This window comes from Miscanthus floridulus, chromosome 12 (genome assembly GCF_019320115.1).
Source record: "Miscanthus floridulus cultivar M001 chromosome 12, ASM1932011v1, whole genome shotgun sequence".
NCBI lineage: Eukaryota > Viridiplantae > Streptophyta > Magnoliopsida > Poales > Poaceae > Miscanthus > Miscanthus floridulus.
The window spans coordinates 55,607,228-55,679,316 of record NC_089591.1 but is presented as its reverse complement, the minus strand read 5'-3'; the positions used below and the strand labels follow the sequence as shown (position 1 = coordinate 55,679,316).

Below are 72,089 nucleotides of genomic sequence, written 5' to 3'. Positions count from 1 at the left end.
CATAAGGACTTGAGTAATATTTTGTAAAATACTGGGAGACTTAGAATGCTCTGGGCTTACCTTTTAGAAAGGAAGTGGGGCGGTGGTCAGGGCACTCTAGAAGCTCTTCTGGGCTCTGCTCCTCACCTTTGGGAGCTGCGGCTTGAGGAATCTCCTGCTGGTCCCCTTCATCTCCTTTGTTGAACTTTAGCAACGTTATCTCCTCCGTCGATCCTAGATGTATGAGTATGGTATAAGATATTGCGAATGCATACATGTTGACAAGTATAGTATGGTGATACATGATGAATGGATTCTTGTAAGCATTCTTAACAACATGGTGTTAAAGTAATAATAAGTGCATCACATTTTACTGAGTATGTGCATATCTCTTCTTGATTATTTAATCAACTACTTCAACAATGCATTTACTATACCACAAAACAACAGCTACTTGTTTTACTCATAACTGAAGTTTTACTTATCCAAATGTGGTGATCTTGGATTTTCTGGAAAGCCTATAAAATTATCTACAACTTTCCTTTAATACTCATTGTGATTCAAGAGTTATGTAGGGCAAACAAATCATTCAATCAAATCTGTCCAGAAAGTAAACCCTTCGGACAACAAACTTGTAACAGCTAGAACTCAAAAACCCTAAGTCCTATGACTGTGAAAATTTAACACAAGGTAGATTAGTAAGTTATCTATAACTTTATTATTAACAAGTTTTACAGCAGAGACCATTATCCATACAAAACCATCCACACAATCAAAACTATACATGCAGTCTTGTATTTGAATGATAAAGCGATAATTAGTTATTTGTACACCATCAATGGCTTCTAAGCCTTACCATTGACATCAACAGTTACTATGCATCGTAAGAACAATAGAAAACATTATGCTTAATCACAATCTAATTATTTAAATGCCTTTATTAATGTAATTAAATAATTAGGGTAAATAATAAACATATACTAAAGGTGCATCATAAATTCTCAAACATTTACAGTGGCTTACTAGTGCTACCAATAGACTACTGTAAAAGTTTCATGCCATTTTACGAAGTAAAACATCCTATGCAAAAATGACAAGGCATAAAGGCTTAAAATAGCATAAATAGGAAACCCTAGTGAAAAGTGTCAAGCAATAAATTTTATATTTTTCTTAGCATCCATATGGTACTAGGACAACCTCCAATAAATTTCATGAGGATTGGATTCATAAATAATTTATAAAAATTCACACAAGGACCACCTAATTATAAAAGGAAAATCTATAACTAAAAATCTATTCATACACTGACCCTCAAATTTTTACCAGAGCTTATACTTGTCAAGAACAGCTCGCCACATAAATTTCATAATTTTTGGAGCATAGGAACTCTAGATATAAATTAAACAAGTTTACATACATTTAAAAACACATTTCAAGTTTCATTTTAAATCTTCTACAAAATCTACTACAAATGCTAATATAATATTTTTCATAAATACTACACTTCCTAAGAAACACTACAAAATTTGGTTCACAAATTTTGGATCTCTATAGCTCAACTTATAAATTTTCAAAGTTGCACACAAAAACAGAAACAAATGAACTAGCCTACTGCACTACAGTCGCTGACAGGCGGGACCCGCTGTTAGTTGACCCCACACGTCAGTGAAACAAAAACAGGGCACGGCGCTGCATCGATGTGGTTCGGCCACAACTCATCACCGGTGAGTCCTCCGGTGGAGGCAAGTGGACCTACATGATCTACAGAGCAAACCATGCCGGGTAACCTAGGTGGTGGCAGTGTAGGTGTGGCAGAGCATGCTCGTCGCCGGTTATGGTGGCACAACGATGCTGCTCTGCGGTGCGCCGGCCATCACCGGCCATGGCGAAGCCAGGCGAGGTGCACAACAGCCTCATGGTGACCTAGTGACGCTATTTCAACTACATAAGCCTGGTGAAAAGCTCCGACGAGGTCCGGCCACGGCGTGGTGGCACGGAGGTGAGAACGCGGCGGCGCGGGTCGCCGTGTTCCGCGCCGACGAGACCACTATCGGTGGTAACACCATAACATGAGCTAACATCCATCCTAACCAAGCCCTAATGCCAATAACCAGAAGAAAAGCGCGTGCGAGCCGAGCGGTGGCGAGTTCACCGTGGAGGCGGCCATGGCGGTCGAGAGTTCTAGCGAGGGGGGAAAAGGCGAATATGTCCTCACCGAAGCTCTATTGACGCAGCCAATACGTCAAGGCGGTGGAGGTGGACGTGGCGCAGCTATGGGCGAGATGGAGACGGTGATGGTGCGGTGGAGCGCACGTGAGGCGACGGTGGAGGCGAGGCTGCGCTGCTGCAAATGGCAAAGGAGGAGGCAGAGAATTGAAAATGTGAGCGTGAGGATGGAGCAGTGAGTGCGGGGCGCGATATAGTGCGCTCTGCCTTGACATGGCTGCGCTGGGCAGGACGCCGATGACGCGCAACCTCCACCAGCTCCATGCGGCATTCATGCGCTGGCGACGGTCAGCCACTATTGGTCATCATCAGAGGTGAGTGATCTGGTCTGATAGCGTGAATTGATAGAGCTCGATCTCCTAAACCGTGAGGAATTAGCGCCAACGATCTAAACCAAACTTATAGCCCTATGTACCAGCTTGAATTCTTATTTAAGGATCAAGGCCTAATTCTAAATGGTTAGTGAGTAAATTCATCTCAAAGTGGAGCCTGTCAGACTGTCAGTGCAAGAAGACTTAGAAAAATTTGCTAAGTGTTTAAAACAGTGGAAAACTGATTTTTGTGAGCCAATTTCAAGCATGTTAGGAGCTAAACTAATCTATGACCAAAAAATAAAAGTTGTTTCTCTTTCAAATACTACAACTTTGCTTTAGTGACCACCTCCATGCAAGGTCTCTATCATATGGTTCAAACTTGGTCAAACACATTACATTCATAAGATGACTTATACATTAACTCTGATTTAGTGACCACTTTAGCCCTAACCATGAATACCAAAGTTGTTCATAATGATCTTCTAAACATGTTTAAGCTATTTGTAAGGTCACACACTCATTTCATGCATTGGTTACACATAGAGATGTCCAGGTTCACATGCATAACATCATTTAAGTATTTGATTAGACAAAATGATCTTCATGAACATTGTTCCACTAGTTATCATAAGTGTAGCTAATATATTTTAGTGTCTCACATCCATCATTTACATGTATTCCCTCATGATCACATGCATAATTACAAAGAAACATAAAATAACAAGCAATATTGCATGTTTCAATCACATGTTTCAATTGTAAAAGCTCAAATATGAATGCTTAATGCTCATGCTCATGCAATGCAAGTCAATTTATGCAAGGCTAACACCTAGGGTGTTACATGGTTGGTGCACGGGCTCTCTAAGAGCTCATTGAAGTGGTCCAGAAGGCCCTGCTAGGGCTGCTTGCCCGTGTGATCAGCCGTGGTGACCAACGCGGAGTTGGCTAGTCGGCGATGATCTTTTTTGTTCTTTTTGCCCCTCTACGTGGAGGGACCCTCATCCTATCCTTGTGCTTGGCCTTGCCTTTGTTCCAGCCTCCATTGAAGCACTGCGAGAATGGTGCTTTCTGGATGCGTCGGCCAAAGGCCTGTGGTCCTGGGCCATCTAGCCTGGGACTCCGGTCGTCCGGTTAGCGACCACGCCTAGGGTGTGTTTCACCACTCCTCATGATGGTCTAGCCAGGGTCTATGTCACCTATCATCACTACTGCTCGATGGACGCCATCATCTTACTAGGACCGACGCCGGTTGCCGATGACGATGCGAGCGTCTTGGTTCGGCTCGAGCCTCTCACGTGCAGGCGATCGGTCTAGAGCGGGTGCAAGGTCGGGCCGGCCCATGAGTTGGTGTCATGATGCAAAGCTCTCTGCATATTGAATGGCAGCGGTTTCAACTAGTGCCTAGAGGTTCTGGTGGATCGCCTATTCCTAGGGGTCATTCGGCTTGGGAAGGCCATGTAGAAGCATTGCTGCTGCGGCGATGTTCTGGCTAGCCCAAGCAAACTGCGGGGGATCATTCCCCCCATCCATGATGTTGTGCTAGACCTAGCGAGCGCCGCTCATCGGGTTATGTGCACGGGGCGTAGTGTGGTGCGCCAAGCGTGCCGGTGCAGGTGGCGGCTGGTTCTGTCGCCGTTGTCGTAGCTCCTCGCCATGCTCTCGTGTGAGCACGAGGGTCCCCGCATGAGGATCTAGAGGGGTGTGAGTCTGTAAGGACTCCACTACCACCGGTGGCTATCCTAGAGCATCCGCCATAGCGCACTCCTAGGACAGATGGTGACTAGGTGCCACGTCGCCGATATTGGAGCCATCACTCTCAACATCATCATCCATGAGGTCAAGGAAACAGGTGGGAGCATAGCTCACCATCCCCATGAATTCGGACGTGAGAGGGGGTGGCGCTAGCATCCTTCGGAGCCTCTGGGCGTATGCATCCATGGGGAATGCGAGGCCATATGGGAACCGGTCGCATGGTGGTCGTGGTAGGTACAGCGGGGTCCCTCTAGATAATCAGCGAAAGAGAGTAAATAGCGAGTAAATAATAGTATGTATATTACTCATAGTGGGGTTTGAGTAGGGCGTTTGCTCAGAATGAAGTGTGGGTGCCTCGTCGTTGAAGTCGTTGGGTGTCCCAGAGCTGATGGAGGGTGCCCCTCCAATGGGCACCGGGATGGTTGCCTCCTCACGGAGGTGTAGTATGCCGAGCCAGTCGGTGATGAAGTCTAGGCTTCTGTAGAGGAAGGCCTAGGATGGCTTGAAGATGGGTGGAATCCACATCCCAACAAGTGGGAGTGCACGAAGCTCCAGCGAGCCAAAGCGAGTCATATCGCTTGAGCCCGCCATGGAGAAGGTGGTGGAAAATTGGGCCATCCGATGACCAAAAAGTGTGAATGTATAGCGTCTTCCCCATGGACGGCGCCAACTATCGGTGCAGAAAGTGACCAACACATAAATATTTATAGTTTTGTTGTACGTTGTGATCGAAGGTGGCCTAGCACTCAATGACACAGGGTTTATACTGGTTTAGGCAACTTGCCCTACATCTAGTTTGAGTCGGTCGATGACTTTATTCCTGATCCTAGGTGCTCGAAGTTTGCTGTGGGGTTACAAACGAAAGGGAGAAAGATAGGGGGTACAAGAGGTCCGGTCAGACTCTAGTCTGAAGGGCTGAGAGTGACGGGAGCTCCATTACGTGCTAAGTTTTTTAGCCGTTGCTCAAGGTTTGAACCTAGTGGTTCTGCTATTGCGTGTTAGTGAACTGATTGATCTCTTTTTGGGAGAAAGTGCATCCCCTTTTATAGATGAAGGGGATGGTCTTACAAGAGAGAGAGAGTATGTATGCTAAGTCATGTTGCTACGCCGTCTGGTACAAGATGATTGTAGGCGCCCATAATACTGTTTATGTCAGATGCATGAGGGAGGTTGCATCGTCTTCTTCTGGTATGGTAGACATCGGTGCCTGTCATACTATTGATGCCGAGAGTCACGTAGGGGGTTTTACCATGTTTGCCTGGTACGGTAAATGCCAGCGCCCACAACACTATTGATGCCTAGAGGCATGTGTAGGGAGCCTTATCGTGTTTGTCTGGTATGGGAGTTGATGGTGCCCACAACACTATAGGGAAAATATCGGCACCAACAACACTATTTGGGAAGGTCATAGGGTACTATCCTACAGGTGTACAGGGTATGGTCCTTGGTATTGTGGTTGACTTGAGTGCCCTACCTTACTTTCTCTGTCTGTTTTCTAGCCCTTACCGAGCGGGTGTCCTCGGTCGGTTGGTCCTAGTCAGCTTTGATTGCAGCAGTTGGAGAAGAGCTATGAGCAGAGATTTGGTGCATCCCTGGTTGAGGACGTGGGTTGGAGTTAGAAGTGGTGTTTGGCCAGGCCTTCTGGTCGGAGAGGCAGGCCAGAGTCGGAAGCGGGGGTTGTTCCTCCTTTGTGAGGCCTTCTGGTCAGAGAGGCGGGCCAAAGTCAGAAGCAAGCGCCATTCCTCCTTGGTCAGGCCTTTCGGTCAGAGATGAGATTGTCCTTCTGGCCTATCGTTTAGGTGTTTGGGCCGGCCCATGAGTTGTGTGTTGTTCGTAACGTTATCTGCTGGGCCGAGCCTTTGTTAGGAAGCTAGTTCATGACGGACCTTGGGTTTATGAACCTGATAGTACGTACTGAAGTGAGCATTCTCAAGGATGGAGAGTCCCTCCTTCTGCCAAGTCACCTGCTCGCACAGCCAGGCGTTCACCTCCTCCGTTCCCATCACCCGGCCCTAAAGCGCGAGCACTTCCTGGTCTGCCTCTGACTTGGCCTTTCGCTCCTACTCCAAGGCATTCCGCTCTGTCTCTAGGGTCTCTAGGGATCTCTAGAGCACCACCTCGGTGTCTGCCAGGGACTTCTACAGCGCTGCCTCAGTCTCCGCCTAGCGAGCCTTCGCCACCTTAAGCCCCCGCTCAGCGGCCGTCGCTCGCTCCGCCACAAGTAGCTCCACCGCCCATGCCTCGTTCATCTCTACCGCCCGGTCTTGGGACTCACGGCAGGCGAACTCCAGCTCATGATTGAGCTCGGCCATCTGGGCGTGCTCCTCCCGGAGAAAAAGGGACTTGCGACACGACATCCCCTCCAAGCCCTATAAAGCAAGGAGCTAACACACTGAAGCAACCAGTAAGGAACCAAGGAATCAAGGACAAATCACAAAGGACTTAGCTCTACGACATGGGGCAGGTCAACCGTAACCGTCCGATGGAATGACTTGACCCGCTCCAAGACCTCCTCAAGCCTTGCCCTAGTTTGGCCAAGATCGGACTCCATCGACACTCCGCTCTCCATTAGGAAGTGCTAGAGTGCCACCTCCTTGTCATTGCGGAGGACGAACCGAGCCTTCCTTAGGTCATCGGGGTAGGGCCACACTAGATTATGGGTCACCCTGAATCCGCTGGAAGGCCTAGCTGATGATTCGACCACTGCCAGCTCCCGCAACAGCACCGATGGCTCCACCTCATCACCTGCTTCACCGTCAGATGGGATCTCCACCACCTCAACTTCATGGACCCCCGGTAGATATTCCAGTTCCATCCTGGCCGCATTTCCCGACGCCTTTGGCTCCGACCAGGAGGGTGAGCCATATAGCCCTTTGCCCAGTGAGGTAGGGAGCCCAGTCTCCTTCTCCTCTTCTGCCACAGCCGGTGGAGGAGGGGCCACAAGGGTTACCTCCAACATGGCCTCCGCCATCACCACCAGGATCTCCATCAATGCCGACACCACCGTTGCCTCCGTACTACCAAACGACCCAAGGGGCACCGCCCCTAGAAGGGAAGGACCCACCGCCGCCACCCTGCTCTCCCCATCGCTCACCATGGCGCACTGCAAAGTGGGCCTCCAATCCTCCCGCACGGGAGTTGGGGCGATGCTCAGCCCTGTCAACATCCAGCCACTATCAAAAAAGTACAAGTCAGTCACACTCTAGAAAACTCAACAACAAGATCGAAAAGAAACAAAGAAATACATACCGGGATGTAAGCGGTACGACGCTGAAGCCCTGACCCGATGTTAATGGACCCACCGGACAAAGACCGCTCCTGGGTCTTGACCCACGCCCCCTCACTTCAACCGGGGGGAGTCGACCCAACTGGCTCCTGCTCAGCCCGTGAGTCACCATGACCTTTGGCTTGGGGCACACCGACAGGGGCAGCTGGTGGGACATCCTCCCATCATGGGTCATGCGTTGGCGCTAGCCCTGATGATGCGCGGGTGCGAGCCCACTCCTCTAACTGCCTAGCTTGCTCCGTCGTGCCTGGAGCAGGTGGGGACAAGGCCGGTGACGCCTTAGAAGGGCATGGTGACTGCATCCGCTTTGCCTCCCATTCACCGATGGCGTCCACGGTCACAGCACGCTTCCTCGGCACAGAAACATCACCACGCCTCTCTGCCTCCTGCTCGCCGCCAGCATGTGTGGCCGTAGGATCGCAATGCTCCGCCAAGGTCGCAATGACCTCCTAGCTTTCCTCCTCCTCGGAGAAGATCATGTCATCTCCCACCTCTGTGGGGTCCTCCGACTCGAGCTCTGACTCAATGTCGCTCCTATTTTCCCTAGGCTGCACATGTCGGGCTATCTCCTTCTCCTTCACATGCTTCCGCCAAGCCTCCTTGGCTTTCTTCTTCTTCCACTCAACCGTCGCCTCTTTCTAGGCTGCCTACCGGGTCGCGCCCTCCAGCCCCTTCGGAAGGTGCGGTCGGAACTTGTAAACTCCAAGTCCCTACGGAATAGGTGACTCAAACTCAAAAAATAGGAGAGCAAAGGGGAAAAGAACATGGAGTAAAGAGAGGGGAGCATACCAGTTTAGACACCGTCGTGGCATTGAGAGGTCTAGGCTTTCCATCGAGGGTCTCTTTGGGCTTCAGCTGCAGCACCCGGTCAACATGACTCTAGACCTTGTCATTCGGCAGCTCCTCTGGCGATGTGTGGTCGGGGTCCGTCGGGCCACCGTACTTCCACATTGCCCGTGTCCTCTCCACTGGCGGAGCAACCCAACAGTGGAAGAGGGTGTGGAACACCCGCACCCCCATCAAGGCCGCGCCGCACGAGCTTCTAGAGCTCCACCTCAATAATCTCCACCTTCTTCTTCTGTCGGCTGGTGAGGCCCCACGACCAGCTTTCTTGCCTCTCCGGCCTCCCAATGGTGAAAGGTGGGAACGATGCCTCCGCCAGGTTCCTCGTGCCACCCCGATTAGAATCGCAGGGGGTGTACATGGGGTACAAGCCCAACACGCTCGGTTTCTTCTGTAGCATGAATCCCCCACCAATGAAATCATGAGCATCTTCCCCTCTGACAAAGCTCGCCCAGAAAACATCCACCGAAAGAAGTCCACATGCGGCTCCATCCCAAGGAAGGCCTCACACACGGTAACGAAGCCGGCGATATGCAGCACCCCAGTCGGATTGAGGTGCTACAGCTTCAGGCCCCACTCATTGAGTAGCTCGCACAGGAACCAATGCACGGGGTATCCTAACCTAGGCTCATGGAAGGCGAGGAAGGAAACAACCTTGCCGGCCCAAGGTTGCGGGAAATCCTCCCTTCCAGGAGCCCTCCAGTGCACCACCTCCTTCGGCGGCAGAAACCCCTTCTTGGCGAAGGCAACCAACACCAACTCCCTCATGACAAATGACCTTCAGCTCGACATTTCGCTCTAGGTTCGTGAATGGATCTGTGTGTTTTCTCCTCTTCCTCGCTCTCCCCTTTTCTCTCCTAGGAACCGCCGCAGTACTCAGATGCTCTTGGCAAGAAGGAAGAAAGAGAAGAGATGGCAGATGAGGAATGGGTGAAGGAACACGACGAAAGCCCTCTCCCTTACCTTACTTAAAGAAAGAGGCACACCAGTTAGGAAAGGTGCGGCGATCGGAGAAAGGCAAAATGACGAGGGTGAAAAATCCTCTCTCTTCCCCCATTCAATGCAGATGGGATACGATGGGATGTACCCTGACCGATGGGACACACCCTGCCCAATGAAATGATGCCTGGTCAGATAGGACGTGGCCTAGGTATGGCCCATCACTACCGCAGGACTGGGCACAAGAAACAAAGCACCACCACCCACAGGCGGCCCTCCGCCTTCCCAGGCAGGACATGGAAAGGCCCAACTATGGGATCTCCGCCCAGGAGAGACCATCAGGCTTCCTGAGTCAATTGGATGGCTCAGGAAAATGCCAAGGGACAGGTAAGGAGCAAAGGGACGCCCCATGTGGGCCATGTCGACTCCATCATAAACGACGAGCGTGGATCCTGGTCGGACATTTTCGATTAGAGCTCTTCAAACCCCATCACTCGAGTCATCAAGGTAACGTTACCAACCCCACAATTTCTTTATATAAACATTCATTCATCCATGTACGCATTCATTTATTCCATACATCCAAAGCATTGCATATGCAGTCAAATGCTTCACAACGCTCCATGTTGCGTCATGAAGCGGCAGTTGCCTCATTCAACATGAGCAACGACCGACCGGGGTTTGAAGGCTGGCCCACGAAGGGCTTGAGGCCGCCTTGCATCAAATAGAGTCAGGGGAGAAAACACAGATGAGCCCCAAGCAGCCCTCACCCAGTCTGCCCCAAAGCAGACAGGGTCATCTCAACCTTCTCGTTAGATCCTAACCTCGCTAAACCCATAGAATCTCCATCGAGGGGAGGCCAGCGGGCCACCCAGGTCGGTCTTCGGAATGATCCAGGCATCTGCAGGGTTGCAGATTAAGGAGCAGTGGAGTACCACATAAGGGCTATGCTGACCTCATCATGAACGATGGACCCGGACTTCACTCGAACGTACCCGTTAGCGAGCTCACTGAGCGCATCACTCGAACCATCAAGGCAAGTGATGTTAGCTCAGCCCCTCTGATTGTGAGAAACTGCAGACTGGGTAACGCACAGAACTCAACTGACCCCTACCAAGCCCAACGGGGCTCAGGGGCCCAAGACACCCAAAACGCCTCGGCTGCGCTTAGGTCTACGACTCCGACTCACCCGATCCCCCGGCGTGCCCAAACGCCTGGATCCGTGACTCCGACTCGCTCGATCCCTCGGTGCGCCCGACGTCTGGATCCACGAGTCTGTCTCGTCTGATCCCACGGCGCACCCGATGCCTAGATCCACGACTCCGACTCGCCTGTTTCCTCGACGTGCCCAACACCTGGATCCATGACTTTGACTCATCTAACCCCCCGGCACGCCCGACGCCCTGATCTGTGAGTCTGTCTCATCCGATCCCTCGGCGCACCCGACATCTGTATTCGTGACTCCAATGTCTCGCTCGATCCCTCGACCGCGACCAAACACCTAGGACCATGCTCCCAGAAACGACAGGTCAAAAACCAAAAAAAGAAAAACTACGTCCACTAACCAAAACCCCCAAGCGATTCTGCCTGAATCACCCGGGGGCTTGGGGGCTACACCCGCGGGTGCGCTCGCGCGCACCCGCTGACGAAACAAAAACTTCCCCCACCGGCAAACTTGAAAAAAACCCAGATGATTCTACCTGAACCGCCCGGAGGCTCGGGGGCTACACCCGCAGGTGCGCTCGCGTGCACCCGCCGTCAAGACAAAAATCTCCCAGACGACTCTACCGAATCGTCCAGGGGCTCAGGGGCTCCTATCGGGTTCATAAACCCGGGGTCCCTCATGAACCAGGTTACCAACAAAAGCCCAGCCCAGCAGAAAACGTTGCAAACGACGCGCAACTCCTGGGCTGGCCCAAAAACCTAAACGACTAGCCGAAAGGGCGATCCAAATCTCCAACCGGAAGGCCTGGTCGACGAGGAACGACGCCCGCTTCCAACTCCGCCCCGTCTCTCCGACTAGAAGAAGAACAATGCTCGCTTCCGACTCTAGCCTGTCTCTGGACGCCCTCTTCGACCGACAGACCAGGCCAAACACCACTTTCGACTCTAACCCGCGTCTCCGACCGAAGATACGTCGAACCCCCTGCTCACAGCTCTTCTCCAACTGGCGCAATCAGAGCCGACTGGGACCAACCGACCGGGGACGCCCGCTCGGTAAGGACCAGGAAGCGAACAGAGAAAGTAAGGCTGGGCACTCAAGTTAAACCGTAATACCATGGACCGTACCCTATACACCTACAGGACAGTACCCTACGACTTTCCCAAACAGTGTTGTAGGCGTCAAAAATTTTCCTACAGTATTATGGCGCGCCATGAACTCCCATACCAGACAAACACGGTAAATGCTCCCCCTACATGCCTCTGGACATCAGCAGTGTTGTGGGCGCAGACATTTACCATACCAGGCAAGCACATTAAAACTCCTTGCATGCCTTTGAGCATCAATAGTATAGCAGGCACTGACATCTGCCATACCAGAAGAAGACGACGCAACCTTCCACCTACATCTGACATTAACAGTGTTATGGGCGCCTACAATCATCTTGTACCCGACGGCGTGGGTAACAAGACTTAGCATACGTACACTCTCTCTCTTGTAAGGTCGTCCTCTTCATCTATAAAAGGGGATACGCTCTCTCCCAATAGATAGATCGATCAGGACACAACAACTTGAACAACAAACACAACAGAGAACCACTAGGTTCAAACTTCGAGCACACGCTCAAACACTTAGCACATAGCGGAGCTCCCGTCACTCTCGGTCCTTCAGACCAGAGTTCGATCGGACCTCTTGTACCCTACATCTTTCTCTTTTCCGTTTGTAACCTCACAGCAAACTTCGAGCACCTGGACTCAGGAATAAAGTCACCGACTGACTCCAACTGGACATAAGGCACGTTGCCTGAACCAGTATAAATCAGATATCATTGAATGCTAAGTCACCTTAGATCACAACGTAATTATAAATATATACGTGTTGATTGCGGGTGATGTTGCATGAAGTCGTGTAGTTTATATGCGGCGTGGAGCTCCGAGCTCGTGCAGCTGACACGGCCAGGAGACTGCATCGGATATAACATCTTGGGAGTTGAGAGCGTGGCGTTAAATTCAGCATCCTTTGATTTGCGACACTGAGATGTGTGTCTCTGCTGCCATTCAATTGTTTTTTCTCGTCTGATTTAATTTCTTGCTGCTCCAATTGATCTTTAACATAAATAAGTTTGGTTTTGTGCTCCAATCTGATGTTTGATGTATCTAGTATGATGCTATGAGCACCGATTTGGCGATTTCAGGTTCAATTCGAAAATAGAGGCCAACGCAGCGCTAATTTTGTCTACCCAAGCTCATGAAAAATGATACAGTCTCCAAACAACAGTTTTTTTTTTTTTCCCAATGAGAAGCATCCTCCTATATTCTAAGGTTTTCTTTTGTGTACAACAAAATACATGTGCAATTACATTTACAAGGGAAAAATGATACAGAGCGTCCCTTAGTATCGATCGACTCCGATTTACAATCTTTTTTTTGAATCCTCCGATTTACAAATTAAAACCGCCACACATGCATCAAATCAATGGCACGGAGTCGACGTGCCGGGCATCGCCTTATCTTGGGTAATTAATTACACAGATATATACCGGCGGTGGGTCGGGCACGCCGCACGCAGCCGCCAGCAGGCCGCACGCACTTGATCAGCACTGGAGGCCCAGCGGGCCTTCGACGCACAGCTGCGAGAAGAGGCCGGCCGCAGCCTGCCGCGGACGATGATCTGGTAGAACATGTCGCTGGCGCTACCCGTTGTGGTCGTTGTCGTTGATAGCTCGCTGTAGGGCACGCGAAGGTCTTCAACGCCCCGCAGCACCGCTCCGCCGACGGCACCGGCCGGTCCCTGCAGCTGCCGGCCCACCGCGGCTGATCCCGCGCGCGTGGTCGAACCGCACGGGACACACCCCTGCCACCATCGCAATCCGCACGCGCCGACCATCGTCGACGCGCGTGGCTCAGATCAATTTGGCTCCATTGGCACACGTGGACGCGGAAGAATCAAGCTGCGTTTGGTTTAGAGACACGTACCGTTGCCTTCAACAGCGCCCAGCTTGCGCGATGGGCGTTGTCTTCGCTATGTTATCGGATCACTCAAGAGCGCCCACTGAAGGCGAGAATCAGAGAAAAAAAAAAGGGAGCGACAAGTCAGCTCACGCACTAGGCTCAAAATGGGTTAATTTCCACGGTGAGCAACAGTACTTGAGATAAACTTGGGGGTTGGTTTCCTCCGGGGCGGCGGACCCGACGACGAACCATGGACGACAACAATGCGACGACGACGCCGATGCAGCAGAAGAGGATGGCGGCAGAGCCGGTGGGACGACCCATCTCGCTCGGATCTCCTGGATCTTCCGCCACGAGCCGCAGAAATGGGTTAGATTTCTCTGCTCCTTTTGCGGGGGGAGCAGAAGATGATCGAGGAGAAATTGGAGCGGCGGTGGATAGCGAGACGCCGACCACCACCCGCCTGCAAATTGGCGAAGAGATGGTACTTGTTGAGGACCCTGCCTTTTATAGCAGGTTCACGACGATATGCATGGCGAGCTGACCATACGCGCGTGTGGTTTGAGCCTGTGTGGACCTCCTTATTTCGAGAGAGCATGGGCCGGGATAGCGTTGAGCAAATTATTGGAAGGCTTGTCTTGCAGCAAGACCGGGTCAAACTGGTTGTTCTCAAGGGTTCTAATGTAGGAAATGGCTCAACTTAGCAGTTGCGTTCTTCGATTAGAAGAAGAAGAAGAAAGCACACGAACGGCAAAGAAGAACTACTAGAGCAGCTAGCTCCTTCATGTTTTAGCTGAGTTATAAAAAGGATACTAACTAGATGATACATCCTGACCAATGTGGAGAATGTGGAGAATCCACAAAGATTAAAGCACTTAAGCCTACCACGTCACGTGAGATACTCCGTGACAATCAAATTCATTTGAGGCATAGTGTACGTTTTTGTTTTTTTTAACAAGCTTCTGTTCAAAAATTTCGTAAGTATTCTATACAAATCTGTCGTATACTATACATTATATTCTGATCCTACAAATCTTGTCATCAGTCCGGTTTTTCAAACTGTCCACAAGAAAGTAAACCTGGTGAACAAATTATTTTGTCGCCTACAATGCAAAATGACTCCGTCCATAGGAGCACCGGGTGCATAAAGAGGAAAAATTGATGCATACATGCACAAGCTCGACACTTGGGGTCCAATTTGAGTTGCACAAGCTCGACTCTTGTCCCTCTTGAGCTCACTTAGGCCCAGTTAGATTCTGTCCAATTAAAAAGGTGAACTGTTGTAACATATATATGAAAATATATGCAACGTATGTGTGAAAACGATTGCAACATACGTCTGGAAACAGATGAAACATTTTAAACAAATGCTTGCAATATGCCTCTAAAACACTTGCAACATATACAACATCCCCCGATCTACTTTTGCAACATCCATATGAAACAATTGCAACATATATTTGAAATGCCTGAAACACTTAAAACATACATATGCAACATAGAGGAGGAGAAGGCTGGACCGGTAGATCCTGGTCGTCGGGGTCAGAGACGGTGGCGAGAGGCTGCGCGCGAGGACCAGCGCCACCAGTACCGGGCTTGGCTCGGTAGTGACGATGGGGGATGGGAGGCGAGGAGCACCATGGCCGCCAGGGAGGGGGAGCTCGGTCGCCGGGGTGAGAGAGGGCACCGCCGAGGGTGGGGAGGGCACTGCGCGTGGGTTGGGGGAGAGCCGTCCACTCCTTGCAACACCACCCACGCCATCTCCATGGATCTAGATCATTCTCCATGGATCTCGCCAGGGTGGGGGAGATGGCCACCGGATCTGTGGGCGTTAGGGCGCTCCCGGTGGGTGAGGATGCCAGGGTTGGGGGAGGGGCGCCACCGGGGTAGGGGAGGAGGACGCCGGGTGGGTTGGGGCGCCGCTGCCGACCAGGGAGGCAGCCATGGCCGCACGTCGAGGTGTGGCAGGGTGCAAGCGCGGAAGGGATAAGGATGGGGAAAGAGGAAGCGAGGGAAGCGAGAGTTAGCAGAGATGCGAGCGAGCGGTGCCTCACGATGTAGGCGTCTGGGTGCGGGTCACGGGATGGACGCCTATGCCGTAGCATTACCAAAGATTAAAGCACTTAAGCCTACCACGTCACGTGAGATACTCCGTGACAATCAAATTAATTTGAGGCATAGCGTACGCTTTTGTTTTTTTAACAAGCTTCTGTTCAAATTTTGTAAGGATTCAATACAAATCTGTCATATACTATACGGAGTGCATTATATTGTGATCCTATAAATCGCTTATTGACCAGTCCGATTTTCAAACTGTCCACAAGGAAGTAAACCTGGTGAACTAATTATTTTGTCGCGTACAATGCAATGACTCCGTCCATAGGAGCACCAGGTCATAGAGAGATTTTTTTTTTTGATGATACATGCACATGCTCGTCACTTGGGGTCCAATTTGAGTAGCACTAGCTCGACTCTTGTCCAACCTGGTGAACTACAGTAATGGATCGGATAGCACATAGCACGAATCAGCTCTGGCTTGTGCATGATGTCTGTAAATCTGAACTGTTAATCCAGCATTGGTGACACCAGGCAGGCAATTCTTTGCGAGAATCCTACCGTGCATACGAAACCGTAGGACGAATAAAGCCACTACGCTAATCTGCAAGAAGGGTGAGAAATCAGAACAAAAGATTTCGCGTGCTAATCAACCTGATTCCAATTACTAACCATCAGCCCTGCGTGGTATAGACAATCAAACAGATCACTCTGAAGATGCAGAAAAGCGAGAAGATACTAACCATCAGCACTTGCATCGACGTTTGCCGAAGCCAGAATGTGTGCAGACTTCCCTCCCCGTCGGTCATTCTGGTCACTGTAATAACGCAGTGTATTTTCCTTCTCTCGTGCAGTGTTAACTGTGTCAAGAACTCAGGATCAGGGAGTCACAACTCACAAGCTAATTTTGCACTTCCATGTCCGGCCACCCTAGAAACTACTCCCTGCGGCCTGCTTATCCCTCAAAACTTCACGGTGTTTTCCTGAAGACATTAGGCTCACAGCCACTGGCACAAAGAAGCATTATAAACCACAAATATGAAATGACCAAACATACCCTTATTAAATAGTACTATCATGTCATTAGTAGAGCGTCTTTCATTTCAAAATTTGCAACATAGACCAATGTTTTAATACAGTACAGTACGTACTAAGAAATGACAAATATCCCAAAAAATTAATGCTTCTACTTTATGTCTAATTTGCTTTTTTCCCGCTTGGACAAACTTTCTAAAAAAATGATATATACTCCCTCTGTTCAAAATTATAAGTCATTTCAAGAATCTTGGAGAGTCAAAACACCTTAAATTTGACCAAATTATAGAGAAAATTACAAAAATTTATAACATCAAATAGGTTTACTATGAAAATATAATTAATGAAGAATCTAATAATACTTAGTTGGTATCAAAAATATTATTATCTTATCATATAAATTTGTTCAAACTTGAGATCCTTTGACTCTTCAAAATTCTTAAAATGACTTATAATTTAGGATGTAATGTGTCAGAGATATGGGTCAGGGGTACCTGCACCGCCCATATATCTGATTACCACCAAGCTATCGGCCCGGTAACCATCAAGGAGAAGGCCCGCAAGGGCTGATGTTGTCGACCAACGTGGAGATCAAGGCAAACCAAGACAGACGTATCTAGACGATAGCTAGGATCAATCTGTTATAACAAACTAGGAACACAATCTGCTAGCCCGATCGCCCTTTTTGTAACCCTACCTCTCCTGCCTATATAAATAAGGGTAGGGACCTCGGGCACGGGTTCCAACCTTCATCATTCCAATCTTCTCGTAACTAGGAGTAACAACCCCTGTAATTGAGCATACGAATAAAGAGCAGCCGCACCACTGGAGTAGGGATTAGCGTGTACCACGTCCCGAACCAATCTAAATCTCTGTGTCTCGTGTGCTGCTACCATCTGATTCTGTCTATGTGATCACGTTGCTGGATATTACCGAAGCAAAACAATCCGACAGTTGGCGCGTCAGGTAGGGGCCTTTCGCGTTCAAATTTGTTTTTGTGTTTCGAATGGCTATTCTCTGCAGGTCGAGCTAGGACGTGGTCAAGAGGCGATCGAAGAAGGACGACCACGGCGCCGCCACGCCCGTGCGATCGAGAGTTCCACAGCGTGGCAACCTCAAGGCTCGCGCGCCTGCCTTGACGTCATTATCGCCCAATCAGCTCTACCTCGACGGGCTTAGGGACGCGATCACCGCAGGACCGCTCTAGTTAGCACGTCACGTAAGTCGCTACGCAAGTCTACCTTTTCTCAATTCTATCAGAATACCTCCTCAACATCACACGCACGATCTAGTGGTAATCACACCTCCCAGATGATGCACTACTATCCCCATCGTTGGATGCTGCCTTGCCTAGATTCTTTGATAGGCTCAAGAGCACCGCGATGGCACACCCCTGAGAACTCTTCCCGGCACCCGCGACAACCCTAACAGGGCCAGGACACCCTGGATAGAGAAGAGAATTGTGGAACTAACTGGCGAGCATCAAGCGAAGCCAAAAGCTGAGTTATCTGGTAAATCTTGGCTAACGCCATGAACCTTCCATGTCTAGAACCATGGATACCGAGTAGCTCACCTCGCCAAAGATTGTAAGATGCACCGTGCGACGCCGCTATGGTGACTCTCTCATAGAGCACCCCTCGAGGGGACAATCGGCGCATAAGGGACACTCGAAACAAACCCTCAAATCGAGTGATGACCATCCATGCCCATAATGGGACCCAGTTAGATTCGGGACACATGCCTATTGTTCAAGAGGCTGGTGTCGCGAGGTCCCTACGATTAGCGACCTAGCTACCTATGGTTAGAGCACCCGATCACTTTCGATGACAGTGACCAACCCGAACGCTCGCGTCAACATCGGTCGGTTCCCCCTAGTCGTTTTTAGCGCAGTGCTCCAAAACTGTCTGTGCCAACTAAGGTCTTCATGGATGGAGGAAGTGATTTGATTCCAACCTAATATATTAGGACACTTTCAAAAAAACTAAAGATCAGCATAGATAAACTACGCCCACCGAGGGGCCCGATCAACAGGATAGTACCAGGGAGAACAGGTATGTCTCTTGGCATGCATAGATCTACGGGTTATGTTTGGTGAGGCCAGCAAACTTTTGCCAGGAGATACTCTCCTATTGAGGTTGGGATTTTTAGACACATATCACGCCTCCTCAGCATTATCGTGAGTTTGTTAAATTCATGGCTGTGCCTCACTATGCGTACCTAAAGATGAAGATGCCAAGACTAACAGGTATCATCACAATCTCTAAAGATCTTTAAAACGCCTATCAGTGCGATATGCTGGCTATCAAGAATGCGGTCCAAAACTTGGATCCAGCGCAGCGTGAGCTGGACTATGTCCTCATGCAAAGACGGGACTCGGGGGCTCCGACGCCAGCGCCGCCGCATCTCGATGTCCAATCTTTACCTCCCGAAGAAAAGAGGCTGTCACCAGCCTAGTTCACGGCCTCAGAGCCAACCATGGCCCCATCATTCACGCCCGAGGAAGATTCAAGGAAGGTCCGCTTGGAGAAAACTGACCTGAGCAAGACCATGAACATCGGGAGGAGCCTGAACCAGGCACAATAGGACGAACTCATCAAATTCTTGATTGATAGTCAGGACATATTCGCCTAGAAACCCTCAGACATGCCGAGAATCCCAAGGGAAATCACCGAGCATTCCCTGAGAATCCAGGCCGACGCCAAGCCGGTTAAGCAGCACTTAAGAAAGTTTGACGATGAAAGACGTAGGGCTATAGAGGAAGAAATAGCCAAGCTCCTTGATGTGGGCTTCATCAGGGAGGTTCTACATCCAGACTAGCTCGTAAACCCTATCCTGGTGCCCAAGAAAAACAACAAGTGAGGAATGTGTGTTGACTATACTAGCCTTAACAAGGCATGCTCGAAGGATCCTTACCCCTTACCCCATATAGATCAGATCATTGACTCCACATCAGGATCAGAACTACTCTATTTCCTCAACGCTTACTCTAGTTATCATTAGATCCGGATGAAAGAGTCCAACCAACTAGCTACTTCGTTCATCACCCTGATTGGGGTATAATGCTATGTCACCATGCCATTCGGGTTGAAGAACGCAGGGGCTACCTACCAGCGCTGCATGAAGCACTGCCTCCATGAGCAAATCGGCAGAACCACTGAAGCTTACGTCGATGACATCGTTGTGAAATCATCAAGAGCTAGAAACCTTATTCAAGATCTCTTGGAAACCTTTGATAACCTCTGAAAGTTCAAGATCAAGCTCAACTTAGAAAAGTGTACCTTTGGTGTACCATCCGGTAAACTGCTCGGTTACATCATATCGGCTCGCGGGATTGAGACCAATCCCATGAAGGTCAAAGCCATCCTAGATATGGGACCTCCTTGAGCATTAAGAGACGCCTAGAAGTGCACGGGATGTCTGGCTTCCCTAAGCTGGATTATCTCTAAACTAGGCAAGAAGGGACTCCCTCTCTACAAACTCTTACGCAAAAATGTCAAACTGGCGATGGACCTAGAGGCTCAAAAAACTTTCGACGATATCAAGGACTTCCTCACCAAACCCCTGTTCTGGTGGCTCCTCACGAAGAGGAGCCTCTACTCCTGTACGTCGCAGCTACCACCCAGGTGGTCAGCGTGGCTATAGTTGTAGAGAGAAAGAAAGAGGGCCACATTTAGACCATCCAGCGATCGGTATACTTCCTCAGTCAAATACTAGCCAAGAACAAAACTCGCTACCCGCACATCCAAAAGATACACTATGGGGTGTAGTTGATAAAGAAGAAGCTGGTTCACTACTTTGATGTGCACCCGATTACCGTGGTCACCTCCTTTCCGCTAGGGGAGATCATCAACAATCGGGATGTGACTAGACGAATAGCCAAATGGGCCCTAGAACTTAAGGCGTATGACATCACATATGTGCCACGCACGTCCATAAAATCCTAGGCTCTGGTGGACATTGTTGTCAAATGGACAGAAGCACTTGTTGAACTGGCTATAGCCGAACTAGAGTACTGGAGCATGTACTTCGATAGCTCTTTGATGTTACATGGAGTGGGAGTGGGAGTTATCTTGGTCTCCCCTAGCAGGAACCGAATGAGGTACATATTCTGTTTAAATTTCGAGGGTGCTACCAATAACATAGCAGAGTGTGAGGCTATGCTCCATGGGCTGCAAACCGCAGTCACCCTTGGAGTCAGAAGACTTGTTGCCTTAGGAGACTCTGAACTTTGTCATCGGGCAAGTAATGAAAGCCTCAGTGTGCTGCGACCACAAGATGGAAGCCTATTGCGCTGAGGTGAGAAAACTTGAGGCAAAGTTTGACAGACTCGAGCTACGCCACATCCATCAAAAGGACAACGAAGAGGCTAACAGCCTCACCAAAATCAGCTTGACCCGAGACATGCCCCCAGGTGGCGTGTTCCTCGATGAGCTCACAAAACCCTTGGCACGCTTGGAAATTGAAACTCAACCTCTCCCTGAGCTGAGCGTACTCACCATCGCCAAGGCCATAGGCTCCAACCTAGACTGGGCACAGGAACTCATTGACTATATGTGACACGGCATCCTCCCTATCAATAGGGACGAAGCCGATCGAGTATGTAGAGGAGCTAAGTCCTATGTTATGAGGGATGACGAAATCCATCATAAAAGCATGAGCGGAATCTTGCAATGGTGCATACCCACAGAGGACAAGAAAAAACTCTTGCAAGATATACACTTGGGGGCTTGTGGCCACCATGCAACTCCGAACACCTTGGTGGGTAAGAACTTTTCGACAAGGGTTTTATTGGCCTACCATGGTTAAGGACGCGCAACACATCATGAGGACTTGTGAGGGATGCCAGTACTTTGCCAAGCATAAAACACGTCACCTCTCAAGAACTCCAAACGATCCGAATCACATGGCCCTTCGCCGTCTAGGGGACACAACCTTGTCGGGAAACTCCCGCCTACCCCGAGGGGCTTTGACCACTTGTTTGTCATGATCAACAAGTCTCACCAAGTGGATCATGGCCAAGCCCATAGCTATCAGCTAGCTCGAAGGCGACAGTCAAGTTCATCAAGGAAGTCATAAACTAGTATGGGGTCATGAACACGATCATTACTGACAACGGCACCCAATTCACAGGAGCGCATTTGTCAACTTCTATGAAAACAACAGATCAATGTAAGATGGGCCTGCAGTGGCCCACCCCCTAGACTAATTGTCAGGTAGAAAGGGCGAATGGTTGCATCCTCTAAGGTCCTTAAACCCCAAATCTTTAGGAAACTAAAAAAGTTCGAGGGTAGATGGGTCATGGAGCTTCATCCAGTCCTATGGGGGCCTATAAACCACTCCTACTAGGCCGACAGGGTTCACTCTATTCTATCTTATCTATGGCACGGATGTGGTACTACCCGAGGAGATCGGCTATGCCACTCCTCACATCCACGCCTATGATGAGGAAACAGCAGAGGAAGCCATACAGGATTCCCTTAATAGACTCGATGAGCACTACGGAACGACACTCGTCCACTCCACAAGATATCAACAACAACTACGCAAGTACCACAGCAAGCACGTTCGACCACTAAACTTCATGAAAGGTGATCTGGTTCTACATCGAGTGTAGATAACCAAGGGGAAAAACAAGTTCACACCTCCTTAGGAAGGACTGTTTATTGTGGCCGAAGTGCTAAAGTTGGGAACGTACAAGCTGGCAAACATGAATGGTCAAGTCTACACAAATGCTTGGAACGTCGACTTGTTGCGACGGTTCTACACGTAAAAAGCAGCCCTATGCTAGGGCCCAATTAATAAGCGGTGTGACCACCAACCCATAATAAAGATAGTAGGCTCTAGTAAAAAAGATAATCAGTATGTCCCTGGGCTTAAACTAAGCACCCTAACAGATCAAACTGATCTACCAAGGCACTCGGACGCTACCCGATCAAAAAATTTCCAAGAGTATACGACATTCGGGTGAGTCATGTTGGGGTCTCCAGTTAATCACCATGATACGTTATGCTAACCTATTACGGTGATCTGGGGGCTAAAACTAACATTACATGAGTCACCAAGCCATTACTCAAGAGAACACAAACTATAAAGTGCAAAAGTCTTTATTCCAAGGCCAATGCAGTTTACACATCATGGGGAGCAGACTGGATTGCATCCTCTCCTCTCTCATATTCGGCAATGGCGCTACCACGCCCCTAGACTCCATGGTTAGTGCACCAACATCGTCGGGCCTTTCCATCGGCGAAAACCTAGTTGCCATGTCGTGAAGGTCCTCGCCGCTCTAGAGTATAGCGGCCGCCAATGCCAACGTGGCTCCACGACAAACCATGTGACGAACCACTTCTCTGAACCGCCTTAGGATGTTGTCGAGGCGCTCCTCTACGCTCACCCCCACTAGCAAGAGCATGTCAATAACACCGCCACACGCCTCCAGCAAGGCAGCATGATGGTCCCGAAATTGACCTGCTCTAACCGCCACGGCGAAAGAATCAGCCACATCAGTGTCACTGTCGCGCTCTGCCTCCGTCACTTGCTTGGCCACAACAACATTGGCATCATGAAGCCTCGCCACCTTTCTTTGGGCAGAGGCTAGTTGTTCTTGGATGACTAGGAAGCATAATCAAAGCAATCGCTCATCAAAGCAAGACATCTTCATAAGGATGGATAGGGAAATCTCACCTGGAACTCACCAAGAACAAGCACCTATGACTCGACGCGAGACACTGCGACATAGGCCACCTCCCACTCTGACCCAGCCGTCGCTTCTTGTATGGCCTCCAACTGCGCTCGAACATGGCTCACTTCATCCTCGGCCATCGCGACCGCTGGTGGGGCTATGGCTTCTACCACCATAGCGCTGCTCGATGAATCAGGAGGACTCATGTCATTAAGCCCAGGAAGCCTGGAGGGGCACCCAGTGAGAAGAAGCACAAAGCCCCAAGTTTGCCTAATTTGGGTCGGTCCAAAGACTTACCCAACGAAAGCAAGATGGATGGGTGGATAGCGCTCGCATGCCACCCGTCTAGAAACCTCCATTCTCGAGCTCTCTACGCTCTCCATCAGATTGGATCTAAAGGGATAGAGGTAGAGGAAGACCAAGAATTAAAAGAAAGGGAGGTAAGCTCAACAATGTGTAGATAAAATTATGCCCATTTATGCCTCCCCCTTCTTTATATAAGTAGGAACCGGCGCACGGATGGCATACCGACCGCACACGCTCGTGCATGGGAAAATGAGCTACAAACACCAACGCCTTGGCTTTCTGGTAAGCAAACTCATCCACGGATCCCAGTAGTCCGCTTTTAATACACTCACCCAAGCCAGCGCAGGCGAGTGGTCTAACACTCAGATCGAGTACTCGACCTGGCTCACCCCTCAGTTGGTGTAAGCGGTAGCGATGCATTCGCTATCGACCCTACCCCTCTAGAGTTAGGGGGTATTCATGAGGGTCACCAGTCTGACTCTAAAACCTTTGACACTCAATGTCATGTAAATCTCTCAATACCCGAACGAGCTCAAAGTATCTTATTTTAGCGGATGTGCGCCTCTTTGGGGGAAACTAGAAAACTGGTTGACCCATGGCTGTAACCAAAGTATGAGCTCCTAGAATTTGGAAAAAGAGTTTTATGACATGCCCCCGCTGGTCTGGCTTTGTCCTGCCTTTTCCTTTTAGTGAAGTGGATGTTCACTTGTTCTACCCGTTATCAGCTCGAAGAGTAACACACGCAACTACCGATAGCTGCCCACGCGGTTTTTACTCACCATCAGTAGCTCCCACACAAAGACAATGTCACATTGGCCTTAGGGCTCCAGGACAACGTCCTCCTCATTCACTGATGCAGCTCATGACAATTTGTTCCGCATCGCTTAACGGGCCTCGAAGGAAAACGTGACTTCCTTAGTGCTCGAGATACCAAGCGACCTGCAACAGGTCACCCTAAAAATCAACTGGCTTAGTGACGCGTGGACGATGGAGGTGCACCTACCCCATCCTCATTATTGTTTTACAGCTAGGACTTAATGATGCGCAACCACTATCTATACGCCAAAATACGTTAGGAACCAACTTCTCGAGTACAACGGTATTTCTACCCTAACTTGGCATCTACGATGATCTAGAAGCTACGCTTCCGGTTATCGGGTACACCACCCGAACGAGACGTTAACAACGTCCTAAGGGCTACACCCAGGAAACTACGTTTCCTGATATGGTGTGAACCATCCGAGCCAGGCACTTACAGCTACTAGGGCACAATGTCCCTTGATGTACGGTGTACCACCGCCGCACTCGATGCTTGAAGAAGGTTCTCGCTATCCGAGAAATGCTCTTGGTACTCGAACGGCAACATATTGGCTCCCCAATACTTGGGAATATCCAATTTTGCTGTTCAAATACTTTGGCACCCGAAGATGCTCACTATGTGCTCACAGTACGCAGAACTTACAGGGGAGACTGTGACGTCCCAAGGGCTTTAACCTACATGCTAGCTTATCATTAAGTCCTACGGGGAATACTGTTAGAGATATGGGCTAGGTGTACCTACACCGCCCATATATCTAATTACAACAAAGCTATTGGCTCGGTAACCGTCAAGGAGAAGGCCCACAAGGGCTGACGCTATCGACCAACATGGAGATCAAGGCAAATCGAGACGGACGTATCTGGACGATAGCTAGGATCAATCTGTTGTAACAAACTAGGAACACAATCTGTTAGTCGGACCGCCCTCTCTGTATCCCTACCTCTCCTGCCTATATAAAGGAGGGTCAGGACCTTAGGCACGGGATCCAACCTTCATCATTCCAATCTACTCGTAGTTAGGAGCAACAACCCCTGTAATTGAGCATACGAATACAAGAGCAGCCGCACCACTGGACCAAGGATTAGCGTGTACCACGCCCCGAACCAGTATAAATCTCTGTGTCTTGTGTGCTACCATCCGATTCCGTCTACGTGATCATGTTGCTAGATATTGCTAGAGCAAAACAATCCAATAGAATGAGTACCTCGTATGTGCAATTTAACTTTTTTGTACAGACATTTGAAGAAGTTTATACACTATGGGACGATCGTGGACATATATTTTTTGGTCCGGTCCAAAAAAGAGGCTTGGGCTATGAAAGGGATCGTGACGCCTAAGAGGGGGGTGAATTAGGCAACTTAAAACTCTAACTCTAAACTATGGTCTCTTTTTCCTTCGCAAAACCTATGCAAAAGATAAACTATCTAAATATGCAACTATGATTTTGCTAGGTGTGTTGCTATCTCTACCGCAAAATAAGTTATGCAACCTAGGTTCCAATCCTATCAACTAGCCTATCACTAAGCTAGGAAAATAAAGCACACACCAAGATTGCAATGTAAATGTGAAAGCTAAAGAGTAAGGTAGAGATATGCAAACTTCTGTCAACGACTCCAGTATTTTTACCAAGGTATCGAGAAGCACGTAAGCTTCCTCCTAGTCCTCGTTGCAGCCCCTCACAAGAAATCCCTCGCAAGGGCCAAGCCCCTGGTCAGGTAACTCTGTGGATAGCCTCGGGCCTTTCCCACACGCAAGTGGGTCTCCGACGTGCCTTCCGTCAAGCCTCTCCCGGATGCTCCCTGCCGTCTTTACTATCAAGCTTCCAGCCAAAATGCCACAAGCCTTGTTCCCTTCGGTACACGGTGGCGGCCATACCACAAACGTGGTTGGTGTGATCTCGCAAGACTATAAGCCCCTCTGATGTACAACAATGGTGCGCGCAAGCACCGAGTGGTAAGAGGTGTGCAAACCTCACTAAACACTAGGCCTAAACCTAGAGCAAGCGCATAAGCGGAGGTCTAATCAACCTAAGCACTTTGTAAAGCACCTTCGCTAATCACCTAATGAATCACTAAGCACTATGTAAGTGGAGATCACTAAAATGGTGTATCAACACCCTTGGTATGTTTCCTCAACTCTCCACAACTCAAATGGCCGGTTAGAGGGTCCAGACCGTTAGAGCGCGTGCGTTGATCAGACTCTAGGCTGAGTCCGGTCTCACTCGATCGGACGCGTCCGGTCGCGCTGGCACCGCTCTGGAACCTCTCTAGACTCAATCGGACGTTGTACTTTGTGCGTCCGGTCGTCCAGTGCCGCTGTGTCCGGTCACGCTGAAAACATTGCTGTGACAAAGAACAGTGTCATCGGTGCATCCGGTCACTGCTTCGCTCAGCGTCCGGTCACAGCTGCTGACGCCTGCTGTTGCCGGGCAACTGATCGGACGCGTTCGGTCCCTATAAGGACCGCGTCCGATCACCTCTACCGAGCTCGTTTCTTTGAATCTTGCGTCCAGTTAAGTTCCCATCTTCGTGCTTGGACTATGCTTGATATCTTGGGTTTTCTCTTGTGCTTTTAGGGTCTTGTTTATGGTGTTGATCGTGGAATCATCATGTCGCCTTCGTCCAAGTCACGTCTTGCACCCTATTGAACTACAAAACAATTACTTGCAAATTCATTAGTCCAATTTGGTTGTGTTGGTCATCAAACACCAAAATCCAAAGTAAATGGGCCTAGGATCTATTTTCCTTACACGCTGAGTGGATAGGTGTGAACCAAATGGTAGAGAACAGATAACTGAATATGAGAGGATATGTTGGTTTTGTACATGTGGATGTGGTTGAGCAAGGTTCAATTTAATTTAGGGGTTGTTTGGATCTTTGATTTTGGAGGAATGGGAATCTACTTAATATATTAGGCTATTTGATTTAGAATTTGATATTCCACAACTTTCATAAGTTCAGATATAAGTCTATCTCAAATTTATAGTGTGGGAGATAAAAATTGATTCTATAGATCACTACGCTATATTTCTACTCTCTAACTTATAGCACGCTCATCAACCGGCTTCCCTGTAGTAAAAATGAAAATATAAATATCTCCATTATATGGGTAACAATAATTATATAAATATATTCCATAAACAACAATACTAGCTAAATTACTCTATGCCTAATTATTAGTTCCAAACGAAGAATAGAAGTTTGTCATTGACATTGGTTCATGCGATCGTGTCCTTTCGGTACAAAGCCAGCCTGCACGTGTGTGGAAACTACAAAAGTCAAAGGCTACCAGTAACCATTAAAGTGCCGAACTTTATCATTCGGTCTCTAATCCACCGAACTCCACAAACTGAGAGTACGTATCATCCCATTGCCATGGCAAACCTACTGCATCAGTTCATGCGCGAGCTGATGGCTCCACGAGCATGGTTCCTGCTGCTCCTCCCTCTCTTGCTCTTGCTCGTACGCTACTCGGTGACTACCAAGAGAGCGAGGAAGAGGCAGCAGCTAGACGAAGACGTCGACGACCATCTACCTCTGCCGCCTTCGCCTCCGGCGCTGCCCGTCTTCGGGCACCTGCACCTCATCGGCTCGCTGCCTCACGTCTCCCGCCGGAACCTCGCCACGAAGCACGGCTCCGACCTCATGCTGCTCCGCCTCGGCGCCATGCCGGTGGTCGTCGTGTCGTCGCCCCGCGCCGCCGAGGCGGGGTGCTGCGCACGCACGACCACGTGTTCGCGTCCCGGCCGCACTCTGTGGTCGCTGAGGTCGTCCTGTACGGCTCGTCCGACATCAGCTTCGCGCCGTACGGGGACCACTGGCGGAAGGCCAGGAAGCTCGTCACCACCCACCTGCTCACCGTCAGAGGGGTGCAGTCGTTCCGCCACGCCCGCGAGGAAGAGGTAGGCTGTGCCCTGGTGTGTGTGTGTGTGCAAGCGACAATACCTGTGTGTGTGCAAACGACAATAACTCTGTGACGTGTGCTTGGGTAGGTGAGCATGGTGATGGCTCGGATCGCCGAGGCGGCCGCTGCTGGCGCGGCGGTGGACGTGGGCGAGCTAGCTGCTGGGCTCGTTCACGAATGATCTGGCGTGCCGCGCCGTCATGGGCAAGTCATCCGGCCGGATCCGGAGCAAGCTGTTGCGGGAGCTCATCGCCGACACGTCGCCCCTCTTGGGAGACTTCAACGTCGAGGAGTTCTTCCCGTTCCTGGCTCGCTTCGGCGTTCTCAGCAAGGTGGTCCGCGCCAAGTCCGAGAGACTGAGGAAGAGGTGGGACGAGCTCCAGGACGGGCTCATCGACGACCGTGAGAGCATGTACGAGCCGATGGCAGCGGCGTCGGCGAGTGATCTGAAGGACGAGGACCAGGACTTCATACATATCTTGCTCTCTGTTCGACACGAGTACGGCCTCACCAGAGAGTCGATGAAAGCTATCCTACTTATAAGTTCATCTGATCTGATCCTGATGTTTCGCACAAGAAGTTGTTGATACTTTTAAGAATCTACAATTTTAATTAGTAGATACACATCATCACGAATTCGCGATGAACATGCAGGACGTCTTTTTCGGCGGCGTAGACACAGCAGCTTCGCTACTCGAATACACCATCATTGAGCTCATTCAGAGGCCACACGTGATGAAGAAACTACAGGCCGAGGTGAGGAGCAGCCTGCCCCAGCACCAGCAGGAACGACAAGAAATCGTCAGAGAGACCGACCTGCACAACATGGCCTACCTGAGAGCTGTCATAAAGGAGTCGCTCCGGCTACGCACCGTGACGCCGCTGCTGGCGCCGCACCTCTCGATGACCCAGTGCACCATCGACGGGCTCGTGGTTCCGGCCGGCGTGCGCGTCCTCATCAACGTCTGGGCCATCGCCAGGGACGCGCGGTTCTGGGAGGACGCGGAGGAGTTCGTCCCGGAGAGGTTTCTCGACGGCGGCAGCGCGGCGGACGTGGGCTTCAGGGGCACCGATTTCCAGTTCCTGCCGTTCAGCGCCGGGCGCAGGCAGTGCCCCGGGATCAACTTCGGGATGGCCGCCGTCGAGGTGATGTTGGCGAACCTCGTGCACCGCTTCGACTGGGAGATGACGGCGGGTAAGGCGGCGCGCGACATTGACATGTCCGAGGAGTTCGGGCTGGTGGTGCACCGGAAGGAGAAGCTCCTCCTAGAACCGAAACTATGCGCGTAGGAGGCGTAGCTCCGTACTGCGTCAAAGCTGGTGGATTATATACTACTATTATTGATAGTGATACTGATACGACAGGAAATAAAAAATTCCATAGACGGTGATTTGTGTCCATGGCTACACGCATACAACAGATTGTGCTTGAATACGTGTGCCGAACGCACTGTGATGGTGTGCAAAATTGGATTAGTACATCCATGTCGCTGTTTGTAAGAATCAGTCTTCTAAATTACTAGAATAAGTTATTCCGCTTACATTTCCATGTATAGTTCTGGCATAATACAAGTCCGTGTTAGAATTTTCTCATTGATGTTTCTATAAAAAAATTGTTGGTTACTAAGCAAATCATAAGCATGATAGTCAGAGGAAGAACATTCTGCAAAGATATTACCACACGCCATATCTATTACTTAATATAAATATGCGATCATCCGTTACGGTGATAAGATATAATTTAAAATGAGAAGTTGACATCCAAATTGTTTTGGTGCATCCTACTGGAGCCCGTGGTGCGCGTGGCCTCATACGGCTTCCATTTTTGGCCGACATGTGAAGTCGGAGGTCATGGTCCAGCACTATTCGATTCGACAGCAGATATGGTACTAAAAGAATGATCCAGAACGTGGCCCAACAGCTGTGGTGTATCGTTTCTAATATTTTTTATACACAGCTGAGTGATTCTATGGATTCCATTGGAAAGTTTTGGCCTACCAATAAAAAGAATTGTGTGCTTAATGTTATTATTTCAGCAGCTTGCTGGTGTTTGTGGAAGCTTAGAAATGATTTGTGCTTTCGGAAAGCTAGGTGGCAAGAGTGGCGGCTATGGCGCGGAGTTGGATTATCTTGTGCAAGACAGAGTATCATCCTGTGTTGAAGGAGAAGATTGCGGAGATTCAAGGAAGGGCATCTATGTAGCTACCGGGCTAACTCCGGCCTGGGATCTTCATTGGACTCAGGATCTGTCCAAGAAATTGATCGGTGGTCCTCTCTTCAAGGAGGTGCGAGCTTTTCAAGGATAGGATGGAGCCTAGAGTTGTGCGAGCCTTTTTATGTTGGTCTGTTCAGGCTGGTCTTACTTGTTTTTTCGAGTTAGCTAATGGTCTTTGTGTTGGAGTTTGTTGGGTTCATTTTGGCGGATGGTATGCCATCCTTAGGGCCCGTTTGGCTGGTGGAACGGTTCCGATTCTCACCCGAAACCCAAAAATCGTTGCCAAACGAAAATACGCGTAGTGTTTCGTACTTTCGTTCCAGAAACAGTGAGAAACGATTCTCCCTTTTACACTACGCAGATGAATCGGCTCAATCCTGGTTTCGCACGAGAAACGTATCGATGCTTCCTTATTAGCCCGTTCTGCCCCTGAGCACCCTCTGCTTTCTCATGATCCAGCGGCGGTGGCCTGCTTCTATGAGCTCCAATCCGTAGCCATGGAGGCACAACCACGACCGGACCCAGACGGCGGCAGCCTTCTATGAGCTCCCGCCCGCAGCCATGGAGGCGCGCAGACGGCCTCCTCAGATCAGCCCCCTTCGGATCCCGCTCCTCCTGCAGTCCCAAGCTATCAGTTAAAAGACTGGAGCATTTGCCCTAAAACTGTAAGGACCTATTTGGCAACATAGTAATCTTTTACAAATGAAAATTTATGCGCATGTAATTCGATCCTTGTGCAGTAGGAAACCCTTGAATCCGCTTTCCGCTTGTAATCTTCTGCTTGGGTCGACAGGCTTGGTGGCCTCACCGTCGTCGTTGCTTGACCGTGATTGCTCGCCGCCAACCAAATTGAATCGAAGTTCTGATATGCCCGCCGTGCTGATCTGCCGAAATTCCTCATCACCCGTGGTGCAAACTACAAGCTCTGTCGCGGCCATGCCATCTCCTGCAACCTTGTTGCCCTTTGCATGGCTCGATGTCAATCGTCCAGGCAAATTAAAGCAGCGAGCAGCACAGATCGAGACCAAAATTGCATCGGTGCCAGGAATTGAGGGATGGGAATCGGGATCTAGTAGAGTGAAGAGAAGGAGAAGAGGTGGAGGGAGGGAGAGCTCGCCATGACACTGACCTGAAGCGTCGCGGTGTGTGGACAACGACGACTCGAGGAGCGGACGATGAGCCCGACATCTGTCGTATTTTTAGTATGAGCTAAGGAGACGACTATTTTTATCCGGGTCCGGGTGTAAGGGCCGATTACCGGTGTGAGCCTTTTTATTATGCTCTCCATCCAGACAAGATTTTCGAGATCGATATGGAAATTTTGTGGGCTCTAGTTTTACACCGGTTTTTGGATACAAAACCAGCCATCCCAACGTGGCCTAAAAAAGAATGATCCAGAACGCGGCATCACTGGTGGCCAATGGCTTTAACAAGGTTGCAGCTTGCAACCGTGATGCTGAGGAGCCAAGCTAAATGACACGTTGGTGATGGCTGGGCAGAACTCGGAAGGAAGGGGTGCCTGACGTGTGGCTAGGAGACCATGCACATGCACCACGGACTCGCCGGGGACGCAGCAGGCGGGCACGATGCCGGTGGCAAGGAGCGTGCACGGATCGGAGTTGAAGAGGGATCGCGACGGGGGCACTCATAGCCGTGTTCGGCTGGACAGCTGATGCCGGCTGGGCTGGCTGCTCTCCCTCACAATGCGAGACCGGGCAGAGGCGTGGATGAGCTCCGTGAATTGACGGGGAATGGATGGAAAAGCCACAAGACAATTTTAGCCTGAGGTATATCTAGATTTTTTGTTAGCCCGAGGTCTATCTAGATAGCCCTAGGCAAAAATAATTGAGAACCGAAAATCGAACCGAAAGAACCGAAACCGAAAATTTTGGTTCCTTATTCGGTTCCTGATATCGAGAAACCAAAATAACCGAATAAAATTCAGTTCCTACTCTCGGTTAACTGAATTAACCGAAAGAACCGAATTACATGAATTATACTCCACTTACTTGTATTTTGTAAGATAATATTTGGTTTATGTGTAGTGTTTTATATTTGAACTGCTATATATTTGTGTTACTATATTGCTATTGTTTTCTTATATATTATTATTATTATTAAAAATAAATATAGTGTTGCATAAATTTATCTTAGAATACGTATATTTATTGTTGTCTCGGTTCCTAAAATTTAGTTTTTTTTGTTCTAGAACCGAGAGATCCGAACCGAAACGGAACGCCGACCCTGATATCCAGATGGTGACGTGGGTCACAGAGGAGAACGCCCCATGGGCCTCGTCACCCTTGCGGATTGGGCCAGGATCCCCACGTGGATTGGCTATCCAAAGCCTAAAGAAGCCCTGAAAATTAACTCTGATGAGGGTTTTGACGTGCACTCAAGTCTCAAGCACGAGGAGCACTCCTGAGAGGAGTGGCTCTGGGCTGTAACAAGATCGTTCTCCAACTCGACAACAGCTTAGCTCAGCTCACCCGTGCAGTTACTTCAAATCGAAATGCGAGAGCTGGGCTGGAATTAGTTTTTTTTCTTTCATATTGGTCATTTTCTCGTTTCGCTGAAAAGTCATAGCTGAAAGTATTATTCGTCAATTTATTATGATAAAAAATATTATTTCTTCGTTGAAACAGTACGACTCGTAAGATAAAAAAAAAAAAAAAAAAAAACATGGCCATTTTTTTTTCTCGACCTGAGACCAATTTCGCAGCTCATCGCTGTGCGAATAGGCCCACGAGCTTTAAACGAGTGTACTAGTTTAGGTTACTTTTTTACTTTTCTTATGAGTTGTACTATTTCAGTATACAAATAGTATTTTCCTTTAATAACAAATTAGTAAATAGTACTTTCAGCCATAGCTTTTCAGCAAAACAAACATGACCTTAGTCGAGATTTTTTAAATAAAGCTCTCCAGATTTATCCTAAAAAGAACTAAATATGGCTGACTCTGACAAGGGCAAATCCCCCGATTCAAAGTTTTTCGGCACGAGCAAAGATAAGCCGGTCTCCAACGGAAGGCCTACTAGGCGACCCACATATTCAACAAATACATATAACCTCTAATAGAATATCTATATAGAAGATTTATTTTGGGTGTCACGAGAAGTATAGCCTAAATCTAAGTACCATCTCTGCCAGAGAACCATCTGTAGAAATAGTTCTTTTTAGGTATTATTGTTGGAGAAAAAAATGAGTATTAAACTCTTAATTTGTAACGTTACCTTAACGGGGAACGTGCCTTGTATTTGGGATAACGCACCTTAACGGGGAATGTATTTGGGATAAAGCTCGTTGGAGACAGTCCAAGCGACAACTGCAAAACGGGGCACTGACACCTAATTACAGCCCATGCCACTCTTCTTCCTCCTCTTCGTTCTTCCCTGCTCCTCCTTCATCGGCCTGCCCTCCGGCTTCGCAGCCTCCAGGACGCCGTCGCCGTCGTTGTCCTCCCCACCGGTGCCGGGCGCGGAGTAGAGCGGCAACGCGGTCGATTCAGGGGACTTCACGTGCAGCGCCCGCACATTCCGCCACTTCCTCGGTACGCACGCGGCGGCCGCCTCCACGGCGGCCACCACGTTCTCCACGGCCTCCTCCTGCGCCATCGCACCGTGGCCCACGCGCACGGCGCGGCAAGTCCCGCCCTCCACCCGCAGCTCCACGCAGCGCGCCGCCTCCCTCGCGGACTCCACCCACGCCGGGTCCGACAGGTCCACGGGCACGGGCACGCCGCGCTTGGCGCCCGCCGCCTTGCCGCTGCCGCCGGGGACCCTGAGGCGGCGGTCGACGAGGATCAGGCCGCGCCGCGTGGCCGCGGGGAGGGACCGGAGCGCGGAGGAAGGGAGCGGGTCGATGTCGTCGGGGAGGTCGGCGGGGAGGCGGTCGGAGACAAGGGAGATGGAGGGGAATGGGGAGTGCGGGAGGCGGAGTTGGTGCTCGAAGCGCCGGACGGGAGCGCTCTTGAGGGTGACGATGAGGTATATGGGCTCCGGCGCCGGGGTAGGGTGCTTCTGGAGCCATCCGAGGAGCGCGGCCACCGCACGGACCACGGCCTCGCGGCGGAGGCGGCTGGTGGGGTTGGAGGGAGTGGATGCCATTGCCATCGTTGGCGCCTTGGCGGCGGCGGCGGCGGCGGCGGGAGTTTGGGAACTGATGAGATTTGAGAGGAGGGGGGGTTAGGGTTTGTATCGACGCGTGCGTTCGTGTCTGGTTGAAGTGTTGGACCCGAAGTGAGTTCGGCCTGGTTGAGTCGGACCACGAAGCTGGTGGCTCGGCTTCCGCGAAAAAAGTGAGCCAGAAGGCTGGGGCTCAGCTCGGCTCGAGATCGTGCACACTTTTTCAGTTATATCTAAACTAACGTGTCCAACTAGATTTAACATGAAAAATTGATTTATAATCTCTAATCCATGGATGATACTGCAAAGCCCGAAACCGAAGGTGGAGGCGTGGAGCAGCTACGGAGGCCCGCGCTGAAATGGCGTGCGATGCCGCCACCATAGTGTGGCTTCATCAGCTCTAGCAAGGAGCACACACACGTTCATGTTGGAATCTAAGAGGGTGTTTAGTTGGGTGAATTTTGGATTTTGGGCTATTATAGCATTTTTGTTTTTATTTGGCAATTAGGATTTAATCATGGTCTAATTAGATTCAAAACGTTCGTCTCGCGATTTCCAATTAAACTGTGCAAAGTTTTTTTTCGCCTATATTTAATGCTCTATACACGTATCGCAAGATTCGATGTGACGGATATTGTAGCACTTTTTTGGAATTTGGCTTGCAACTAAACACGGGCTAAGGTTGTGTTCGGCTGGCATTTTTTGGCTGGCTGGTTGGCTACAGTTTTTAGCCGAAGCAGTATTTTTCTCTCACAACATTCTAGCATAAATAGTATTTTTCAGTATAAACAGTAAAAAATTAAGTCCAGCCGACCACTGCCTAAATGCATGTTTAGTAGAAGTAAGTGCCATCTGTATTTTAGTATTTGGCTAAAGAAAAAGTCGTGGCGTTCGTTTGAGAATCTAGAAACTACATTACAAGAAATAAAAAAAAAACTATACCGTTGGCTTTTGTTGATGATCTAACGGCTTAGATTAAACAAAAAAAGTCAATGCTAATACAATTATAAAATTAATTAGAAAAAAGAAAAGAAAAATACCCTTGAAATTTATAATGATCTACGGCTTAGACTAAATCAAAGTCTCTATGCTTAATACAATCACGAGTCAATAAGAAAATAGAAAAAAAAAAAACTACACCATTGGACTTCGGCTTAGATTAACCAAATAGACCATGTCTAATACAACTAATAGATAATAAATTTGAAAAATAAATTAAAAACAGCAGTCCATATAGATTCCATGTAAAACACCGTTTCTAAGACAAAAAATTTAATAGAAACTATGAAGAAGTTAATGTAAATAAGAAATACCTAAATAGGTAGTCATATAAATTATATTAGTAAATATCTAAATTCAAATTTAAATTTCACAAAAAAATAGTAATTATTTCTATATGTTGCAAAAGGTACCTAAACAAAAATTAATGTATTACTAAGTATAAAGTTATTTTATTAGAACAATCTAGATTTAGGTAGAACATAAACCAAAAGAGTGTTGAATTCAATTACCTTTCAAACTAGATTTTATCATAGTAATAGCAACCAAGGAAACCATGGGGTCATCTAAGGGGGGGATTACATGCATGCACAACAACTATCACTAATGTTTTGGCACGGTTGTGAAAAATCATTGAAGCACTTCGAATCCGCATGCCGCTTCAGATGCAATATTGGCTCTAACAGACAAGCACAACATTGTGATTAACCGTGTCATATTTTAGGGCAAAAGTGACAAGGACAAATCCACAATAGAATGTACAAGGTGATAAAAAATTAAATTTAGAAGAGTGCTAAGAAATAAACAATTTGTAGAGGCTTGGACTACTCTGTGAGAGACATGGACAATGTTTTTTTTAGAATGGAGCTAAGACTGAAAGCTACCTTAATTTGGCATCTGCAAAAATTGCATAGCCACATTGTAGTGGTGAAAAAAAAATGTTAGGAGAGGCAACAATAGTTCCAAGCTAAGAAATTCGTCCACAAAAGTGACGGATACAACCAGCGGGGTACAAGGCAGGTGCAGAGAGTTGAGGGATCGGGTTTGATAAGTTAAGACACAACAAAAGGGATCGATGCCACTGTAACACCTAAAAATTCAGCCTTTTTAAAATAAGTAAATTTGATTCAATTATGTTATTAAGTGTGCATTTCAAATATAGGAAATTAATATTTTTTGAGAAATTAAAATCAAATATAAGGAATAGAAACATGTTGATGCATACATGCTGCTGCATATTTATTTATGTGATGATTGGTCTTGATTTAAAGTTTAAATGAATTAAAAATCTATTTGAAAATGCTTTTGGAAATTTTGTTTGGAAAAAAAGAAAAAGGAAATTTCTTTCCTTTCCTCCCCTTTTTCAATTCGGCCCATGGCCTTTCTCCCTCCCGCTGGCCCTCCTTGCCTCCGCGTCAGCCCAGCCCTACTCGGCCTCCTCTCTTGCGGACCGCGCCGGCCCAGCTCTGCGCCGGCCCAGCACCAGCGGGCAACCGCCGCGCCTCCCCCTTCCCTCTTCAGCAGCTGACATCCCGGCCCCGCCTGTCAGCTCCTCCCCCTTCCTCCCGCGCGATCCGCAACCGCCCGCGCCTGGCGCAGCCGCAACCGCCGCCCACGTCCTCGATCGTGGGAGCGTTGCCCACTCCCCGGCCTCTTTAAAGTGAAGCCGAGACCCACCCCCCCCCCGCGCGCGCCCCCCTACTGCCCCGCTCCCTCCTTCGCGCTCGCTGTGCACGGAAGGCACAACCGCCGTGACGCCGGTTCCGCCCTCCGCGCGAAACACCGTCCCCGAGCCGCCTCCGCTCCGAATTTCGCCGTGGTGAGCCTCGCCGTACTCCCCTCTCTCTCCTCCCATGCCGTTTATTTTGAGTTTCGTGGCTTCTAGAGCCCTATCCGCGGGCGCCCGTGAGCTCTTGCTCGCCGGCTATGGCGGCCACCGCACCAACCGCGCCCACCGGCCGTCTTCTCGGCCTGGTCGAGTTCACGAGAACACCCGCAGCTCCCCGGTGCTCTCGGATACGCAATCAGTGGCCCGTAGGCCCCTAACCGTGCTCGCCGGCGTGATCTCGCCGTCGGCCATGGCTGAACAGCCGCTGGAAACACTGTTCTGGCCGGCCCTTCTTCTCTCTCCCTAGATCTATTTCTGGCCGTTCATTTCAAATCCGACGGCCACCGTTGGCCGATACCCCTTCGTGGGTCAAATTGCTAAAGAGCCTCCTGATTTCGCGTAATAGAACCCGCCATCCTTAGCGCATTTCCCCGAGTACGCATTCTCGTTTTGAAAGCGTAAAGTTCACTGCTTTAGTCTAAAATACGTTTTCAGTATTTACAGAAATGTCATTTGTACTGTTTTGCTTATAAAATCGTCGTTTTAGCTCCGAATTAACCCGTTTCAATTTCGTTAGCTTCATAAATTCATAATCTACGCGTTAGTACCACTGTTAATCAAGTTTGTAACTTTTAAATTTCATGGTTAGATTTAATTAAATATATTGCTATAGAAAATCCCGTTTAAATCATAACTTTTGTATTTTAGCTCCGTTTTTCGTGAACTTCGCATTGACGTGATCGTAGCGAGACATAGATTATTTTCATAAACATTTCATTTTGTTTTCTATACTATTGGTGTACTGTTCTAATTATAGGAATGTTTGCTTTGCATGAATGCCTTTGGAATGTTGTATGTTGCCGTGTTGGTCGCGTTTAGACGGTGAGGAGAACGTTGGAGACCAAGAATTCTTTGACGACCAGCAGGACCAGCAAGAGTTTGTGAACCAAGGCAAGTATAGCATGGGCCTACCTTGATGTCCTATTCACTTTAATCATTTACTCATGTGCATGTGTCTAATTTTGGTAACCATAAGGACATTCTAGTCATTGATGACTTGTTCCCGACTCCTATGGGTTAATTGCATATGGGTAGATTGCTAGTGTTCTAATTGAACATAATCTACATGATGATGAATGGTTCTATGGAACTAAAAGTATAACATGATTTATAACAACTGATCCATAGGGCGAAGGTGCAAATAACTTTTGATCATGTTGCTCCCGGCCCTCCATAAGGACTTATCTGTCGGTAAAAGCCGGGACTGACAGTGCAACCGGAAGAGTCATATGGCTCTGACTTTAGCTCAGTAATAGAACATTTTCTAGCTTGTTAGAGGTTACCTTTATGGCGCAAAAGGGGCTTGCCACGTTGGGTATAGGGCTGCCTTTGTTCCTATGTGTACAGCCGCGATGGATATGTGCCATAGGAAAGGGGGTTCCTACATCTGCCTGCCGAGGATACCTAGCGGCCCTAACTTGTTAGAGAAACCTATGAAATGGCTTCATAGTGTACCCTGCCCGCTCACCTTGGCAGTGACATGGGAGTAATTAACCCGGGCATATGGGAATCACGACTCGCGGTGAATGTGCATCACCTCTGCAGAGGGTTACAAACTGTTATAACAGCCGTGCTCACGGTCACGAGCGGTCCGAAAAACTCATAGAATAACTGGTTACTTGTTGATGATCATTTAAGATGTTCTATGATGATATATGATACACTTGACCCTGATATCTATTCACATGGGATTAAATGGGAGTTTAAGCATAATTTGATAATACCTGATAATAAAAGCTTAACTTACTAAAAATGCTAACTGCAGTAAACCAGTGTCAACCTTTTTGAGCTTCATAACCCCATGTTAACTTGTTAAGTACGGGATGTACTTACGCTTGTTTATTTTCTTTATTTGGATAAAAATCCCGGATGGGTAACAGATGACAACGGGTATGAGGAATTTCCTGAGGATTATTAGGCGTGTGGTCAACCAGTTGACCTTCCCTGTGATGGTGTTCCACGTGAGAGAGTTACCTTTTATTTTCCGTTGTGATGTATAAGACTAAGTTATATTATGAATCTGATGTAAGAGACACCGTGATGATACTTTATGTAATTTGTCAGTGTGTGTGATTGATCCCTGGACACACATGAGTTAGTGTATTCAATTTTATCCTTAAAATTGGGTGACACCTCACATACATAGATCAAGGCACAATAATGGCTCTAGGGTGCAAAAGTAGTAATAGCCAGGCGTTTGCGTAAATTACTAACGAAGAAATATGCAACTATAGCTTTAGCAAAGTAAACATGCCAAGTTGCATAAATAGCATTGGTGCATGAATAAAAGTGAACATAAGATTTAACCTATCTATCTAATTTAAATTTGAATAACATGCGGTGTGAGATCAATCTTTTGTGAGACATTCATTTGGTACTCCCACCGTTCCAAATTCTAAATTATAAGATGTTTTTGGTTTTTCTATATATATTGCTTTTACTATGTAGTTAGCGCAGTGTATATCTAAATGCAATAACAAAAACTATATATCTAGAAAAAATAAAACATCTTTAATTTTGAATAGAGAGAGTAACTCTATATTAAAGCCAATAAAATATTAGCTTGCCTATGTTTTTTTAGAATTGCACGGTATAACGCAGATGCTCACATAGCACGCACACTTACCTCTATGAACATATGCACACAAACTCTACCTTTATGGGGTCCCTACCATTGAAAATACAATGCTGTAAAATGTTGAAATATCAACGCTGTAAAATGTTGAAATATTCGCTCTCATGAGGAGTCGAACCCAGGACCTTAGACTAGAAATTTCAAATTTAATAACCTACACTGGTATGTCCCAAAAAGATGATGTTTTAGCTATGAATCTAGACAAGTGCCAGCTAAAACATGTGATCAATCGGTCCGGACTGCTCGCTGAGCGTCCGCGTCCACGCGAGCACCTCGCAAACCACTGTCAGTTCCCGGCACTTCAAGCAATGGCAGCTGACCTTCAGTATTCAAATACGACGACCTGTATTTCTCTTGTCCAATTAAATCGAAGGTCCATGAGCACGAGCAGCACGAGATTGTGAGAAACATCAAAACATTTTGGATGCGGACCTGCTGTGATCTTGATTTTTATCCGTTAGTACGTTGTACGTACCAATTGTGAGAAACATCAAAATTCAGCCTATTATTATACTTACTCTTAGTAGAGGCAAATGCAGGTGAGAAGCGCTTTGGGGCACCGCTTCTAGTTGATCGACTACCTATGTAGAAATAAATTAAATATTATGTTTTGGGTAATGCAAAAATAAAGGAAGCACTAATGATTCTCAATGGCCTGGTCCACTACACCATCCTAACCCAGCTAAAGCCCATGTAGTTAATTAGCTTGGCTACTCATATGGTCCTTCCTCGTCACCACTAATGACTAGCAAACAGACTACCTCCCTCCAAGACTCAACAGACGCTACCACAAAAACGATTTAGAAAATGATTTAGGGAGATAGTTTCTCTTATTAATAGAGGCACGTCTAGTGAGGTACCCTAGGTCCACAACACTGACACAAGGAAAAGCACGAGAGTAGATGATCAATACCACAAGGATAAGACGCAATATATATCCCCATGGTTTGGTGACTTGCTGGTCACCAACGTCCATGTCGAGGCATGCTCAATGATCGTCGCTTCTCTACAAGCTCGACAACTTCTCAAGTTTGGCTCCGACGTGAGCGCTTGTTTATAAGCCAACTCAATCACGAGATGCTTCTCAAGCCCCGATTCCATAAAATTGCTCTTTGCCGGTCTTCGGTGAGGATGAGCACAAGAGCCTCTTCTAGGCTGGTGGTAGCAGTGATAATGTTGTGTCGTAGTCGTAATCACCGTGGATGTTCTTCTCCCTCAATAGCTACCTTTGCTACAAGCACCATCCATTGGGTGCACAAGCTGCTCGCTAGCGAGTGTCTCTGTGCTAATGTTGTGGGGGTATGACCCCCGATACCCACAGGACAAGACATGGACCTTAGCCCACAAGATCAAGGCGTGTGGCGCACGGCACTGGTTGGCGTGCACCGCAAGACTACAAAAAGATATTGTAGTACCAAATATGATATTTTCCTTATAACCGTACCCCTCCAGAGTATATAAGGAGGAGCAGGGGTCCCCTAGTCGATATTCTCATACGGATTTTAGGCTTAGCCTAAGACATCGAATCTCTCATAATACAATCCACAAAGACAAAGGACGTAGGGTATTACGTCAAGCTGACGGCTTGAACCTGCCTAATCATTGTCTCATGCGTTCTGTGTCACCTTCCGGTTCCCTCACGCGCACCTCCACCTACTACCGTGAGTATACCCCTCGGTAGACTACCGGACGTATTTCATCGACAGTGGCGCACCATATAGGAAATGTGTGTGCTGATTCCATGGTGAGCCAGATGGCGTACCTCAAGATCAACATCACGTTCTCGGCAAGATTGTTCTTCCATTTTGCACGAGAATTTCTTCATCGCTGTCATCTGCAGTGATTCGCTTAGCGTACCTCGCCTACAGCGATTCGCTTTCTAGCATACCTCGATCTACAGGGCGCCAGGCCCAGTGCGACCGCCTCGTCCTCCTCATGGAGCACTTCGTCGAATCGTCAGTAGCGTTGTCGACAAGCAATGCATCCAGATCGAGCCCGACTTTGACACGAGGGCGATCTACTCCGACCGACTCCCCTAATCCAAGACACGGCATACGCGTGGTCCGTTAGTGATGGCGTACGGAGAAACTCAAACCTTGCTGATCGGATCTGATCCCATTGTGATGCTTAGCCTGTCTACGACACGATCCAATCCAGCTCATGATTCACGGGCATGCAAGCAAATAAGGAGCCATCGTAGTATATCTTATAGAGCCATGCAAAGGAAGCATATACGTGGTGTACAGGGCCATGCATCGATGGAGGATATATGTCTGTCCAACGATACTCCGTACAAGTCCAAGCTAGATCACCACACAAGCCAACAACAGCGACGAGTACTCCGGCAGCGACAAAGGCTGCTCCTACTACTCCTACACCATCGCCGATCGCGAGCCACCCGAGCCGTGCCACGTCGCAATGATGATCGTCACAAAGAACGGCGTCATGACAACCGCGACCGTCGCCATGACGACAGGCCGGAAAGCTCAAGGGCCAAACAATTTCGTCGGCGCCGACCAACCGTTCTGACTATAGATAAATACCCTTCCTATATATGTATTTAATACAATTTTCTTCTCAGTGCTTCTTCAATTATTATTTCTTCGGTCATTCTCCATGTTTAGTATCTTTAATATACTCCATTTAATTTTTATGTATACCATCTTAAATATGACATGCAAACTACGCCTAAGGCAAATATCTGATCAGTCATGTTGACGCTCGGACGTTTTTAGAGACGGCCATGTCTCTGGCTTCTCCCTACACGTGCACGAGCTCCGCGCTCTTCGTTATGGGTGGTCGGCAACGGCTCCATGGCGACGCTTTGTTCTTCCTACACGCACACAGGCTCCGCGCTCCGCGTTACGGTTAACGGGCTAGCTAAGGCTGAAGGCTCAGCTACACACAAACTGCTCAGATGATTTATATTACATATAAACACAAAACCCACCACACCAAAAGCTATTGTTGGCATTTCTTAGCGTCGCTACTAAGAACAGAGTTTTAAATCTAGTCCCTAATAATAGCACTAGAAATACATGTTGGTATTTATTAACGTGTCACTTATTTTTAAATAGCCACCTATTATAAATCTATATCTCCTAATTTTACTAGGTTGTCATCCCTAGTGATGATATCAGAGATACTTGTTGGTACTACATAGCATTACTACTAGAATAATACTAAACAGTTCTTTATTAATTATGTGACTAGGAAGAATAAATAAATATATGAATGAAAAGGATCTGTAAGCCCACAAATAATAATTATCATTGTAGCAATTTACCCGATAGTATTCCAGGTATCGTTATTTATATTTTTACCACAGAGAAGGTCTAGCATGGGCATGTATTGATAACTTATACTATTGAAGGAGAAGTAAATCATAACCAATATTCTACTCATAACAGGGATAAGTCATAGGATAAGATATATATATGATGAGTATTGATCAATGATAATAATAAATCACTCAGAGTACTCCTTTCTATGACATTAGCATGGTTAGGTAGAATATTAGAGTAATAATTCCTAAGTCATTCTTAATTACGAGTCAAAGCATATATTGATTAGTGCAATTATACCTAGTAATCATCATTAAGGTCATCATCATATCTACACATAAGGGATATTACTAAAGAAGATTAGGAGCAGAGCTTGCTCTTTCCTTCGTAACCGAACCCTACGTGCGCCTATATTCGGAGAGTGAACTACAAAGGACTCAACGAGAGTGTCACATCCGTGATCTACCACATGACCTAGAATATATGGTGTATCCGTAGGTAAACAACGTATAAGCACCATACTTACACAATGTCGACCACCCACCCATAGATCCTTAGAGTGAGCGCTATATGAACTTATACATGAACACAATGATAATCTAACTATACTAAGTATATAATCAAAGTAGACCATGAACATTATAACAAAGAATATGAATAAGATGAATACTGATATTGTTATAACAATTATAACTAGCATATAAAAATAATGGAGATACAAAAAAAGAGAGGTACAAAGATTATACCAAACTATGATCTTAACAAGATCGGGAATCCAAGCGAAGCCTGCTTGCCTCCCTCTAGACCTAGCCTAACTAGCTATGCCCTAGGATATGGTGGAGCTCTAAGGATGATTAGGGTTTCTGTCTTCTCAAATGACTTATGCCTTCTCAGAGGGGGACAGGGGCTGATATATAGGGTGGAGCGTCCAACATGAGCCCTTAGATCAAACTGACTTAAAGAACGGCGTAGATGCAACTTAAGAGGCGGTGGAGAACCGATATAGCAACGAGGGGTTGACAGGTGGGTCCCAGGGGCCGGGCGGCTTACAGGTGGGGCCGGTCGGCGGTGTCTCGCCCTCCGCTTCGGTGTGGAGTCCTCCCGGGTCTTCTAGAGTCTTCTGGTGTCCGTTTTGCTGCAGATAAGCGTAATTAAATCTGACATGTAGGTCCACCTTGACGGTTTTTTAGATAAATCCTGCATAAAATACATATTCACCAAAACTCATGAAATTTGTTAGTTTAAACCCCTAAGCCTTCATTGGTGATTATATTTATGCCCTTATACATGTTATATTGACGGTTTATAATGGTTGTTAACTACCGCCAACAGCTGCTAAGCATTTTTACACAGCATTCAAACATAAGATTTTTCCTAATCTACTGGACATTGTCTCGTCCCTCACCGAACAGGTCGACGTCCCCGGCAAGCTTTGCCACTGCTTTCTCCGTCGATCAACTGGTAGGACCGCTAGGTTCATGGACTTCATCGCCGACCAGTTGGTCAGACTGTTCGGCGCTCACTTCTACTTGGTGCTCACTTCGTCGTCGACCAGTTGGTTGAGCTGCTCAATGCTCGATTCTTCGCCAACCAGCTGGTCGAATTGTTCGTCACTTCATCGTCAGCTATGCTGGGGACTCCTCGACATTCAGATTCTTCGTGCAAGCATCGCCAGCTAAGCTGGGGACTTCCTTGGTGGTCGAATCTTGCTACATCTCATCGGTGTGCTATCAAGTTGCTCCATACCGTTCGCATCAGGGTGCTGATCTTAGGCAGCACGTCCAGGATCTTGATAAGTACATGACAGATGACGTTGGTAAGCTTTCATTAAAATTTTTTGATCCTGCTACAAGATTTCTTCTCAATCTTTTAGCAGTCTCGAGGACTACATGTGTACACGTCATCTCGCAATGATTGTACTATTTTTACGCTTCTTTTTCTCAGCTAAGCTGGGGACTGATTTAGCACCTAAAGTCTACTATTTTGGACCCTAGCACCACGTGAATACTTCACCTACTATAAGGCTCGAGGACTAAATGGACACACTTCACCTTGCGGTGAATGTGCTTGTCTCTAGGACCCAATGTTTTTCTACATGACTAAGTCATGATCTACGCTTGGCTCTAAGAGTCTCTTTTTCGCCTAAGGCAAGTGGGCACACTTCATCTAAGGTGAAGGCTTCAAAATTTTTTACTTGACTTCCTTACATCCTTATGGCAAACCTCAACTTTGAGTGAATTCGAGCTCGACGCCCAATTAAACTGGTCGGACGCCTGTCTCAACTGTTTAGACACCCACTTCAACAGCTCAGACGCTGGTCTCAACAGCTCGGACGCTCGTTCAAACCGCTAGGACGCTTGCTTCAACAGCTTGGCTCCCAGTTAAACTAGTCGGAAGCCTGCTCCTGGTGATCAGCAGCAAGTTGGATAGCTTGGACGAACTCAAGACTGTGTTGCTCAGTGGATACAAGGTGTTCGGGGACTAGCTGTGGAGGTATGACCCTCGGTACCCACAGGACAAGAATGGGTTGCACCATTAGAGGTGGCCCAGCCAGCAAGATCAAGGCGTGCGGCGCACGGCACTGGTTGCCGGGCACCACAAGGCTACAAGAAGATATTGTAATATCAAATATGATATTTTCCTTGTAACCCTACCCCTACAGAGTATATAAGGAGGAACATGGGTCCCCTAGTCGACATCCTCATACGGATCCTAGGCTTAGCCTAAGGCATCGAATCTCTCATAATTCAATCCACAAAGATATAGGACGTAGGGTATTACGTCAAACTGACGGCTTAAACCTGCCTAATCGCTATATCTTGTGTTCTGTGTCACCATTCGGTTCCCTCACGCGCACCTCCACCGATTCATCTACTATCGTGGGCATACCCCTCGATAGACTGTCGGACGTATTTCGTTGACAAATGTCCTCTACGATCCTTGATTCTTGGATCTATTTGTTTTCTATTTTATGATCCTCCATCCTTTGAGGCTTCTCCCTCAAGAGGAGATGGTAGGTGTCAATAGGATCTCAGATGTGCCCCATATAGACGATGTCAATCATCACAATGGTCCCCTATCGATTTTGACTCAAAGCTTAACATTTATCGATGAAGTATTCATCACATTAGGTGGCCGCATTGGTCGGTGAACATTCACTACGTCAAATATCATTTCCAGAGGCGGCTAATGAGCATTTGCAGAGGCGGTTCGGCCAGCCGCCCTACCATACCGTCTCTACAAATCATGCATTTGTAGGGGCGGTTCCCAGACCGCCCCTACAAATCGATTTGTAGAGGCGGCTGGTGTTATCAGCCGCCCCTACAAATCGATTTGTAGGGGTAGCTACAGTACCAGCCGCCCCTACGGTGCATTTTTTCGCCAAAAAAAAATCAAATGATATGACACTAAATAGTGACACTGCATTAAAGAAAGTCATATACTGTATAACAGATGCATGATCGCCATCACAAACAACTTTAGTGAGTAAAGGAAAATAAAGGATAGAGAGAGATATAAGGTGAAATTTTGGACAGAAAATGATATGGAAACTCCTACATTGAGCATGGTAGCTTTGGGAAGATGCAAATGTCCACAGTTAGGCGGCAACATATTAATAGAGTAATTGGAAACATATGCCCATTGAATTCTGCACTAATTCATTGTCACCTCAGTGTACCTGCAGTGATGTCACTTCGAAGAGCGCCAAAAGGGGAGGAAGCAACTAGTTCATTATAGATTGCTTTTGTTGGTCGATGCCTAGCAATCTGCAACAGAACAACACACACATACAAAACTGGATCAGCTAAAGCAACTAACATTCATATGTATACATACATCAACATGGATAGAACACAATATAGATATACAACTATTGTCATATTACCATGCTAAAAACGCAATGGGATCAAAGGAAAATCATCCAAACCTGTGAATCAAGGTTCACTTCAGCACTGGCACCAAATACTGCATCTCCTTCCTCCATAGCCCCATCGTTTTTATGGCCTTCATCTGCATCTCATCAGGTACTCTTGCCTTTGCTTTCATGGCTTCTTGAACTTTCCTTTGATGCTCCAAAACTACAGCTTCACGTTTTCGGTCCTGGAGGTGATTAAAAGCATTAAGTATGAGTTGCCAACATCATTCTAATTATCTAATCAACTCATAAAATAAACCCTAATAACTTGATGTTCTTAAGAAAAATCTTCACCCATTGTGTTTGTATATGAACTCTAGAAAGCCCTCAAATTTAAGTCACCATAAGGAGCATTGCCATCAAAAGTAGGATCTAAATGAATCAATGCCCCCCTCTTAGGGTAAGACATGCAGGAAGGCCTGCAGAAGCTTGAAAGGTTGTCTTCTTAACGAAAAAACAATATCAGTAGAACTTTTCGTCCTAATATTGTTAGTTAGCCTCTTTTGTTGCATAATATGGAGTCCAGTTACTAACAATCTGTACTTGACAATTAAACTACTCAGTTAACTGCACTGCAGCAAATAACTAGTATAGTTCCAATCATGTTTCTGTTAATACTATTAGAAATAGAAACACAGGACTCTACCAGCTCAGCTTTGTCCTCTTTAGGATCAATTGCATCTTCATCTTCATTGCCATGCATTAGTTGTGGAGAGAAGGGTCCATCTTCCTCTTCAAACTGGTTTTCTGTGTGCTAAGGTATAGGCTCAGGCGAATATCGCTTATCATCTACAAATAGAACATACATCAGAAATCACTTCATTATCTTGGAAACATAGTTGATTGAGTAATCAGAAAAGAAGGTAAACCTTCGTCCTCATGTATCTCATCCTCCAGTTTATTATCATCTTCTTTCTCAAATTCCACATCCTGTTCAACAGCACCAGGATGCTCCGGTCGATGTAAATGCTTCCTTAGGATAGAAGCATGGATCTCCCTCAGGCAAGCCTGCGATGCAAACAAGCATTTTTCGTAAGTATAAACTGCAAAATCAAAATTCAGAAGTTCAATGCAATAGCGCAGCTCTAGATTATAAAGGATTACTGTAATAAGCCTATACATTTTATACATCTTGCTCACAGTTATCCAGGAAGAAGGTAATATTGTCATGCATCTTAATGCCAACAAGTTATTCAGGAAAAAGGTTAAAGAAAATGACATGTACCTCCCAGTACTTAACATTTGTTTGGCTTTCCTTGTCCAGATCAAGATGCATCTTAATGTCATCACGTAGCTCTTCCATTGCTTTCACTGTTAATCCCTGATATTTTGCAAAATACACATATATTTCAGGAAGTGCTAAGTTATAAAATGCATATCTTTTGAATGCACTGTATGATGGTGTCAGAATATTATACAATAGCTGGCTTTAAAAACCATACAGAAAATTACACAGGTAAGTGCTGCTGGGACAACTTTTTTCAGTTGAATTACAATTGGATAAGGATGAACAAAGGATGCTCACCTTGAACACCAGATAGGGCTCATTTAACTCAATGTCAAATTCATCTGAGAAATTAAGATTCTTAAGGAGAACATCAATAGGCTTTGTACACCCCTCCCGCAACCTGATCTTAGACCTGACCTTGCTTTGGTCAAAATGAAACTGCACTCCAAATGAGAAATGCTAGATAAATAACAATTCCATATTAACTCCAACACAAATTGAATAGTGTTTGTCAGGTTTTAAGATATTAACCTCTTCCTCTTTCTTCTCCCCGTCTTGAAAGTCGGCACGTGCTCTTTCTCTAGCTAGCAATGCCTTCAAAATGGCAAGTACATGCATTTAATTCCAAATGCAAAAACTGTCTGAATGTAATAAATGATAGACATAAACCAACAAAATTATTGTAAAAGAGATTTATGATCATCAAATACAAACCATTTCCTCTTCATGCTGTGCCTTTTCAATTGCTCTTTCTTCCCTTCTTTTCTTAACCTTCTCTATTTCAGCCTACATTTGACAGAGCGAATATAACGATTAGGCACTGCAAAGATGAACCAGATCTAGGGAGGATGAACCAGATCTAGGGAAGATGAACCAGATCCTAGGTGCTCGGTTTCGCGCAGCAGGAAGGGAAATGAAGGGGCCGGCATACCTAGGTGCTTGTTGCCGGTGAAGGGCACGACGAAGAACTGAGCACCGAGGCGGCGGCGTGGCGTACGCGCCGATGGGCGGCCAAACCCTAGGACGGCGTGGCCACGCCAGGGGCCATCCGCCCAGGTCGACGTGCCAGCTCAGGGGCCGGAGAGAAGGCCGTGGCGTTCGGAGGAGGCGACCTCGCCGGGGGGGCGCCGTCGCGCCACCAGCGCCTCGCACGGGGAGCCAGAGGTGGGGGGCCGGCCAGGACGACGCGAGGGGGGAGGAGGAAGAGGAGGGGGCAGCCGCAGCTGCAGCACCGCGCGTGCCAGCGGCCATCGCCTGTCGGCGTCGGGAGAGCGAGGGAGGGAGAAAGCGAAGAGGAGAGAGCGGGCGAGGGAGGGAGAAGAAGCCTCTGGAACCACGACCTGAAGCCGACTATTTATTTGTTGGAGCATTTGTAGGGGCGGCTGGTTATTAAGCCGCCCCTACAAATAGTAGTACCGGGAGCGGCTGGTGAGTGAGCCGCCCCTATAAATCCAATCTATTTGTAGGGGCGGCTCGTATCACCAGCCGCCCCTGCTGTTCCATCTGTAGGGGCGGCTCGTATCACCAGCCGCCCCTGCGGTCTCTGGGGTTCCGAGCACGTCACTGTAGGGGCGGCTCCACCACCAGCCGCCCCTACAAAAAATTTATCCCGTTGCTGTCGTTTTTCACGTAGTGATTAACATCCTTCCCTTGTAGGAGAAGGCGAACACGTCTCTTGCCTCTCCTCCTATGTAACACTAGAGCTGGTGCCCCAATCAATGTAATTAACTAGCGCGTGGCACTATATATCCATTCTCGGCCTTTCCTGTATCAGTGAAAAAATATATATTCAGGTGGGTACTCTCATCTCATGTGAATTGTGATATCTCAAAAAGAATTAGCACAACTAATCATCATATATATGGTCACATATAAATTGTACTGTTTCCACACTCCACACCCATGCAACTGCAACATCTATTTTTGCGCTTCCAGGCACAACACATATAGCATACGATTCTACACGCGTAATTTTGGAACTAAGAGGAGTTTGTCTTTTCTGTTCACTACTAGCCCAAACACTTCCGACATATCGATGGCACCTCTCTTCTTCCCCACCGGCAGCTCCCAGTCAAAACGGTGCACGAGGTTAGCCAGCATCAGCTCGACGCTGGCTATCCCGAAGTTCACTCCAGCGCACGTCCTTCGCCCAGACCCAAAAGGCAGGAACTGGAAATCGTTCCCCTTGAAGCTAACGTGCGCGGCGCTGCCGTAGTGCCGTGCCCGATGAACCTCTCCGGGACGAACTCCTCGGCGTCCTCCCAGCAGCGCGCGTCCCTGCCGATGGCCAGGGAGTTAATCAGGACCCGTACCCCAGCTGGGATCGTGTAGCCGTCGACGCTGCAGCGAGCCATGGAGAAATGTGGGAGCAGAGGCGCCACGGGGTGTAACCGGAGCGACTCTTTCACGACAGCTCTCAGATAAGTCATGTCGGTTAGATCAGCTTCGCTGACAGCTTCTTGTCCCTAGGGGATGCTGCTGTCCACCTCAGCTTGAAGCTTCTTCACCATACGCGGCCTCCGCATGAACTCTGAGATGGTGAAGTCCAGCGCCGAAGACGATGTCCCTGTTCCTCCGAAAAATACATCCTGCACACAGCACGCTCGAAAAAACCGAGAAAGATCACATCCGGGACAAAAAATTGGCTGGGACTTGAAGTTATGTTTGCTAGAATATATACTACCAAGCAGGATTCCTTTCATCTGCTCTCCGCTGAGTCCGTACTCATGTCGAACGGACAGCAAAACATGAATGAAATCACCATCTTTGTCTTTCGGCAGATCGCTGTTTCTCTCATGATCCTGGATCAGCTTGTCCAGCAGATGGTCCCACCTCCGCTTCAGCCTCTCGGATTTCGCGCGAACCATCTTGCTGAGCACGCCGAATCGAGCTAAGAACGGGAAGAACTCCTCGACGTTGAAACCGGCCAGCAGCGGCGAGGTGTCGCCGACAAGCTCCCGGAGCAGCTTGTTCCGGCCCTCGCTCCGGAAGGACTTGCCCATCACGGTGCGGCAGCCCAGGTCGTTGATGAACGAGCCGAGCAGGTCACTCATGTCCACCGCCGCACCTGCCGCGCCCGCTTCGCCAATCTGGGCCATCACCAATCTCACCTGCGTGCACATCATCGCCATGGACTCATCGCCTGAAGTCCTGAACTAATTAATGGGGGATTGTTTTGTTTAATTACCTCCTTCTCGTGGGAAAGGCGCAACGATTGCACCTTCTTGACGCTGAGCATGTGTGTGGTGACTAGCTTCCTGGCCTGCCGCCAGTAGTCCCCGTGCGGCGCGAAGCCCACGTCGGAGGGGCCGTAGAGGACGATCTCGGCGACTAAAGAGTGCGGCCGCGACGCGAACACGTGGTCGTGCGTGCGCAGCACCGCCTCGGCGGCGGTTGGCGACGACACGACGATGACCGGCATGGCACCGAGGCGGAGGAACATGAGGTCCATGCCGTGCTTCGTGGCGAGGTTCCGGAGGGAGAGGTGAGGGAGCGAGCCGACGAGGTGGAGGTGACCGAGGACGGGCAGAGCGGGAGGCGAAGGCGGGAGACGGTCGTCGTCTACGACCAGAGGCGGCCTCTGCCTCTGCCTGTTGGCCAACGAGTAGCGCACGATCAAGAGCAAGAGTGGAAGGAGTAGCAGAAACCATGCTCGTGGAGACGTCATCTCACGCATGAATAGCTGCTGTACTTGGTTTGCCGTGACAGAGAGGATGGTAGCCTGGCCCTGGTTTAGTTCACGAAAAGTTTTCTCAAAAAGTACTACAATACTTATCACATCGAATCTTGCGATATGTGCATGGAGCATTAAATATAGACGAAAAAAAACTAATTGCACAGTTTAGTTGAAAATTACGAGACGAACGTTTTGAGCCTAATTAGTCCATGATTGAATACTAATTGCTAAATAAAAACGAAAATACTACGGTAGCCAAATTTTTAACTTTCCGTCAACTAAACACGGGCATGGAGTAGCTCTCTGTCTCTGGTCAGTTTGTTAGACCTCGATCTGGGGAGGGACGAATGATAATGCTCCTTTGTAACCGGTTGCTTGTCATGGTCGAAGAAGGACGAGCCGGTTTGTTTGCTGCATTGTCGAAGATCTCGTCGTTTTCATTGGTCATTTCAGTAAGGATGAAGTTGAGGAGGATCCTGAAGTCACGTTTGATTCGTTGCGGCCCAAGTGGCCAAGTGGTCCTTTACGTCATGTGACATCTCAATGCTAATACAAGTATAAAATTAATTAGAAAAAAGAAAAGAAAAATACCCTTGAAATTTATAATGATCTACGGCTTAGACTAAATCAAAGTCTCTATGCTTAATACAATCACGAGTCAATAAGAAAATAGAAAAAAAAACTACACCATTGGACTTCGGCTTAGATTAACCAAATAGACCATGTCTAATACAACTAATAGATAATAAATTTGAAAAATAAATTAAAAACAGCAGTCCATATAGATTCCATGTAAAACACCGTTTCTAAGACAAAAAATTTAATAGAAACTATGAAGAAGTTAATGTAAATAAGAAATACCTAAATAGGTAGTCCATATAAATTATATTATTAAATATCTAAATTCAAATTTAAATTTCACAAAAAATAGTAATTATTTCTAAATGTTGCAAAAGGTACCTAAACAAAAGTTAATGGATTACTAAGTATAAAGTTATTTTATTAGAACTATCTAGATTTAGGTAGAACACAAACCAAAAGAGTGTTGAATTCAATTACCTTTCAAACTAGATTTTATCATAGTAATAGCAACCCAGGAAACCATGGGGTCATCTAAGGGGGGATTACATGCATGCACAACAACTATCACTAATGTTTTGGCACGGTTGTGAAAAATCATTGAAGCACTTCGAATCCGCATGCCGCTTCAGATGCAATATTGGCTCTAACAGACAAGCACAACATTGTGATGAACCGTGTCCTATTTTAGGGCAAAAGTGACAAGGACAAATCCACAATAGAATGTACAAGGTGATAAAAAAAATAAATTTAGAAGAGTGCTAAGAAATAAACAATTTGTAGAGGCTTGGACTACTCTATGAGAGACATGGACAATGTTTTTTTTTAGAATGGAGCTAAGACTGAAAGCTACCTTAATTTGGCATCTGCAAAAATTGCATAGCCACATTGTAGTGGTGAAAAAAAAAATGTTAGGAGAGGCAACAATAGTTCCAAGCTAAGAAATTCGTCCACAAAAGTGACGGATACAACCAGCGGGGTACAAGGCAGGTGCAGAGAGTTGAGGGATCGGGTTTGATAAGTTAAGACACAACAAAAGGGATCGATGCCACACCTCACATACATAGATCAAGGCACAATAATGGCTCTAGGGTGCAAAAGTAGTAATAGCCAGGCGTTTGCGTAAATTAGTAACGAAGAAATATGCAACTATAGCTTTAGCAAAGTAAACATGCCAAGTTGCATAAATAGCATTGGTGCATGAATAAAAGTGAACATAAGATTTAACGTATCTATCTAATTTAAATTTGAATAACATGCGGTGTGAGATCAATCTTTTCTGAGACATCCATTTGGTACTCCCACTGTTCCAAATTCCAAATTATAAGATGTTTTTTATTTTTCTATATATATTGCTTTTACTATGTAGTTAGCACAGTGTATATCTAAATACAATAATAAAAACTATATATCTAGAAAAATCAAAACATCTTTAATTTTGAATGGAGAGAGTAACTCTATATTAAAGCCAATAAAATATTAGCTTGCCCATGTTTTTTTTTAGAATTGTACAGTACAACGTAGACGCTCACAATGCACGCATACTCACCCCTATGAACACATGCACACAAACTCTACCCTTACGGGGTCCCTGCCACTGAAAATACAATGCTGTAAAATGTTGAAATATCAACGCTGTAAAATATTGAAATATTCGCTCTCACGAGGAGTCACCCAGAACCTTAGACTAGAAATTTTAAATTTAATAACCTACACTGGTATGTCCCAAAAAGATAGGCGTTTTAGCTATGAATCTATGAATCTAGACAAGTGCTAGCTAAAACATGTGATCAATCGGTGCGAACTGCTCGCTGAGCGTCCGCGTCCACGCGAGCACCTCGCAAACCACTGTCAGTTCCCGGCACTTCAAGCAATGGCAGCTGACCTTCAGTATTCAAATACGACGACCTGTATTTCTCTTGTCCAATTAAATCGAAGGTCCATGAGCACGAGCAGCACGAGATTGTGAGAAACATCAAAACATTTTGGATGCGGACCTGCTGTGATCTTGATTTTTATCCGTTCGTACGTTGTACGTACCAATTATTGTGTTTAATTATGCAAAATATAGGCCGTGTCGTTCTCATATGCTACCGTTTAACAATATTTTATTAGTTTGAGTTCTTATACTTTGACAGTTACTGCCTTTTAAAATAACTTATTGAAACTTGAAAGTTACTTCTGACAGGGGATTTAATCCAGAAAGTAGAAACGCCGCGTGCTTGCGAGGATGGACAACCACGTATACTCATTTGTTTTGATCAACATGCAACAGAGAGCATTGCCAGCGCTCCAAGGGCTCTTACTTGAGAATACCCCCAAAAGTTACTTCAAACAACTTTTAATTTATTTCTTTGGAAAAGGAAACCAACAATTTTCGGCTCGTCTGTTGCCGGTTTTCACGGCTGTGGCTGTGGATGCCGTAGCTTTCGCTACATATTTTATCTCTTGCTGCTGCTGCCACCTCAAAAAAAAAAAAACAGATGAATAGAGCATTTGTAAAACTCTCCAAAGATTGCACTTGGTAAATCTTCTCCTCAACTCTAAGATATATGCATGTCTTTTACACTTACTAGTTACTACCGACTAAAACATCCCTTTCTCGTGGTTTTCCTCCCCGCATCTAGTTTTCGAGAGCCCCATAGCTATTTATTTTATTCACTTGACATAATCATTAGTTTACCAAACAATTTTTTTTAAAAAAAAAAAGCTTGAAGATGGTCGTCTAAGGCCAATTTGGAATGACTCGATAGCTTTGGTTCTAGATTCTTTAGTGGAGCAGCTTCTTTAATAAAGTTAAAATAAAATCCTTTATAGACAATGTGGGTAATTTTGGGAACATTGCATGCTTGGGGGAGGGGGGGGGGGGGGGGGGGGGGGGGGGGGGAGGGGGTTAAGCTAGACGAACTCCCTTTTTCTCCTAGTGAAAAATGGCACCGGCTCTAAAGTGCTTCTTGAGAGGAGCACTTTTGCTTGCTTTTGGCCATTGGGTATAGTTTCGTTAAGAGCACGCAGATGAAAGAATCAATTTGGGAGCACCTCGATCTAAAGGAGTCCTCCTAGAGCAAGGCTAATAATGTAGTATGTTGTTGCTGGTTTTATGGATTTTTGCAGTTTATTTCTTAGCCTATCCATACGTAGTTAGCTCTCCACTATTAATACATGACCCACTATCTTCTTTTATAAAATTTCTTGATTTTTGTGCATAAGCTGGCTGTAAACTTATAGTATGCTTTCCTTCTCTCTCCTCTTCTCTTTTTTCCACCTCAAAATTCAGCCTATTATTATACTTACTCTTAGTAGAGGCAAATGCAGGTGAGAAGCGCTTTGGGGCACCGCTTCTAGTTGACTACCTATGTAGAAATAAATTAAATATTATGTTTTGGGTAATGCAAAAATAAAGGACGCACTAATGATTCTCCATGGCCTGGTCCACTACACCATCCTAACCCAGCTAAAGCCCATGTAGTTAATTAGCTTGGCTACTTCCTCGTCACCACTAATGACTAGCAAACAGACTACCTCCCTCCAAGACTCAACAGACGCTACCACAAAAACGATTTAGAAAATGATTTAGGGAGATAGTTTCTCTTATTAATAGAGGCATGTCTAGTGAGGTACCCTAGATCCACAACACTGACACAAGGAAAAGCACGAGAGTAGATGATCAATACCACAAGGATAAGGCGTAATATATATCCCCGTGGTTTGGTGACTTGTTGGTCACCAACGTCCATGTCGAGGCATGCTCAATGATCGTCGCTCCTCTACAAGCTCGACAACTTCTCAAGTTTGGCTCCGACGTGAGCGCTTGTTTATAAGCCAACTCAATCACGAGATGCTTCTCAAGCCTCGATTCCATAAAGTTGCTCTTTGCCGGTCTTCGGTGAGGATGAGCACAAGAGCCTCTTCTAGGCTGGTGGTAGCAGCGATAATGTTGTGTCCTAGTCGTAAGCATCACCGTGGATGTTCTTCTCCCTCAATAGCTACCTTTGCTACAAGCACCATTCATTGGGTGCACAAGCTGCTCGCTAGCGAGTGTCTCTGTGCTAATGTTGTGGGGGTATGACCCCCGGTACCCACAGGACAAGATATGGGCCCTAGCCCATAAGATCAAGGCGTGTGGCGCACGGCACTAGTCGGCGTGCACCGTAAGGCTACAAGAAGATATTGTAGTACCAAATATGATATTTTCCTTATAATCATACCCCTCCAGAGTATATAAGGAGGAGCAGGGGTCCCCTAGTCGACATTCTCATACGGATTTTAGGCTTAGCCTAAGGCATCGAATCTCTCATAATACAATCCACAAAAACAAAGGACGTAGGGTATTACGTCAAGCTGATGGCTTGAACCTGCCTAATCATTGTCTCTTGCGTTCTGTGTCACCTTCCAGTTCCCTCACGCGCATCTCCACCTACTACCATGATATACCCCTCGGTAGACTACCGGACATATTTCGTCGATAGTGACGCGCCATGTAGGGAATGTACGTGCTGATTCCATGGCGAGCCAGATGGCGTACCTCAAGATCAGCATCACGTTCTCGGCAAGATCGTTCTTCGGTTTTGCACGGGAACTTCTTCATCGCTGTCATATGCAGTGATTCGCTTAGCGTACCTCGCCTACAGTGATTCGCTTTCTAGCATACCTCGATCTACAGGGCGCCAGGCCCAGTGCGACCGCCTCGTCCTCCTTATGGAGCACTTCGTCGAATCGTCAGCAGCATTGTCGACAAGCAACGCATCCAGATCGAGTTCGACTTTGACACGAGGGCGATCTGCTCCGACCGACTCCCCTAATCCAAGACACGGCATACGCGTGGTACGTTAGCGGCGACGTACGAAGCAACTCAAACCTTTCTGATCGGATCTGATCCCATTGTGATGCTTAGCCTGTCTATGACACGATCCAATCCGGCTCATGATTCACGGGCAAGCAAGCAAATAAGGAGCCATCGTACTATATCTTACAGAGCCATGCAAAGGAAGCATATACGTGGTGTACAGGGCCATGCATCGATGGAGGATATATGTATGTCCAACGATACTCTGCACATGTCCAAGCTAGATCACCACACAAGCCAACGACGGCGACGAGTACTCCAGCAGCGACAAAGCATGCTCCTACTACTCCTACACCACCGTTGATCGCGAGCCGCCCGAGCCATCAAACAAGCCGTGCCATGTCGCAATGATGATCGCCATGAAAAACGGTGTCGTGACAACCGCGACCATCGCCACGACGATAGGCCAGAAAGCTCAAAAGCCGAACAATTTCATCGACGCTGACCAACCGTTCTGACTATAGATAAGTACCCTTCCTACACATGTATTTAATACAATTTTCTCCTCGGTGCTTCTCCAATTATTATTTCTCTGGTCATTCTCCATGTTTAGTATCTTTAAGATACTCCATTTAATTTTTATGTGTACCATCTTAAATATGACAAGCAAACTATGCCTAAGGCAAATACCCGATCAGTCATGTTGACGTTCAGACGTTTTCAGAGACGGCCCTGTCTCTGGTTTCTCCCTACACGTACACAAGCTCCACGCTCTGCGTTATGGGTGGCCGGCAGCGGCTCCTTGGCGACGCTTTGTTCTTCCTACATGCACACGGGCTCCACGCTCCGCATTACGGTTAACGGGCTAGCTAAGGCTGGAGGCTCAGCTACACACAAACTGCTCAGATGATTTATATTAAATATAAACACAAAACCCACCATAACACTAGGCGTTCACCAAAAGCTATTGTTGGCATTTCTTAGCGTCGCTACTAAGAACAAAGTTTTAAATCTAGTCCCTAATAACAACACTAGAAATACTTGTTGGTATTTATTAACATGTCACTTATTTTTAAATAGCCACCTATTATAAATTTATATCTCCTAATTTTACTATGTTGTTATCCATAGTGATGATATCAGAGATACTTGTTGGTACTACATAGCATTACTACTAGAATAATACTAAGCAGTTCTTTATTAATTATATGACTAGGAAGAATAAATAAATATATGAATGAAAATAATCTGCAAGCGCACAGATAATATATCATTGTAGTAATTTTCCCGAGAATATTCTAGGTATCGTTATTTATATTTTTACCACAGAGAAGGTCTAGCATGGGCATGTATTGATAACTTATACTATTGAAGGAGAAGTAAACCATAACCAATAGTCTACTCATAACAGGAGTAAGTTATAGGATCATATATATATATATATATACGATGAGCATTGATCAATGATAATGATAAATCACTCATAGTACTCATTTATATGACATTAGCATGGTTAGGTAGAATATTAGAGGAATAATTCCTAAGTCATTCTTAATTATGAGTCAAAGCATACATTGATTAGTGCAATTATACCTAGTAACCATCACTAAGGTCATCATCATATCTACACATAAGGGATATTACTAAAGAAGATTAGGAGCAGAGCTTGCTCTTTCTTCGTAACCGAACCCTACGTGCACCTATATTTGGGGAGTGAACTACAAAGGACTCAACGAGAGTGGCCCCGTTCGCTGGTCTGAAACTTGGCTGAAACTGGCTGAAAAAATATTGTTCTGGCTGAATTATTGTGAGAGAAAAACACTATTCTGACTGAAAAAACAAGTCAAACAAGCCAAATATGGGGTAAGTCGAACAGAGCCAGTGTTACATCCGTGATCTACCACATGACCCAGAATATAGAGTGTATCTGTAGGTAAACAACGTATAAGCACCATGCTTACACAATGTCGACCACCCACCCATGGATCCTTAGAGTGAGCGCTATATGAATTTATGCATGAACACAATGATAATCTAACTATACTAAGTATATAATCAAAGTAGACCATGAACATTATAACAAAGAACATGAATAAGATGAATATTGATATTGTCAAAACAATTGTAACTAGCATATAAAAATAATGGAGATATAAAAAAGAGAGGGGTACAAAGATTATACCAAACCACACTCTTAACAAGATCGGGAATCCAAGCGAAGCCTGCTTGCCTCCCTTTAGACATAGCCTAACTAGCTATACCCTAGATATGGTGGAGCTCTGAGGATGATTAGGGTTTCTGTCTTCTCAAATGACTTATGCCTTCTCAGAGGGGGACAGGGGCTGATGTATAGGGTGGAGCGTCCAACGTGAGCCCTTAGATCAAACCGACTTAAAGAACGGCGTAGATGCAACTTAAGAGGCGGTGGAGAACCGATATAGCAACGAGGGGTTGATAGGTGGGTCCCAGGGGACGGGCGGCTTATAGGTGGGGTTGGTCGGTGGTGTCTCACCCTCCCCTTCGGTGTGGAGTCCTCCTGAGTCTTATAGAGTCTTCTGGTGTCCGTTTCACTGCGAATAAACGCAATTAAATCTGATATGTAGGTCCACCTTGATGGTTTTTTGGATAAACCCTGCAGATAATATAGATTCACCAAAACTCATGGAATTTGTTAGTTTAAACCCCTAAGCCTTCATTGGTGATTATATTTATATCCTTATACATGTTATATTGACGGTTTATAATGGTTGTTAACTACCGCCAATAGCTGCTAAGCACTTTTACACAGCATTCAAACATAAGTTTTTCCTAATCTACTGGACATTGTCTCATCCCTCGCCGAACAGGTCGATGTCCCTAGCAAGCTTTGCCACTGCTTTCTCCATCGATCAACTAGTAGGACCGCTAGGTTCATGGACTTCATCGCCGACCAGTTGGTCAGACTATTCGGTGCTCACTTCTACTCGGCGCTCACTTTGTCGTTGACCAGTTGGTTGAGCTGCTCGATGCTCGATTCTTTGCCAACCAGCTGGTCAAACTGTTCGTCGCTTCATCGTCAGCTACGCTAGGGACTCGCCAGCTAAGCTAGGGACTCCTTGACGTTCAGATTCTTTGTGCAAGTGTCGCCAGCTAAGCTGGGGACTTCCTTGGTGGTCAAATATTGCTATGTCTCATCGGTGTGCTATCAAGTTGCTCCATACCGTTCGCATCAGGGTGTTGATCTTAGGCAGCATGTCTAGGATCTTGATAAGTACATGACAGATGACATTGGTAAGCTTTTATTAAAATTTTTTGATCCTGCTACAAGATTTCTTCTCAATCTTCTAGCAGTCTCGGGGACTACATGTGTACACGTCATCTCACGATGATTGTACTATTTTTTACGCTTCTTTTTCTCAGCTAAGCTGGGGACTGGTTTAGCACCTAAAGTCTACTATTTTGGACCCTGGCACCACGTGAATACTTCACCTACTATGAGGCTCCAGGACTAAATGGACACACTTTACCTTGCGGTGAATGTGCTTGTCTCTAGGACCCAATGTTTTTCTGCATGACTAAGTCATGATCTACGCTTGGCTCTAAGAGTCTCTTTTTCGCCTAAGGCAAGTGGGCACACTTCATCTAAGGTGAAGGCTTCAAAAATTTTTACTTGACTTCCTTACATCCTTATGGCAAACCTCAACTTTGAGTGAGTTTGAGCTCGACACCCAATTAAACTAGTCGGACGCCTATCTCAACTGTTCGGACACCCACTTCAACAGCTTGGACGCTGGTCTCAACAGCTCGGACACTCATTCAAACTGCTCGGACGCTTGCTTCAACTATAGTTGGCCATGCAGCCCGAGCCCGTTGGCCTGGCCCAAGGCCTAGTTTTTTGGCCCGACCCAGAGCAGCAGGCCATGCCTAGGCCTGAGTGCCTGACCCCAGGCACGTGGGCCAGCATGACACAACCTACTTTAGAGCAGCTGACCCGGTGATGGCCCGGCCTGCCAGCGCCCCCCCCCCCCCGCTCTGCACCGTATGGCCCACGCCCCGCCCCTGCATATAAGCGGCTCCCTAGTCCCCTCGTCACCCGTCGCCTCACCTCCTCAATCCTCACCTCTCCACTCTCCCTCCTCGCCCGCTCTACCATCAGTAGTTGCCTCGCCTCCTCGTCTGCTCCGCTCTCCGCTCCAAACCCTAACCCTAATCCCTAGTTCCCACTTGCTCGCCACGGCGCAGCCGAGCCCCGCTCACCCAGTCACCTCGGCCTCACTAGCGGCTGACTCTGCAGTATGCTCCCAACCCTAATCCCCACTCACTCGCTGGCTTGCCACGGCACAATCTCTGCTCCCTCTCTCACCCGCATCGGCTGCATCCATGATCTGGTGAATCTAAGCTCTCTCTCGTGATCTACTGATCTCGTTCATCGTCCTCGACTCTGGTGACCTCGATCCACCTCTCCTCCCTTCTCCCTCTCTCCTCCCTTCTCGCTCTCTTCTCTCGCTCTCAGTGAACTATGTGAGTTTGTGACCGTGTTCTTGTCCGTCCCTCCTCCGCCGTTCGCCATCGTTTCTAATCGGTCTCTCTCCTCTAGGTGGCCCTCGCCATCTCCGGCACCGAGCTCTGGTTGCACAGGTACTCCGCTAACCCTAACCCTAACCCTAACCCTAGATCTATCTTCTCCACTTCTTGTGTCTCTTCCACTGACTCTAGATCTATACCTCTATGGCTCTATCTCTCTGACTCTGTTTTTCTTCTCCGTGTAGGTCGGTTGTCGATGCCTCATCGTCCTCTTCCTATGGCATAGACTGAGCATGGTGGCCGCACGCACCATTGAGGAACGGTGTTGGAGATAAGCTGTCCATGATCAAGATCACCATGGTGGATGACGATGATGTCGTCTATCCACTCACTGGCAACGATGACTTGATCGTGGTAGGGCTGCTCCTAGAGGAGGACGACAACATCCGTGATGACGCTACTGTGTTGTTGGATATCAATGTCGGTAGCAGCTCTACTCTGATTGATTTGGATGGTGGCGACGGTGGTGGAGGGGTGGAGCCGGCGCCATCAGCGATGGCGACAAGGACACCGGTTGGCTCCAACAGCACAGATGGTACCTCATGCCTTGGTAAGCGTAAATCTAGTGTTTAGGTTGATTTTGATGAGATCTATGAGACTGTGAATGGTCAAATGGTTCAAACTGCTACTATCTGTAAAATGTGTAAGAGTAGATTGTCTGCTAGATCTTCTGTTGGCACTAGCCATTTGATTAGGCATCAGAAATCTTATAGGAAAAAAGTTGATCATGCTGCTAGGGTTCAGTCTAGGCTTTCTTACAATCCTGATGAATCTGTGCATAACTGGGACTACAATCCTATTGTTGCTCGCTCTAAGTTGTGTAGGTTGATTGCTAGGCTTGACCTTCCATTAGGTATAGGTGAGTCACATGTATGGGAGGATTACATTGTTCTTGCTCATAACCCTAGGTTTGCCAAGGTTTCTAGACAGACCACCACTAGAGATCTTGGTAAGCTGTTTACTGAACGCCGTGATAAGCTTAAGAATTTTATGTTGCCTACTGCTTCTTCTGTTGCTTTGACTTCAGACATTTGATCTGGTAATGCTAAGGAGGACTATATTAGTGTTGTTGCTCACTATGTGAATGCTGATTGGGAGTTACAGAAAAGGGTTATTGGTCTTAGGCTGATTGAGGTTAAACATTCTGGTAAAAACATTGCTGAAAGAATTGCTACTATGGTTGAGGAGTATTGTCTGATTGCCAAGATTTTCTCTGTCACTCTAGACAATGCTTCTTCTAATGCTAGGGCTATGAACACTTTGACACCTCTATTTGCTTGTTACTTGGGTCCTGATCCTTCACCTAATCCTTTGGATCCTAGTAACCGTAAGTATAGTCTTGTACATCAACGTTGTGCTTGTCATATCATTAATCTCATTGTAAAATCTAGATTAAAGAGGTTGAAACCTTACACTGAAGATTTTAGAACTGCAATTAACTTCTTAAATTCCTCTAATCAAAGAATTGCATTGTTCAAGGAATACTGTAATGCTAAGGGTGTTAGACCTAGAAAGTTTGACTTGGATATGGATGTTAGATGGAATTCTACTTACCTAATGCTTAAACACTTGGTTTCATACAAGAATGTCTTTTCTGTGTTCATTAATTCTCATTATGGTTCACAATTGTTGACTACAAATCATTGGTATTTTGCTGAGAAGTTACTGGAGTTCTTGGAACTCTTCTATGACTCCACTCTTGTACTGTCTAGTGTTTATTATCCTACAAGTCCACTTGTTCTGCACCATATTCTAGAGATTGCTTCTCATTTGCATGCATATGAAAAAGAGCATAATCTAAGAGCTATTGTATTACCTATGAAGCTTAAGTTCCTTAAATATTGGTAGGACATAGCTCTGTTATATTCATATGCATTCATTCTTGATCCTAGAGCTAAGATGAGTGGTTTCTTTAATGTGCTGCAATTACTTGATGAATACACTAGTTCTGAGTATAGTTCATACTATGCTGATGTCAAAACTGAATTGTATAAACTGTTTAACAAATATGAGAACAAGTTTGGTGCAGCTTGGTCTCAAAGGGTTGCACAACCATCACATCATACAGGTAAGAAAAAGCAGGCCTGGGGAAGAATCTTTGGCCATGGATCAGGTGTTGTTGGTCCTTCCCCTCTCCCTGCCACTTCATCTTCATCTACTTCTGTTATTTCTAAGCTATCAGCTTACTTAGATAGTGACAATGTCACTTCTTATGAAGATGATTTTGTCCTACTTCTGTGGTGGCGTGACCACAAGCTAACATTTCCAATCCTATCTATAATGGCTAGAGATATCCTATCAGTTCCTGTATCTACTGTATCTTCGGAGTCTTGTTTCAGTTTGACAGGTAGGATAATTGAGGAATTGCGGCGTCGCTTGTCACCAGAGACTGTGGAGATGCTGACCTGCTTAAAGGACTGGGAGTTAGGAGAAAAAAGGGAACAACATGCTGTTGATAACCAAGAACTTGAAGACTCATTCCAGAACTTATACCTTGATTAAGATGGACCTGCTGGTGGTGCTCCTGGTACTTAGTGAGGTACTGAGGTTGAGACTTCCCTCCTGAGTGTGTGTGTGTGATCTATGACTATGAAAGGGTGTGTGTGACTCAGTGACTGTGAAAGACTTGTCTATCATTTGAACAATGGTTAATTAAGAGCTGGCTGTACTCTTTTTTTTCCTTTCTAGGGTTTCTCACAAGGGTGAGTTTTACCTAGAAAGGTTTTTAATGAGGCAGCATTGCACTAAACAGCTCATTTTGGTTATTTCTATTGTCTGTCGGCTTTGAACTTTGATTATGTGAATCAGTGAATGTATAAAACTGTGATCTGTGAATGTATCGGACATTTCGACTTTGATTCTATGTGTCGGTGTTTCGGACCAGGGGGGTCCTCAACCAACCAGTGAATTTGAACTGTGTGCCCCTAATCCTGGATGGTGATGCAAAGAGACACAAGGTTTATACTGGTTCAGGCAATCGATGCCCTACGTCTAGTCTGAGAGATTGATCTTGTATTCTTTGCACCGAAGTGCTTGTAGTAGGGGGTTACAAGCTAGGGAGAGAGGGAGCTAGTCCTAGGTCTCGGCAAGGTGTCGTGTGGGTCGCTTGAGACATTGCTCTCAGGCGGCTGGGATGTGTGCGTGTGTGTGTGTGTTACAAGGTGTTCTCCCTTTTTTCCGTTCTCCCTAAGTGGCCCAAGTCCTCTCCTTTTATAGTTGAAGGGAGGATAAGGATAGTACATGTTGTTAACTATGCGGCGTCGTGCCAACAGGGGCGGCATGTCTGAGCCCTGTGGCCTGTTCCTATGGCGGCGTGGTCGTCGGAGTGGTCTGGCCTTGGAGCACTGGGGTGGTGTGCTAGTCCCATCCGATCCTATGCGTCGTGAGAGCCCTAGGACTGCCTTGGAGTGGGTGCGGCGATGGACGTGCAAACCGCTGTGGACGGACTGTGCGTGAGGCCGAGGCTTGGTCGGTGCCGAGGCTGCACCGCAGTGGGGGGTCTCGGTGGGCACAAACCCCAAGATAGCCAAGACCTTGGTGCATAGTGCCGAGGCCCCGAGTGGGTGGCTGATGACCCGGGCCAAGTTGTCCGTGTGATGTTATTTTCGAGGTGGGGATCGCGGGACATAGTGTAGTGTGGGCGCTGATCGTGGGCACAGCGTTAGAACACAGTGGCGGGGTAATCCCCGCCGTGCCCTGTCCCAGCCGGTATGGCGCTGATGCGACCTCAGGTCTCGTCGGCCATTCTGTGGCGTTGAGCCCTCGTCTGGCTAAGATTGCGGGAGTGGTTGAGGTATTAATGAGACACGATGCGCTATTGGGAGGGTCGGCTGAGGCGGGGGGGGCGACGGGCCACGGACGTACCGGCCTCGAGCGACATGGAGAATGAGGCCTCGCACGAGACGGAGATCGGACTCCTTGCCGAGGCCTTGCGCGAGAGGCCTCGCGCGACACGGAGAATGCACCCCCTGCCGAGGCCTTCCGTGGGGAGCCTCGCGCGAGGCGGAGATCGTGTTCCCTACCGAGGCCTCCCGTGGAGAGCCTCGCGCGAGGCGGAGATTGCGTCAGGACGCTAAGACCTCCTATGCGAGGCTCGAGGCAAGGCGGAGGGCTTGGTGGGCCCGGTCGTGGCGGGCAAGGGGCCCACGGCTTACCTTCTAGCTTTGTTTTTTGATGGGACTTAAGCGACCCCTTTGATGTTCGCTCGGGGTACCCCGTTCTAAGGTACCCGACAGTAGCCCCCGAGCCTCTGGGGGAGTGCGTGCACTCTCCCTGAGGGTTTGCCGAGGGTTGGTTCATACCCGCTCCCGTAGGAATTGGGTTTTGTTTCTTGAGGTTCCAGTGGGTGCGCACGAGCGTACCCACCGGGTGTAGCCCCCGAGGCCCTGGAGGAGTGGAGTTACTCCTCTAGGGGCTTTTTTTTATTTTCACGTTTGAGCGAGTAGTTCTTATCGTATTTGCCGAGCCCATAAGCGCAAGTTTAGGTTGCGAGGGTCTCGGCGAGGCTACAGGAAAAAGCCCTCTAGCCTCCACATGGAGCGACAGGGCCGTCGGGAGTTCACCTGGCTTTTTATACGCCCCTCGCATGTGAGGGTTTGTTTGTCAAGGCCCCTTTTGGGCGTGAGCTCAGGTTGTGGGGTCTCGGCGTATTTGCAGGAAGAGCCCCCTAGCCTCTGCATAGGGTGAGAGGGCCGTCAGGAGTCCCCCTGACTTTGGATATGACCCTCATGCTTCCTTTTCGCTCAGAAGGAGGGGTGGAATGTGCCAGGCTACCCTCGATGGGTACGAGCGTGGGCACTTCCATTGAGCTGTTAACGGGTGAGTCCGAGTGGAGGCCCGTACCCCGTTCGCTAGGGGACGGCTAGTGGTCTAGAGATGCACTCCATGAGTACCAGAGGGTTTCTCTAGTGGGTGCCGAGGCCATTCACTGGGCCTCGGTGGCTCGGTGCCTCCCTACGGTGGGATCCCATTCGGAGACTTCCCTGTCGGTCTCGGACACAACTTAGGATGCCCCGAGCGATTGCTCGCTCAGGCCTGGGCCATTCGTAGGCTCGCCCCGAAGTCGTCCCTGACTCTGTTGCCCGGAGGCGGCTATCGAAACCTCTTGGAGGCCCAGCCTTCGAACCCCTAGATCGTAACGGGCTCGGTGCCCTTTATCGTGTTTTTTAATGAAACCTCTAGCGTGGGCTTGGACCGTTTGTCTTTTGTCTTGGGTGCAAGAGGAGCCCCCGAGCCTCCGCCTAGAGCAAGAGGGCGGTCAGGGGTCCCCTGACTTTTTCATCTGACCCTCACATATCCTTTTCGTTCAGACAGAGGGTTTGTTTGCCGAGCCCATTCTAGTCTCGGCGAGGTTGCAGGAAGAGCCCCTAGCCTCTGCGTGGAGCGAGAGGGCCGTCGGGAGTTCCCCTGGCTTTTTATATGCCCCTCGCGCATGAGGGTTTGTTTGCCAAGGCCCCTTTTGGGCGCAAGCTCAGGTTGTAGGGTCTCGGCATATTTGCCGAAAGAGCCCCCTAGCCTCTGCACAGGGTGAGAGGGCCATCAGGAGCTCCCCCGTCTTTTTGTATGACCCTCACGCTTCCTTTTTGCTCGGAAGGAGGGTTTGTTTTGCCGAGCCCCTTTGAGTGCGAGCCAGGGTCGCTGGGTCTCGGCAAGGTTGTAGGAAGAGCCCCTTAGCCTCTGCATAGAGCGAGAAGGCCGTCGGGGGTTCCCCTGACTTTTTGTGTGACCCTCATGCTTCCTTTTCGCTCGGAAGGAGGGGTGGAATGTGCCTCGCTACCCTCGATGGGCACGAGCGGTGGCACTTCCGGTGAGCTGTTATCGAGTAGTCCGAGTGGAGGCCTGAACCCCGTTCGCTAGGGGATGGCTAGCGGTCTAGAGACACACTCCAAGAGTACCAAAGGATTTCTCTAGTGGGTGCCGAGGTCGTTCGCTGGGCCTCAGTGGCTCGGTGCCTCCCTACAGTGGGATCCCATTCGGAGACTTTCCTGCTGGTCTCGGACACGACTTTGGGCGTCCCAAGCGTTTCGCTTGCTTGGGCCTCGGCCCCATATAGGCTCGCCCACGGTCGTCCCTGACTCTGTTATCCTAGGGCAGCTGTCGAAACCCTTTGGGGCCTAGCCTTCGAACCCCTGGATCGTAATAGGCTCAGAGCCTGGTTCCTTCATACGAAAGGAATAGGCCGCGGGGAATATCTTCCCTATTGGCTCGGCAACAGGAGGCGCGCCTTTTGAGGCGGTTTCATGGGGAGGCGAAATGATGCCTGCTGCCGTAGTGGCTGAGCATGATGTGGTGGATGGGACATAACTATCCTCGCATTTAATGCGGGAGACATGAGCGCGTGGGCCGGCGAAATCGGCTCGTGGTTAACTGCGCCGGATCGGGGGGAAAACCTCCCCGATTTTGTCGCTCGTTTGTTTCGCCTCCTCCCTGCATAAATACCCGAAGGGTCTCACCCCTCCTCATATTACCTTGCCTGCATTAGCACTGCCTCCATCGAGCCATCGCTAGAGCATCGGGTGCCAGGAAGAAGAGGAGAGAAGAGCGAGCCTAGGGAGAAAGCGAGAAAAAAGCGAGAGCGTGGGAGAGAGAGAAAAAACTCACCGCCGCACCCGATTCCTCCATCGCACCCATGGTCGGCGACATCGTCGTTGTCGAGGCGGACCCCTAGGATTCGTCGGATGTCACCGAGGAGATGCTTCAGTTGCTTGTCGATGGTGGACTCCTTCGCCCGGTGACAGACCCCACCAGGCCAGAGTGGATTGCTCCATACGGCGAGCCAGAGCCGAGGCCTCGTGACGGCTACGTCGTGAGCTTCGTCTCCTTTCACGAGCGCAGCCTCGGCATCCCGGCGGACCAGTTCATGTGGGCGCTCCTGCACTACTACGGCGTGGAGCTCCACAACTTCAATCCTAACTCCATCGCTCAGGCGGCTATCTTTGTTGTCGTCTGCGAGGGGTATTTGGGGATTGCTCCCCATTGGGAGTTGTGGCTCCACCTATTCTGGGCGGGGCATACTACCAAGCCGACGGGCACATCAGGTAAGAGGAAGGCAACGAGGGCCGGCGGCTGCACTCTCCAAGTACATTAGGACCGCCTACACCTCTATATCCTGGCCCAACTCGCGTCCTCCAATCACCGGTGGTACACGAGTTGGTTCTACCTCCGCAACGACGACGGAGGACTTCCCCCCTACACTAGGCAGATTGTGGGGAGTTACTCGGAGAGATGGAAGTACGGCGTCCCAAAGGACGACCAGCCCAAGCTGCAGCCGCTTCTGGAGGAGCTGGCGAGGCTACGGGGCCACAGTCTCACTGTGGCTATGGTCATGGCCGCCTTCCACCACCGGAGGGTGCTGCCGCTGATGGCTCGGCGCCGGCGGCTGTTCGAGATGAAGTCGGGTGAGCCCATTGAGGCCACCCGGATGTCCTCCTCTGCCCTTTTCGATGAGGAAATTCTTCGTCGGGTAGGGGAGACGGTAGAGGCGAAGCTGAGGGGTGACAACTTGACCCCTATCGTGATGTGGCCATCGCGGGGGTTCCTCTCACTGGTAAGTCGTGTGCCACTATAGCCTCCGAGCCTCCTCAATCTCCCCTTACCCCTTGTTTCCTTATGCGCGTCCGTCGTTCCTGTAGGGGATGAGGGACGTGCGTTCCTCTCCACCGCCCATCCCCAAGGACGTGAGGCGGCGGGTGATCAACCACGCGCATGCCGATGCACAGAAAAAGCGGAAAGACGCCAAGGTGGCGAAGCGCACAAAGCAAATCCTTGTGCGCGAGGAGCTAGATAAGCGTCGCCACCAACAACGGAAGGATGGTCTCCCGTTGGAGGAATCCCCATCGACGTCGCTGTCGATGGAGGCCTCGGACGGGGATGATGGGGGCGAGGTGGGGCAAGGTCCCCTGGACCACCTTCCTGACGTCGTGGAGGTGGCACCTGGGGTGTCGGCAAGCAGCCCAGCACCCCCGAGAGGGGGAGGAGAAGCGGACCCGGGGCCGGCGGTTGCCCGCTTTGGGGCCGAGGCCGACATGCCCGAGGCATGGGCATTAGGCAAACGCGCCGTCAGCCCGGTAGGCTCGGTGGCCGTGGTGGAGCAGGTGGCGGTGGAGGCGACGCCACCGCCCCCGTAGAGGACCGAAGGGGCGCCGGGCTCCATTGAGGACAGACCGGCGCCGATGGATATGGAGGCGACGCCTCTGCCGTCGCCTCTACCGTTGCGGACAAGGTTTGCCGTGGCGAAGCGGCTGCCGCCCCGTTCAAGGTAAGTGTATTTTTGGCAGGGTCATAGTGCCTTCCGTTCACTTTTTTGGTCTCGCGCTGACCCTGTAGGTTATTTTTCCTTAGTCAGAAGTGGCCTTCGGACGAGCTCCCCTTGGCGCCCCTTAAGGCGCTTAAGGCGAGCCCTGGCTCCTCCGCCCATTTGGTGGTGGAGGCACAAGCCGCTATCCAACATGGCACGGCATCGGCGAGGGTCGACCCGAAGGAGCTAGCCGCCCAAGGAGGGGCTGCTGAGGTGGCCCCTATATAGACAAGGGAGGGAGCACCTCCGCCCCATAGGGGCGAGGCTCATGAGTCGGATGGGGCCGGCGTGCCCTTGGTTGCTGAGGCCCCTGGGGTCTTCGAGGCTGAGGCGACGGAGGACAGGGCGCCCAAGACCGCCAAGACCATAGTGGCCACGGTCGGTGTTTTTGCGTCCTCTGAGGCCACGATGGCAGAGGCTGGAGCCCCCGAGGCCACCAATGCCACCGTAATGGCAGCGAGGCCATCTGCCCAGGAGGCGAAGATGAAGGCGGCGGAGGCCTCGGAGGCGCCCTTGGTTCAGGGGTCGCCATTGTTGTGAGAGAGTGCCCGGGAGGCGGAGATCTATCCGATCTCCTCCAACGATACTTTCTGAGCATGGGAGGTGGTCGAGGCTGAGGATGCCGGTGTCGTGGAACAATCGGCGCCGGTCTTGGATGAGGGAAACTCGGCCCTCGTGCGGGCGCGACCCGAGCCTCGCGGGTGGGATCACCCGCGGGTACTGTGGCGGAGCTAGGACGACCCTGAGGGGGAGCCTCTATTCGCCCTTGAGGACGTAGCCGAGGGCGGGCGTTGGGGCACCTTCGAGCAATACCACCAGCTGGTGGAGCGGTCGCTACGGACGGCCCTAACCGTGGTGGCCGACGAACTGCCCAGAGTCACCCAGGTTCGTGTTTTCCTTTCTCGCGCGATGTTGTCCTTTTCTGGTTTTGTTGCAATTAATGACCCCTGTTCTGCTTCCCCAGGAGCTCGAGACCTAGTCCCTTGGGAAGTCGGTCTTTCTCCGATGGGAGAGGGGCGTCTAGGACCAGCTTCAGCGGTAGAAGGGCCTTCTTGCCGGCGCCAACGAGCTCCTGTCGGCGCGGAGCGCAGAGGTAGAGGACCTCCGCCTTCGTTGTGCTGATGCGAAGGTCAAGGCGGCCATGGCCCAGACGCAGCTCGCCCCTCTAGCAGTGCGGGTGAAGGAGTTGGAGGAGGAGCTCACCCGCGCAGCCCGCGATCGGGATGCCTTCAGGGGCCGAGCCATTGAAGCTACGGCCTCGGCCGCGGCTCTCACGGGGCAGCTGGGGGTGGAATAGGAGTCGCTCCAGTTGACGAAAAGTGCCTTGGATGAGGCCCTTGCTGCAGCTGAGGCCTCGCAAACTGAGGCTATGGTTTGGAGGGGGACGGTTGAGGGTGAGTTTTTCTCCCCTCCTTTTGTTTTCTTTTCCTTATGTTTGCTCCCTAACTCCCTTATGCGACGTAGAGCTGGGGGTGAAGCTTCCAGGGCAGCCGAGGCTTCTCGGGTCGAGGCCCAGCGCTTGAAGGAGGAAGCCGAGGCTTCCCGGGCTGAGGCCCTGCGCTGGAAGGAGAAAGCTGAGGCCTGTCAGGTCGAGACCCAATGCTGGGAGCAGAAGGCCAAGGGTGAGTTCCGTGGGCTTCCGCCCCTAAC

General features: G+C 48.3%; 1 protein-coding gene, 1 long non-coding RNA gene and 2 pseudogenes across 3 annotated transcripts; 1 reads left to right on the top strand and 3 right to left on the bottom strand.

The window, feature by feature from the left end:
• Window positions 1-27,677: 27,677 nt before the first annotated feature.
• LOC136498567 (indole-2-monooxygenase-like) lies at window positions 27,678-29,540 on the top strand (annotated as a pseudogene).
• Window positions 29,541-30,780: 1,240 nt separating this feature from the next.
• On the bottom strand, window positions 30,781-34,655 carry LOC136498197 (uncharacterized). Of its 2 annotated transcripts, none has more exons than XR_010769535.1 (2): window positions 31,595-31,745; window positions 30,781-31,080 (listed from the first exon to the last, which is right to left on the bottom strand). XR_010769535.1 is itself a non-coding variant. In XM_066494152.1 (2 exons), the coding sequence occupies exon 1, from the start codon at window positions 34,575-34,577 to the stop codon at window positions 33,813-33,815; it is 765 nt and encodes a 254-aa protein (XP_066350249.1). In that variant the 5' UTR covers window positions 34,578-34,655; the 3' UTR covers window positions 30,806-31,080; window positions 33,737-33,812. The 2 variants fall into 2 exon arrangements, 1 of the variants encoding a protein (XP_066350249.1); XM_066494152.1 differs by lacking the exon at window positions 31,595-31,745 and adding an exon at window positions 33,737-34,655 and having other exon boundaries at window positions 30,806-31,080.
• Window positions 34,656-48,489: 13,834 nt separating this feature from the next.
• Window positions 48,490-49,134, bottom strand: LOC136495421 (uncharacterized). Its single transcript, XR_010768995.1, has 3 exons — window positions 49,071-49,134; window positions 48,837-48,977; window positions 48,490-48,632 (listed from the first exon to the last, which is right to left on the bottom strand). It is a non-coding gene; the product is annotated as an uncharacterized lncRNA (long non-coding RNA).
• Window positions 49,135-50,438: 1,304 nt separating this feature from the next.
• LOC136498431 (indole-2-monooxygenase-like) lies at window positions 50,439-52,215 on the bottom strand (annotated as a pseudogene).
• Window positions 52,216-72,089: the final 19,874 nt, after the last annotated feature.

Excerpts from the sequence above, each read along its gene's own strand:
- LOC136498197 (XM_066494152.1), bottom strand. The coding sequence starts at position 34,577 with ATGGCAATGGCATCCACTCCCTCCAACCCCACCAGCCGCCTCCGCCGC.